Source organism: Adiantum capillus-veneris, chromosome 5 (assembly GCF_014529385.1).
Source record: "Adiantum capillus-veneris isolate H3 chromosome 5, ASM1452938v2, whole genome shotgun sequence".
In the NCBI taxonomy this organism is placed as follows: domain Eukaryota; kingdom Viridiplantae; phylum Streptophyta; class Polypodiopsida; order Polypodiales; family Pteridaceae; genus Adiantum; species Adiantum capillus-veneris.
The window spans coordinates 120828706-120900794 of record NC_140935.1 but is presented as its reverse complement, the minus strand read 5'-3'; the positions used below and the strand labels follow the sequence as shown (position 1 = coordinate 120900794).

At 43.6% G+C, this 72089-nt stretch overlaps 1 protein-coding gene across 3 annotated transcripts; it reads right to left on the bottom strand.

Annotated features, from left to right (window-relative positions):
• Nucleotides 1-15238: 15238 nt before the first annotated feature.
• LOC147458006 (5'-3' exonuclease family protein) lies at nucleotides 15239-61001 on the bottom strand. Of its 3 annotated transcripts, XM_086512757.1 has the most exons (7): nucleotides 60516-61001; nucleotides 18077-18256; nucleotides 17761-17931; nucleotides 17379-17563; nucleotides 16999-17293; nucleotides 16292-16909; nucleotides 15239-16126 (listed from the first exon to the last, which is right to left on the bottom strand). In XM_086512757.1, the coding sequence occupies exons 1-7, from the start codon at nucleotides 60711-60713 to the stop codon at nucleotides 15398-15400; spliced, it is 2376 nt and encodes a 791-aa protein (XP_086368883.1). In that variant the 5' UTR covers nucleotides 60714-61001; the 3' UTR covers nucleotides 15239-15397. The 3 variants fall into 3 exon arrangements, with proteins under 3 accessions (XP_086368883.1, XP_086368884.1, XP_086368885.1); XM_086512758.1 differs by lacking the exon at nucleotides 18077-18256; XM_086512759.1 differs by lacking the exon at nucleotides 60516-61001 and having other exon boundaries at nucleotides 17761-17950; nucleotides 18077-18250.
• Nucleotides 61002-72089: the final 11088 nt, after the last annotated feature.

Genomic DNA, 72089 nt, shown 5'->3' with positions numbered 1-72089 from the left:
GGGCACGGGGGGACATGATCTGGGTTGATTACTTGTAATAATTGGTCATTGATGTGTACTAGAATTCAGATGAATATAGGGGAAGTTTTTTATCAGGTCACACATCAAATTTTGCATCAATTGGTCATAGATAAGGGCTAATTTGGAGCAGGTCAAGGGTTGATTTACACCATCTTTGGATGGGTTAGAATTGGATGAGTAGCCAGAGTGCAAGCTTATCGAGCACATAGTTTGAAAGTCAAACTAAGACACATTGAGGGTACATCTAGTTATCAACAGAAGTGGTTCCTTAGTACGTATGCTACACACTCTTTGGCTAGTTTTACTCAATTAGATCATGTGCAACCTAAATTTTATATGTAAGATAAGGGTATGATAGTTTTCGTCATTGATTGTCGTATAAGCAGAGAAAGGGGGGTCATATTCCCTAATGTGAGTTGTATATAGGGGTTTTATCAAAGTTTTTTGCTTCCAGGTGGCGTCCTGTTTTTTATATAGAGTGAATCCCTCGAGATCTCAAGACGATAAGCTTCAGGTTGGGAGATTTTCCTGTTGACACTCTTGAGCAAGATCACTCTGGCTTCATCCACTTCTTAAGAGTGGGTCTCTGGTTGCCAATGATTTGGCTTAGGTAGTCTAGAATCATCTAGCCATAATGTCTTGGTCTTGTATAGCATTCTCATTCTAATCTGTGAGCGAGTGGATTGAGTCGCGGCTCTTCTTGATTTTTAGGGCTCTAAAAATGTGCTTGATTAGCAGTCTCTAGCTGTAGGAATGTATCCCTGAAAATTAACCTTGCCCTCATGACCTCCTCGAGCTGCATCTAGGTTAGGTTGGCTTTAGCTTCCAGCCACCTTTTGTGTTCCTCTTTGGAGGCGAGCCCAATAGCTTTTTTGGAAGTCAGACTCACAACCTCTTCTTCGAGTTTCTTCCAATGCTCTTCCCGAGCCTTTTTCATCCAAGGGCCTGAGATTTTGATCACTTTCTGTATACTTTGAGAAAAGAGGTCCCACAATTTAGGATTTTGAGTTTACTCAAAGATTCTTTGGTGAACCTTCTAAATAGAGGGTCTTTGAACAGGTGTGTCCCAGTAACAAGTAGCGTCTTACTTCCCTTGGGGGATGCCCTTCCCCATTGGCTTTCCTGAGTTTCAGGTGTAACGGTAGATGGTCTAACATGCTCTTTGTTGGCAGCCTTTCATCTCAAGTAGCGACGGGATCCAATCTGCCTGGTGAGAGCAATAGCACCTGTCAAGCCGAGAAGCCATGCGGGCATATTGAAGGCTTGTATACGTGAAGCCTGGTGTGCTGTTCTAGAGATCCACCTCCCACAAGTCCATCATAGCCCATTTCTCATAGAGACCCTATCATTTGGTTTTTTAGGACCTACCAACAGACTGGTTGAGCCTATTCAGTCCTTGCTCTTCTCCACCATATTAAAGTCACCAATCAGTAGCCACTCTCCTTCAAATGGGGAATCTCTAAGGTGCATCCACAATTTGGCTCTATCCTTTGCATTGCAGGGTCATAAATGTTGGCTATAGTGACAGGTTGATCTGCCCACATGACTTTCACTCATAGGGATCTCCTAGAGGGGTGATTAAGGACCACTTTGGGCTCCAGGTCCTTGTCCACAATAGAGAGGATGCCACTGAAACTGTCCACTCCCTCTCCATAAAACACCAAATTCTTTCCCAATTCCTGTTTTCTTTTGCTACAAGCATCCAGATGATGTTCTTGGTTGACCCAACAATTAACATACTGCTTCTTTCTAACTTCCTCTCAGAAAAGGGCGTGCTTCTTTCGGGTTTTCAATCCTTTCACGTTCCATGACTAAATAGTCATGACTTCCATCATTGAGAGAGGGGGACAAATTCTTCAACATCCAACCCCTACCCGATCTTTGCATCCATGGCCCTAGGAGAGTCTGGAGGAATCTCCAAATCAGGAGATTTCTTTTCTTGTAGCGCTTCAAAGGGGTTGTGAAGCAGGATGACATCATTCACCCCTTTTAATTGGGTGGGGGGGTGTAGAGGAGCCTATCCCTTTCACATATCCATTAGCCTCTAGTGAAATTGATTCTCTTGCCACCACTGCCTTCACACTTTTGACCCTCTTAAGTCCTAGAATTTTCACAGTCGATGCAGTTGTTATTGTCCAAAACTTAGGTGCGATGCAAGAGTAACAAACGGATTTTCTTTGCGGGGCCCATCCGAGGGTTTGTAGTTCAGAGCTGTGCACCTCACCAATTTTCTCTTGCAATTTGATGACTTTATTGTCACAAACCATAGCCTCTTTCCCCTCCCCCATTCTTGTCCCTTCGCAGCTCATTACCTGTTTCTCACTCTCTTCCACTGTTATTTCCTTGGGTGGAACCTAATTAACCTCGCTAAATTGGAGGCATGGGCTATGGGCTCAGAATTCGCTTTAGTCCTTAAGTGGAAATCCTTGGCAAAGTGCCCAACTTTGTTGCACTCAAAAGCACGCCCCAAAGAAGGTCCCAAAATTGAGCGGAATAGTAATAAGTCCATCTCCCACATTGATCACCATGCTTTTTGGTGGTATCTTTGACATATTTTAGCCTATACAAACCCGGATAGAAGACCTACCTAGATCCCTCTTGTTAGGAACAAACAAGGAGGTGCCCAATTGACTTGGAAGAATCTTGATAGTATCCCAAAGCCAACCAGGCAAGCCCGCAAGCTCGACCCAGACAGGATCAATCCCCTGGAGTGACTCCATCGAGTCAAACACTGGATCCCATGGTACAACACAGACTGAAGTCCTGTTAAATGTATGGGGACCTTTGTCAAGGATCTTTAAAACGTCGGATGCCTCCTTGAATGTAACCGAGAAAAAACCCTTGGCTAGGTAAGTAGTATTTTCAATTGTTCCCTCATGCTCGAGGATGTGCAGCCCATGAATCCATTATATCAGCTCATATCTATTAGGGATTCTCTCACTGAAGCCAAAAAACAGTGTAAGCTTAGTTTCATAGCTAACTAATTTTTTATGAGAGTTGGCAGAATTGTGACAGAAATAGCATGTGCCACTTCAAACTATTGTGGCGGAGACTTCTTTAGAGCACTAAAGGCTCAATCCACCAGCCCATCTTCGAATGACCCATTGTCTTCTCCCTGTGAGCAAGTTCTCTTGTTACCATTAGGGCCACTAACTGCTGCCTGTTCACTTCCATTAGCTCTTGTAAAGTCGAGTCTTCACACTCTTCAGATTTTCATGGCCTACAACACTTGAGTCCTCAGCAATTGAGGCTTTAGCACACTTCTTAGCGTCAGACCCCTTCAAGATGCTTGAAAAAGAGATTCCAAGTGTGAGAGCTACAAAAACAGCCATCACCTTGTTTTCATCCGTACAAATTGTGCCTTCCGGCTCACCTGCTTTGAGGGTTTTCACCTCAAAGTTACATTGTATAGCATTTTTGGTCACACCGGCCTATTGTCGGAGTAACACCCCCCCAGCAAGGCTCCGTTCAATCATCGCATAGATGGCCTATCGCCTTCATCCATTGGGGTGATTGCATCACTCCACGATAGTTTCTTGGCCACGAGAATCTGCAAAAATTCAACAATGTCCTCCTCCATGGGAATAGTATCAATTGCGAGAATAGCGGGGAGCGCGGCAAGGGTTTGGATGGTAGAAGCGACCAGTACCACCAAGCAGTGGCGATAGGGGGGAGAGGGCCAGTAGGCCCTAGGGGAACGGCCCCTAGGTGAGGGCATGCAAAAAGAAATAAACGCCGAAGATACGACACGCTAGAGAAATGGTTTCAAAGCGCAAGATAAACAAGTGATAAAAATCATGAGGCCTGTGAATGAAAAGGGCACATCAATCCTTTTTACTGGTTTCAAGAACTCCTTCCAATTGCATTTGGCTAATTTAAGAAGTGGGCTGGTAAAGGCTATGTACAATAAAAAATAAGTTGATCACTTTTACCCTACCCAAGAAGGAGCAACACATAATCCCATCTTCTCTTCTTATTTCTAATCTTTTCCATCACCCATTGGAATCTTTGCTTATGAGTCACATTCAGCTCTTGAAGATAGGCACCAAAGTCCCCCATGTTGAGATCCAAGTATTTGGGTATGGGCTTGCTCATGTCCCATAGTATACATACTTTAACATCCGAGCCCGGTCTTACCTGTTGCAGCAGCTTGAAAATAAAGAGCACTCGACCCATAAGCTTGGCAATAGTGTCCATATGGCCTTGGAGCCAGAGAGGAAGGTTCACACCAGATGAAAGTTCATAAACTCTTTATTTGGGCAAAATTCAAGCGTTTAGGGCATTGCGTACGCAATATAGAACCTACACACAAAATTGCACAATCATGCCTATAAAGCACTCATCCTATTCGTTTCAAGTGGATACATCACTCCCAATGTTTTTGTTAAACCTCCACGTAAGAATATTCGGGACATGTAAAAAAACTTTATCACCTTCCTTAAAAGTAGCATGTTGTCTTTTCTCATCCATGGTATTTTTTGTGATGATCTTGAGCTTGTCAAACATCTTGATGAGTTGTGTATAGCATCTCCACGTGGTCTTGGAGAAAATCCGTGACATCTTGGGGTTTTTATACGGCCGAACCCACCAAAACTAGTGATCTAAGTTCAAAACCATGGAGTAAACTCATGAGTCACATACGTTGCATTATTATATGCAAATTCAAGAATAGAAAGATCTCCAACACTCGATTGACTCATACTTCTGGTCATTTTTTTGCGTGGAATATGATCCGTGCTTAGATTGTATTGTGCACCCGAATTTTTTAAAAGAGTCCTCCAAAAGTGACTATCGAACTTTGGATTGTGATCGCTTACTAGGTTACTAGGCAAACCATCCCAAGAGATTCACTATGTAAATCCATATGGTATATGTGAGTGTAAGAAAGAGGGATGCATAAGTTTATATAATAGAGTTAAACCCCATTTATTTTCCACGTAGATCTTTATGGTATCATGTGAGTGCAAGAAAGAGGGATCAAAAACCAATAACATTTTATAGCTCTACGCCTAAGTATGAACAAAGGCTTTATATTCTAACCTACAAGAGTATCAAGGTGTCCTTTTGGGCATGCCCATAGCCTAGGGCTAAGGCCAGAGTGGTGGTTGTCTTTTTTTTCCTAGGGAAAAATGTGATATGTATTTTAAAAAATAAAATAAAGAATGAAATTGTTTGATTGGTTAGTGCTCTGGTTAACACTCATGAGAAAGTTAGGAGTGACAATGAGTGAGTGACAATCTCATGTTTTCTCTCAATATCTTTGAGAGAAGATTTTTTCAAAGATTATATTATTGAATGTGCTCGAAATTAGAGTCTTCCTCCTCTTTTCTCATGCAACGTAGATTTTTGTTTTGCGTCTGTCGATGCAAGACGGATTTTTTTTTGCTGCAGGCTTGTTCTCTATCTCTGTGTTTCTCCTAATCACCATGTTGGCTTGACGATGACTCTCTCTCTCTCTCTCTCTCTCTCTCTCTCTCTCGCTCAGTGCCATTGTCGAGCTCACATGGCAAATGCTCTGATTGTATGATAGCTTTGCACCCTCGTGTGCTGAAAGTACAGCTTATCGTGAGTTGCAGAGCACAATTGCGCTGCCTACACACCACATGGCTGCCTGCACACGATCGCGGCACAAGCTTGCACACACCTGTGCGTACACCATCTTCACGAAGATACCGCTCGTAAGGCATGCATACAGACAATTAGACCATGGCCAGGATTGGGAGAGCAAGTGCAGGAGGCGCTCTCGACATTCCCCCATCATCCATGTATCGTCCATTTCTATCAGCGCATATCTTTTTGCTGCTGCCGCCTAGCTGCATCACCTCGTCGCTTCACCCTCCAAAATGTCATCATCTCTCTCGCTGACCAGCAGCGTTAAGCCACCGACCTCACCTTTGCCTGCCCTGCCTTCACCCACTTTCATCTCAACCTCATCAAAGGCATGCAACATGGTGCTCCGCATTTCCAGATCACGGACTCCCACCTCGTCGCTCTCGTTTGTGGCTGCCCGCAGGCTGCAGCTCACCTCCCTCACTCTCTGTCCTCGCTTGGTCACAGTCACCAATCCCGGCCTTGAGACCCTCCTCTCCAATGCTCCCATCTCCCTGTTTGTGGCTAGTCTCCTAACTGCAACCTTCTTTCACCTTCAAGGATGGGGACTCGGGGCACTGGCACTACTCCTGCCCTCACCTCACTCTGCCTCAAACTTTTCCATGACCTCTCATTGGATGGCCTTGAAGAAGGCTTGCAAGCAGGGCTTGGTGCCACTCTTCGCATTCTCATCTTGCATTACAACACCCTACGACAGCATGTTGGAAACCGTGTAAGAGAAGCTGAGGAGACGAGTAGCTTTTCACAGTCATCGCCCAACATTTCTCCCTCCTACTCGGCATGGAGGATATTCTCACGCCATGCAGTCAATGATGGTGGCGCTCTCTCCGTACCGTAATCTTTGCTATGTGGGTGACGTTTTCCCTGTAGACTATGTTGAACTCATCCTCCACTTCGCTTGGATGTGAGCAGGAAGATCACTTCGCTTGAATCCTGTGTTTGTCTATTGCATGCAAAAACAAGCTGTAAATTGCTAGTAAAATTGACTCAACAACGATTGTTTTTGTATTCGACAGCTCATCCCAACGCATACCACCTATGGGCAACAACAGTACTACGCTCTTGCTCTTTTTCTTTTTTCAAGTATAGTTTCTATAGGTCTCAATCGCATGTTCCAGCTTCTGAAACATCCTCTCTCAATAGCGACGTCTCACACCGTGCTGCCTCTTGTTGACGTCACATACACGTTTTGCAGCACAACACTGATTTTGTTAGATCTGTTGTTGATACTATAGACATTTTTTAATTATAGTAATGCTGAGCAGTTGGACCAGCTTGATTTTTCAAATTGGTGGATTGTGTTATGTTGTGCTCGCATTTCTTCCAAATTATGCAGCTTGAGAATTATTGCATCCATAGTACCTTGATTGCAAGTGTGATGAGTATTTGAGGTGGTTATCTGTGTTGTCAAGACCCAACATGCTTGGAATTACTTTCTTAAACTTGAACATGGCTTGACAAGATCTTCGAAATCTTGACCTTTGTATTGCTTTACGGTTAGCATTTGACAAGATCTTGAAAACCTTGACCTTTTCTTAGCCTTGCATATTTATAGATTTGCAGGCCTCGAGATTTTTTTTCTCTAGAATGTAAAAAGTTTTTGGCGAGCCTTGGTAAGTTGCAATCTACGTAAAAAGTCGGACTAGTGTGCAATTTAAAGTTGCTAAAATTGCAAAATCTCTCTTGAATATCAAGCTTGCCTCGAAGAGACCTATAGAATTTTTATTTGTGTGATATCCATAAATGCTCCAAATTTTAGCCCATGAGAGAGTACTAAGTGTAACCTTTTCTTCTTTGATTAGTAGAAATGTTTCTGGCAAAACCTTGGCGGGGGTGCAATCTTTGCAAAAAAGGGGGCCTAATGTAGTTTTAACTCGCTCAAATTTCAAAATCTTGACTGAACTTCAAATAGAAATGCCATGTGCTAGATAGATACAATAGGGGATCTCTCTCTCTCTCTCTCTCTCTCTCTCTCCTCTGCGCCTCCTCAGTCTCCCCCTATAGGCGAGGCGTTAAGCCATAGCTCTGCCCCTAACCAGCCTGCGACCAGACCCCGCCATGACCTGCTATGGTTTGCACAGCTGCTCCCGCAACGACCTATTGTGGTATGCACATCTCCTCGCACGTACACATTAGTACACCTGAGCATCCGCCACCTACGCGCCCCACTCGCCACTCCAAGCTGCAACCCGTAACTATATCAATGCCGCCCTTCCACCCACAAGAAGTCCGCCCTTGCAAACCTACTTGCCCGTCGTGCTCGCCTCCAGCGACCCCCTCAACAAAGGTTGTTTGGAACCCGGCTCAACCAAAGACTATTTAAAACCCTTATTCAAAGAAACTCTGTCTAGGGTTTGATCCCACGGCATCCCGATTTACCTTCGAAAATGAATACTCCAAAGTTCACCGCAAGGGGCCGACCAAGCTTTGCAACAGTTGTAGCAGCTTCGAGCAAGCTCACTCAGGTTGGACAGCTCCAAGAAGCCCTTGGTCAAATAATGGAGGAGAATCACAACCTCAAAGCTCTCCTTAGCAAGCTTGAGGCGTGCTTTGACTCCAGGTCCAACTGACTATCGACAAAGTGAAAGTAGTCAAATCAAAGGTCACCCAAGCCCAATCGGCCACCTTTGCCAAAGTAAGACCTGCGTGACAACAAAATTTTGTGAACAAAGACTCCAAGAAGAAAACACCCTCAAGGTTTGCATTGGTGGGCTCCCCTCGCCATGGGGCATCATTGAGGACACTCTAGAAGAAGCAATCACCAAGCTCAACGACATCCTTCAACCCTTTAACATCAACTTGAAATGGTTTCTTGGATCAATGACACACATAGGCAAGTGCCACCCGAACATTGTCTTCTCACTTTCAAGAAGATGCAGTTACTACGACAAGCTCGACTCCTCAAAGGGACAAATATTTGGATCAATGAGGAGTTGATGGAAAATGAACTGAAGATGAACAAGAGCGAGCTCAAGAAGATGCACGAAACCTACAAGCAAGGTAAATGGGTAGTATATTGAGGTGGTAAATCCATCATCCAAGAGTTCCAAGCCCCTACAAAGGCCCTACCCAATCCTCCCTAGATTTGTTTCCTTTTTCTTTTTCTTTTTCACCCTGATGATTGGCCCTCAGTCCTTAATTGATATGTATCCAATGGCTTCACTGAAAAGCAACGAGCGGATGTAATGTTTTTGTGATGGTCTCATGGGTCATATCTGACCTCCGTGGATGATAAATCAATCTCTCTCTCTCTCTCTCTCTCTCTCTCTCTCTCTCTCTCTAGTGTTTAGGAAAAGCATATCTCGGCTTAGCCTTGTGTTGGTTAGAAATTCAAGACTAAGCCAAATGAGATGAGAGTGAAAAGTATAAAAATTTTCTTAGATTTTGCGAGAAAATAGTGTAAATATAGTCAAAATTATAGTTTAAATTATAAATTTTTCGCTTAAGAACTGGCTCAAAGAGATTTGTGTTTGTTTGGGATAAAGTTTTTTTCTCAAAAACTATAAAGGAGTGGTTTCACCTATGAAACATTTCCATTTAGCTACCTTAGTTGCACATTGGCCCTTGGGGCTTCTTCATAGATGTGCTAACTTAGGCATCTATATTGTGACTTAGGTGGAATCTGTAGGGGATACAAATGTCTATCTGCTTCGAGGCACTTTGCTTTATTAATTTAACACTTTTGATAATGCAAGTCACAATCTTGAAATGCCTTTGTAAGACTAGCCAATGAGAATGTTATTGTATGAGTGCATGTCTTTCTTATGCCTTAAAATCATGCACTTGGATTTTCATGAAATTCATAAAAAATTTGGTGCCAAATGTCTCTGTTAGTTGATACGCATACTCTCCCCTTGTGAAATAGGTATCCATCTTTGATGGAGAAGTTTTCCCATTGATTCAACTTTGAACTCAAAATTAAAGAACTATGTATTGTGAAACTAGACACACTATCAGCATTGGAGAGAAGGATCCCTCATTTGAACATGATTCCACGCCTTAGAGTTTGCCTTGTCATGCTCGCATTTTACTTTTGATGATGCTAAAATGTGAACAAAAGATAGTTTATTTCTAGCATTCTACTCAGAGCATTTTCTACAACATTATATTGACCTTTTCAATATTGTAGCTGAGCATCATACTTTTGAATAATCTTATCCCACAAGGACTTTTGACCCTTCATATTTGTTTGCTTAGTGAACCACTTGATGCTCTCATGGTCAAATATAGTCTCATATTCAGCTCCATACACACAATGCTCCACTTTTCCAAGTGCAAAAATTGCCTTGAATGGACCAAGATTATGACGTAATCTATGTATTTCTCCCCGTTTACTAAGGAAAGTATCCATAATATCTTTGTTATGGTCCTTGCCTTCATCGCAAAAGTTGGGTGGTTTCATGATTTTAGGTAGTTTGAGCACTTGTTTTGGATCCGAAGACAACAATAAACCAATCTCATTAGAGCTCCTATTCCTTGAACATGCTCGTCTTCTGGAATAGGTATTGGGGTAGGTGTATTGCCCTTGGCAATATCTGGTGATTTTGCTTTGGTTTATTGAGCCATAAAATTGACTATGAGATCAGTCAATCTAGTATCATTCTTATTTAATGTAGCTATATATATGCTCTAATGTAACCGTTCGTGCTTCAACAACTTCAAATTCTTGAGTTTTGACCAAATCAAAATTTGTTGGATTAATCGTATACTTGTCAACATTTGCCATGCAGACAGTGGGCTTAGGATTCAAACGGTCGAGAAAAAAGGAGAGCCTCACTCAAATTCTAGGTGACGTCTAGAATTTTTTATGCCATGGTGCAGTGTTTACTATGGGAAAAAAACAAATTGAGGCATAGTAAAAAAACTTGAACTCAAAACTTGAAAATTGATGTAGAGGCCCTCAATTGCAAGCAAATGATATCCTTAAGAAATTGCAGAAGGATACTTGGCACAAGCATTTTATGCACTGGCAAATTCCTTAGAATTTGTAGTTTGAATCGCCAATTTTGATTTTCAAAAGCTTGCTCAACAAACAATCACATTGATGAAAGAGTGTGCAAGATTTTGGATTGGTCTTTATGGCAATTAAATTTGACAAACTTTCTTGCCGCCGTAGTTGCCCTTTGTAACCCAAAATGCTTTGTAGAACCCATTGCACCGCTCGAAAATTGCCTTTGGGTGGCAATTGGTGGGATAAGTCCCTTGGAGTGACCCTAGGATACGTTTTGGGTGGCTACTCACCCTTTGATTGTGAAGAAGTTGAATTTGAGCTCACATCAGCTATGGTGGCTTCTTGAAGCCAAGAAGAAATGCTCTCATGCCATGGAAGGGGGAAGGTTGATAGTCGGCCCCCCCTCATGTGTAAGCGGTTAGGAACTAGAGAGAGAGAGAGAGAGAGAGAGAGAGAGAGAGAGAGAGAAGAGTATTCCCTTGCATGCATGCAAAAATAAGGGCACCCTTTCATCTCCCTCTTGCTTTGATACAAGTGAGAGAACAAGGGTAAACACACCTTAGCACTCTTACCATTCATTACAAGTTTTCCTTTCACTTCATCATGAGCCGATGGGATATAGACATTGGTTGATAGATTATCAAAACATATTTTTTTGCATTCAAGAAAAAACATATTTCTTTGCATTCAAGAAAAAATTGATTACACCACAAGTTGCAAAGCTTTTCATTAAATTTTCTCATTATGGTATGTTTCTTTAGTTAAGAGAGGTCGAGGCCTTGTCCACTCTCTCTTGGATGGGGATGGGTACAAAGTAAAGGACCAGGATGAAATGGCGAAGCTAATGCTCGATCACGTCGGTCAAATTATATGTCATCTGAGGTCCATTCTATGGAGGTGGATGAAGCCAGAAGTAGTCTCCTAAGAAGCGTCAAGGGAATGGTTTTGCACTCCGAAGCCAATCTCTCTCTTGGAGAAAGACTTTACTGAGGAGGAATGCAGCCTTGCACTGAAGGCTCTAGGTAAATCCCCTTGGTGGGATGGGCTGACTACATAATTTTTATTGAATTCTGGGACGATCTCATAGTCCCCATTACGAAAATGGCCAACCAAGCGTTGTGTAATGGAACCCTAGATTCAAGTATAAAAAGGGGACTTATTAAACTAATTCCTAAGAAAATATGCAGCTCTCAGTTGAAGCATTGGTGGCCTATAACCATGATGACAATGGCTTACAAGATCATCGCCAAGACAATTGCCCTTAGGTTGTCTCCCATTCTGGATAGAGCCATTACTCCGCATCAGCATGAGTTCACTAAAGGAAGATCAATTTATGATAGCATCTTGACGGCCATGGTTGGCATTGAATATGTATCACTAACCAATCAAGAGTGTGTCCTGCTACAACTTGATCTTGATAAGGCCTACGATAGGATAACTTGGTCATTCATTGATGAGGTCATGAAATCTCTGGGCTTTGGGCCTCGAGAGTGCCAGCTTGTTCGCACTCTCAATGTTGGAAGCCACTCTGAGATGCTCTTTAATGATAGGATTGTGGGTGCTTTTGAAGTCAAAAGATCAATCAAGTTGGGATGCTCACTCGCCCTGCTGTTGTTTGCTATAGGCTCGCATCTGTTGGTGACCATGTTGGAAGCTAGTGCCGCAAAAGGGGAGATCCAAGGGTTGGCCTTGCCGAACAAGGACCAGCTCTTGGCTAAGCTCTTCACGAAGGATTCCTTGCTCTTCCTCAAAGCCTACCAGCAAACTGTTCAAAGGGCTTGGAGATTGTTCAAATGTTCGCCCTAGCCTCTTGATCAAAATGCAATATTGAAAAATCTAGGTTGATCTTGCTACGTGAAAACGACTCTTTTGATTGTGCTATGTGGTCTGGAGAGATTGTATCTAAAGGGAAGATATTTTGGCACCTTGGGTGCGCCAAAATTAAGTGCCATCATCTATATGCTTAGAAACCACCAATGAGTATAAAATACAAGTAATACCAATAACCAAGCTGGCATGTTCAACATTTAGTTTTAGAACCTTATACCTGGGTTATGGTTAAGCAAAAAAAAGAAAAGATATATACTGTTCAATTTTTTGTAAGAATGTAATATAAACAACAATGCTTCGAACACAATCTTTCATCTACCTAAGTACACTATTTTTAGAATACCCATCATCATCATATCAGATTTATTACCCGTTATTGGATTGATTTTAAGCAACATTATTAAATACCATAGGTATTAACCAAGAAAAAATCTCAGGGTTTTAAGATTTGCAATTGGCCAATGAAGGCATGCAAGAAATTCAAATTTCGAATATTAGGTGTACAATACAGATGCATGTTCATGAGGAGGTCTTAAAAAGCCTCTTAGTTTTTTTTCTTACAAATTTAGCTAGTGTAACATTCAGCATCTATTCAACTTATCCCTTTTCCACAGATACCTAATAGAAAGCTCTTCAATAAAAGATGTTTAGTAGAATTTTAAATTTGCAATTTTCCACAGGTGTTGGTTCAATGCGTAAAACACGAAGGATAGATGTCCCATAGTACTTTACAAAAACATGTACTATTTAGATCAAGGAGATCATGCATGTACTTGTACAAATATTTAATTCTTCAAGAATTTTGAAACAGTCTTTGTTAGCAGCCATCCTTTAGTACCCTTTTGCCTTAAAAAAGGCGAGGTACAAGTTACACATCACTAGTGAGCATGCAAATTCCATTAGGATTCCTAGCAATGGTTTAAAGCACTCCTCTCATAGCTGTATAGAACTTTGGTCCATAAGCCAAGTGATATGACTAATCAAGTATGTTTCCTAATAATGAAGAGGTGCCATGTCTAGAGAAATTCACAGATTTAGGCTTACTTCTAAGTAATATCTTTATGTATTTTTCTTTTCCCTTTTCTACAAATGTAAGACTTGTGATTTTGCTAAGGACATTGAGCAAACCCACCTCCAATATTCTCATAACATTGTGTAATATCAGTTGTGGACAAGTGAGTTATTCTATCTGGTAAATTCATTCATAACACTTTAGTGGTATATTTCTTTTACCAACCAAAATGGGTTTCATTGTATTGGCTAGGAAATTCTTGTATGTCTTTTATCTTTTTCCACAAAGTCCTTACAATTGTAGGAGAACTAGGTTAAGGAAACTTGGAATATTTTTTATGTTCTCAAAAATTCAGTTAGAGGCATGTGAGATGCTTTCAATTTATGTTTTTGAAATATATACGTAGGAATCTCTAGTTGGAATTTCAACTAGAGGCATGTGAGCTCCTTTCGTATACGTCTGAGTTGGAATGTTCATCTCTTTCAACTCATGTGCCAATGGAAAGTTCATATTTGCAATTGTTCAACCTTTCAAGCACTGCATTCAAAGCTAGATACAAAGGATTCATTGTTGGGAGCCTCATCAACACCAATAATGAAGGAATTGATAGTCACATTCTCGAGGCTTCTAGCCACTATGAGCATTGCAGTATCTTTCTCCGTATCGCCCCAATAATTACCCAAATATGAACATATCAGCTTCAAAAATCTAGCAAACTTTTTATTGGAAGTGCTTTTCCTCTCCCTCTGTTTTAGTAAAAAATATGACTTTCCCTCTTGAAACATTGGAGCTAGAAGCCCCGTTGGAGTGGGATGTAAAGAGCATCAAAAGAGGATTTAAACCTCTTTAGAGACCGACTTACCTCTTCTTCCACACATGCGTTTGGTAAATGGAAGAAATCAAAGCAAGTACTAGATGTTTTGCCTACCCTCCAAGCCAACAAGAGCATATAAGAGATGTGTGAAATTCAATGGATTTTTGAAGTATAGAATATCCATATGATTTAGGATATACCATACCGCGTCATCAAACCAGAGAATGCTAGACTCACAAATGCTTGGCTCTCAAGCTGCTTTAGGATCTAGGAACTTGCAAGCACAGTTGAGAGTAGTATTCTGTTGTCGTCTTGGAAAAGGGCATGCGTCCTTTAGATTCTCCCATATATGCCAATGCAGGCACACTCGGTCATGTATGAAAAATCCCTAAATTTCAGAGTGTTACCAATTCAATAAGTATCAATATAAGCATGCCCCCCTCTTTCTAAAAAAGACCATAGCTTCTCAATATTGGGCTCTGCCAGCATCCAAATAGTACACACATTGCAGGTCTTATTATCTTCCACGATTCCTATCGTCAATTGCTTTGATTAACCAAATGAGACTTGCTATTTAGATAAGTAGCTATTATCAGTTCAGATTATATTAGGTCTTTCAATATCCAGCCCTCTTCTTAGTCCTACAAAGGGCATTCATTAACAGTACAGAAATAAATGTCTTTTACATGGGTTGAAAACATTGGAGAGGACATAGCAACAGGGGGGGCTTCCATGACAGCAATACTTCAACAAGACAAAAAGAAAGAAAGAAGAAAAGAAAATGGAGAGGAAGGACTAAATGAGACACATTAGAGGTGTCTCACCTCTTTTTACAGCAATTACTAGAAGTCAAACAAAGACAGCAATTACTAGAAGTCAAACAAAGAGTAGCCACCGAGTTCACTTCCTCTCTATCTGGTGAGATCTCCACCGTGACAGAGCTCAAAACATTCAGTACCCAGATAAATTGCGGTTACGACTCAAGGTGAAGAAAGCAAGGTTGGTCACAAAAAGGCCACTTCAATAAATATAGGCAAATGGTAAATCCATTTGGATTACAAAGGGTTGAAATTACAGATAAATAACATCGGCTTCCAAAGTTAGATGGAAGCATTGATGAATATATACATATATTTTTTATACACACACATGGAGCATACTAGCTGAACAAAACTCTTCGCGCTGAAACTTGTGATGATTTTGCCTTCAACAGGTCTGATGATTCCGTCGTATCACGTATGTAAAACTCCCTCCAGCTTGATATGGGAGGAGTGGCATCCGGATCAATAATCCCTGGTGAAGTTGGCTTTACACAAGATGAAAACCGCTGTCTACTTCGTTCAGATCCCGGTGAATCGTTACCGAGTCGGTTTGCTTTGCATGGATATGCCTGCATGTTATTGAAGTCTTCAACAAAGATTTTGTCAGGCGGCTCAAGATCTTCAATGATGGCTAGCTTTGCTAGTCCCGGCTTGTTTCGACTAGTTTGCATCAGATTGCTTTGGTCATTGGCTTTCAAGTCTGCTTTGCTAAATGCTGTCTGATTATAATATTGAACCCCTCCAAATCTTTCCTTCAAAATGTCATCTGCATGGATGATACCTATTTCTGTCATTCTCGTCATCTTGGAGGCGAAGGTCACATCAACTTCTGCTGCTGTCTCCTCAAGCTTAGGCTCTAATTCTCTGTGCAACTCTAAGCTTGCTACCTTCGTCCTTTGATTAAAAACGGATCCTAGCACCTCACTTTCAGAGTTTTCATTCGCATTATGGCTACAAGGTCCCTTCCTTGCCTGAAAGAAGGATGTGATTCTAAGTTGTTTATTAGAAAGATCATCTGCAACATTCTTCTTCTTTGACTTTCCTTTTTTCTTGCTTTTGCGAAGAGCCTGTAAAAGAATCATTCCCATGGTCAGTAAATTGTCTAATTCATGCATATGTGACTTGAAAGAAAGAAGTGTGATTTTGAAATGAGGTCTTTGCACAAGCTATAAACCTATGCATTGGCCATATCGAAGCAAAGTGTGAACCATTGATGCCCAATAATAGATCACCTGTTGTTGCTCAAATTGCACAACAAGTTCTGGATAAGCTTCCTTAACAAGCGTCATGTCTTCATCTGTTGTGAAAACAAGATTGTTGTCAAGATTTTCTGTCTGAAGGTCGGACCCCATGATGTCTAGTTCATCATCAGCCTTCTTCTCATAATTAGATAGTGGCATGGACAGGCCCAACCAGTCCTCATGATCCCTAGCAGCTGTGGATGTGGTCCATCTTAACCTGTATAAGGGCTTTGAAAAATGGATCTTTATCCTCTGGATTGAATGAGGCACATAAATGCCTTGTATACTCGGTGCTATAAAGCTGGGAGAAGCTAATCTACGCATGGCTGCAGTGTCTTTCAAGCAGTAATATGACAGGAGAGGCAGCAGTTTCTGCCGCACATATGCCTTATCCCAACGTAGATGCTCGTCAAGAAACTCCTCTAAAGCTTCTACACAAGGAGATTTCCATGCCAAAGATGGCCTCCTATCCCCACTTAATGTATCATGCTCTGGATGCATAAAGATCTCTATAATATCTTTATTGGGAAACCCCTGAGTCGATGCAATTTTCTGGCACACCCTCAGCTTCCAACCTTCCTCCTTTGAATTCTTTTTCATCGCTTCTCGCTGTGTGTGTACATTGCCAGCACAAAAAATTCAGAAAAGGAGAGTAAATTGACAAACTCAATGGAAACATGCGCACATCAATGACCTACCCGTATGCAGTAGTCACATGTGCATTTAAAACCTCGCACTTTTGGCATGCATCCTTGCGGACTAACAGAATTAGCCAAAGCCTCATCCAGCTGACACTTCTCACAACCAAGTTTCATATGTAGGGTTTTAGTCCCTGGATGGCCACAGCTGGAGCAGTGAGGCTCCTTGACGCCTGCATTCTCTCTGATTTTTGACAAATTGCTTTCTTCCTCCATATCCACAGCTATAAAGCCGCTGGTAAGACCTCCATGTTTTGGGTCAGATACAAACCTTCCAGCCCCCCAATCCTGCAACCTATGCAAAAACTGGTACATAATTATAGATGACATTGCATGCATCCTTATTGCTCAAGCTATCAAAACCTTATAGCTCATATTACCTGTTTAAAATTTGATCCTTTGGCACTACCTTAATCAAACGAACTGCATTTTGACAGCCAATTCCAGAAACACCAGATAAGTTATAGTCACAGCCTGCAAGTAAAGCCAGAGCAACCAAATGCTCCCTGTGTAACCCCAAGAGGGATTCAATGTCCCTCATCATATAGGACTCCACATAGGGATCCTACAGGCAGAATAAACTTAAAAGATCATTACCAACCATTAGGAAAGCAAGGGACATAGCAAACACACAGACTAACCAATGTCCTTCATCACAAAGAAATGGACTCTTTTTTATCTTTCACATGCAAGTGATTTTGATGCTCCCAAGCTGAAAGAATCAAACATAACTAGCTCTATGCCTATGCTTTTCTGTAGTACCTTCAAGTCTGCTTGAAATATCTTTATGACATGCTCTGCGCCATACAGAAACGCATCACTATCTGGCGTCAAACAAGCATTCACAAGGCCTTGTCTCTGCAATTCTGCACAAAGGCCCTCCGCCTCATGTTTTGCTCTAAAAACTGGTAATCCAAGAAGTTCAAGCAGTTTCTGCAAAGCATAAATCAAGCTGTCTACAAATTATTTACAAGGAATAGCCAATTTGAGAGAAAGACAGTCATGCCTCACAAATCTTTTTGAATATTATCTATACAAACAATAAAGAAGGTTATCGAGTTTATGAAGAAAAAGTTACCACACATTCATCAATGCTCTCTGTGAAGAGACCATTTCTACTTTGTGGCACGTTGGAATAGAGGTCTCCCACAAAGTTATTGGAGGGTACACCTGAAATCCTACTAAAACGTTTTAAGCGTACTTCCAATTTTAGAGGAGGGGGTTCTCCATCTGCAACAAATACTGGAAATGCTCCGATCTGCATAGGAGTTTAAGAACACATGCCGTAAACTGTGTGAGAAAGCATGCTAAACTGACAATGTGCTCTTAGCAAAATTGCTACAAATGTACAAGCAGAAGGGTGCAGCACACTCTAAAAGACTCTAAAAGCTCTACTTCGGAGTGGTTGCTCCTCCCAAACATTATTGTCACTGTCAAGAGACTAGATGTCACAAAGTGATGATGTGGCGTGCCCAACTCAAAAGAAATGGCCGAGAGGACAAGAGAAACTGAACCCGAAGAACAAAGGAAAGTCTTGAACCTGGAAAGAATGGCCAAGGGGCCTAAAACTAATGAGAATAATGGATTTTTAAATCCTTGTTCCCACCCAACTTATAGAGCATCAGCCAAGGGGCCTAAAACCCTAAAACTCAAAGGTATGAGGGCTTACTGCAGATTTCCATAAAATGTGCTGGATGATGACATGGCAAAACTGTACGGATGCTGGCGGGGCAGGGCTGTACGGAAGTTCCATGTTTCGTGCTGGCTGTGCCACGTGGCAGGCTATACGGATTTCGGCTGTTTTGGGCAGTTTTCACGCCAATCTTTGAGAGTAGAAGCTTTTAGGGTTTAGTGCTTTTGAGTGAAGTGCTTTTGGGGCTCTGCTTTTAGGCAACCCTTGTACTGTTTACAAGGACCTTGGACCTCTTACTCGGTAGAGCATCTTGACGCAGAGTCTGAGAGCAGAGAGAGGACCCTTGGGAGTTGTACTGTTGCAACTCAAGAATAAAGAAATACCGGAAGGGGCGCCAGTCTTTTGGGCCAGTGCATCTGGCACGGAACTCCGCTCTGCCGTGTCGACTCTCCTCCTCTCTCTCTTTCTTGTCAAGTCCAATGATTTTGTAGTTTTTGTTCGTGTGTCGATTGGGAAGGTGATGAAGAATGTAACCACTTTTAAGTTTGGACTAGTGGTCAAAAGATGTAGCATGAACTACCATCTACAAGACTTGACTCAAGTTTACTTCTTCAAAACAACCGAACTGGGAGGGAAGACGCTGGAGCAGGATGCACTTGCACAAGAGAGTCGATGACCTTGTTGGGTATCTATTGTTTGATTGAGGTTAAGTACAACAAAACGACTAGAATCTACAAGTCCTTTTGTGATAATGTGACCTCAGCTTTCATACACAAAGCTGAATTCTGTGTGTGTACGTGTGTCCCTCACCGCCTCGAGATAAAGTGGAACAAAGGTGATCATCACAGAGGTGTAATCCCAAAGATGTCCATAAATATACAATGAATGACCAAGACTATTTCTTGGTTTTCAAAAAAATCTTCTCATATCTCCTAACATACCATTCTTCTCTGATCCAAGAGGGGGGAAGCTCTCCCATAATGTGTCATACTCGTAGCAAGAAAAACGTCATCGCTATCAAAATTGCATGAAGGCACAGCAGGACCCCCAATAACCTTAACGGGTTCAAGAGATGCAGGTGGTGTCTTTGCCAAAGAAGATGGTGCAATAAAATTTCGAATAGCCCTAATGGGTGGGTTTCACGAGATGCAGATGGTATCGTTGCCAAAGAAGATGAAGCCTATAGAGGTGCAACCTGTGGTGGATCCCTATATCTACAAAGTCGTCTAATTGGAGACACCTCTCTTGCCTCTACCGCCATGCCTTGTAATGTGCAGCAGAAGTGATTGATGGTGAATGCTCAGGATGAGTACTCAGTGCGTACTCAAGGTTCCATTTATTGAACGAGAGAGTTCCTTTTACTTCATGAGAGATGTGCAAAGACTAGAGAGAGATGATACTGTGAGTGAAGGTTCTGTGAGTGTGAGTGTGTGTGTGTGTGTGTGTGTGTGTGTGTGTGTGTGAGAGAGAGAGAGAGAGAGAGAGAGAGAGAGAGAGAGAGAGAGAAGATTTAACACCAGAGTCCCAAACCCCCCTCCAAAGGGCCCCCTCTCTACCGCTAAAGAGGTATTTGCTTTAGATTACACAAATACTGATAGAATGGTCCTAGATGTTGATGGGATCTTGATGTAGATGCTTGATTCTACGAGGCCAAGGGCTAAAATGCAAAAACGCTCCTGGAACTGATGGGATCTGCAAGTGTTGACCAGGCTATGGGCTGAAATCTGAAAACGTTGGGCTGATCTAAGGGTTGAATCTGAAAATGCTGGTGTGACTGGCAGACCTAGCATGCGGTGCGAAGTGCCAAACTTTAAGGAGTGCTTGACCAAAATGTGATCGACTCTGGCAAACCACAAAGGGAATACCAATGCTTGATGGAAAATCATGATAATGCTTTTGCTGTTATTGTGTCTTGCCAAGGAACGAGCATGCAAAGTATATTGACATGATCTACAATGGTGAAACATTGGGTATTCCTTGAATGCAAACTTCCTACATTTCCTAGAGAGATCTTCATGGTTCTGTGCTCAAAATCCCGGACCTCACTAATGTCGGATTAACTAATCCTATATTGCGATCATGTCTATGGAGATTTTGGACTCAAGCATTGTCGTGTGCAAGTAATCATTCGCCTCAAGCACTGTCATGAGCGAGAGATCATTTCCAAGGATCCCATCTCGAAGTACTTCTTTCATAAAGACATCCAGTAGAATACTGTCAACCCATCAGTATCCCTAAAATCCAAAGGAAAATGAGTGACTTTATTCTTTCTAGGTAATCTGTGACAAAGGAGCGGAGTAACTCCTCTCTTGTGCGGTCCCGCCTGCACTAGATTCAACCTACTTATCTCCAAGAACTCTTGGAATAGCCAAAGCTAGACCAAAGGCGTCAAGGTAAAGTTCCAAATTTGAGGGGATGGTTCTTGACTAAGAACTGTCATTCACTTTACCTTTCTTTTCTTTCGTAGTGAGCCAATATCTGTTTCAAAACGAGTATCTCTTCCCCTTCAAGTTGCTCCTCAGGCTCCCTGTCGACTAGCACCTCACCCTTGAAATTTTTCAATAGACTCACATGAAAAGCATTGCGAATCTTTTTGGCAACTTAAGTCTGAAGGATATATCAATTATGTTCTCGTGAATCTGGAAAGGGCCATAGTCATTCTTAGCTTTGGAAAAAGCCGATCCTTTCGTTTTCATTTCCTTAGGCTTGCCTTCTCCAACCGTAACAGCACCCAATGTAACAAACTGCTAACGTGTCAAAGCCTAAAGAATGGAGCCAACTTATAGATGTGGCTGAGGAGCCTAAACCCTAAGAAGAACAAGTAATAGAAGAAGTCCTACCAACTTATGGGGACCTCGTTCGATGGGGCCCCAAGTGACATAAAGGAAGAAAATAACGCACAATCCGGACACACGCAAAAACTGATGACGTGGCAGATTTCGAAAAATTTGCTGGCATGATGACGTGGCAAGCTGTATGGATTTCCACGTTTCGCGCTTGCTGATGACGTGGCAGGTTGTGCGGATTTCCGTGATTTACGTTGGTAGCTTTTTGGCTTTGCTTTTGGACCATATGCTTTTCAATTTGAAGGCTTTTCACTGTAACTGCTTTTCAGGCCAAGGGCCTTTAAATATGAGGTTAGGGCTCATTCTCTGGCATGCTTCCTGGAGAAGGTGCAGAGTCTGCAGTACCGGCTTGTACTATGTTGATGAAATATAAAGAAATACCGAAAGGGGCGCCAAGGTTTGGGGCCAATACTCTCTGGGGTGGAATTCCGCCACTCCGTGTCGCGTGTCGTCTGTCTCTCCGTTCAATTACTACTACAGTGCTAAAAGTTTGTTCAGTCTGTTCTTTTCTATTGGCACGTGGTGCCCGTCTTGTGACACCCAATCATCTTCCTTCAACTACAAGTCGCATCAAATCTTGTCGTCTGCCCACTTATGCCGTGCTTGAAACTTCTCAAGAGCCTTGTGCACCTTGGCAAAAGCAATATCTAGATCATACTGATTTGCTTCAAAAATCTTGTCCTGGGTCTGGGGAATTCTCTGATCTGCCAGCTGATTCCCTTTTTCCTTTCTTCCCTTGTGCCCTGGGACATGTGGGTACCGTCTTTCGCTTCCCCTGTTCATTGGCACATCAATCTCAATCATCGGAACCCTAAGACGCATTATCATCTGATCCCCTTTCTCTGGGATCCTTTGATGAACTTGCATCTTGGTTCCCTTAGTTCGTCGGAACCCTTTGATTCTCTAGAATCCTGTGATGAGCTGTCATCCGGATCCCCTGATTCATTCTTCTCAATTTGGCGGACTCTTGCCTTGTTGAGGTGGATACTATCTTGCTCATAAGATAAGTCAATGAGCCAGAATGCATTCCAAATCGTTCTTTAGCATGTTGCGTAAGTCTTTGAATAGAGTCGAACTTGTGGTTCAGACAATAGTCTCGAATCTCTTTTGGCAAACCACAACAAAGCCTCGAATCTCTTTTGGCAAAACCACAACAAAGCCGCTCAATGTGGTCTTTTAAAGTAATCTTCCAAAACGAAGACATTGGCATATAAGTATCCCTAAACCTCTGGCAGTAGTCATCCAATGGATCATTCTCAGTCATTTTCAAGTGATGCCAAGCCGAGATGACATTTGTTGCATATTCATCTGATATCCAAGTTGAGGTGAAAATTGTCTTGAATTTTAATCACGTCGCAAGTGCTTCTCTCCGAAACAACAGAGTAGACCACCATGTCTGTACATTTCCTTTCAAGTAAGATGCCACCTTTCGTACCCTAGAATGTTCTAAGAACCGTCCTCCAGAGAAGGAGACGTCATACCGTTGTACGGACACAAGGACTCGATGACAGTCTAAAAACGTCTCAAATCTGACAGCTTGACTCCCCTCCTTGAACTCCTTGGTTTTCTTGTTGATTTATTTGGTCACTGCCAAAAGAGGACGAACTCTACTCCTCTAAACGGCTAGATGGCCTTCCATGCCTTCTAGGCTTTTTTTTTCCAAAAATTACTTCAAAAAAATCTTGTCTTTGGTGCTTAGAAATCAAGGAACCTTCTTAGCACCCTCGAATACTTCAAATGGCACCTTCCCCGTGAGTTGTTGTAGGCAAACTCCACCAAGGGCAATACTTTTTTCATCAAGTCTTCTGATTCGAAATATAAGACTTCAACAAACCCAATTCCATTGAATTGGCTATCTCAAATTGCCCATCGGTTTGCAAGTGGAACGAGGACGAGAACTGCAACTGCGTGCCACTATTCTCCCAGATTTCCCTCCAAAACAAACTCGTGAATCGGGGATCTCTATCAGACACTATAGTCTCAAGCATGCCATGTAATGGAAAAAAAGAATCTGGAAGAAGAACAGTCTTGCCAAATGGTCAGGGCTTGACCGTTTTCTTCACTGGAATAAAGTGAGCTTGCTCGCTAAATCTGTCGATGACAATCCACATGCCATCGTGTAACAAACTACTGATGTGTCAAAGCCTAAAGAATGGAGCCAACTTACAGATGCCGGCCGAGGAGCCTAAACCCTAAGGAGAACAAGTAACAAAAGAAGAAGTCCTATCAACTTATGGGGACCCCGTCTGATGGGGCCCCAAGTGACATAAAGGATTAAAATAAAGCAGGACCCACACACTGGCCAAAAAAAAAAAGCTAGCAGATTTCCGAAAATTGCGCTAGCATGATGATGTGGCAGGCTGTACGGATTTCCGCCTTTTGCGCTGGCTGATACCATGGCAGGTTGTACGGATTTCTGTAAATTACGCTAGCAGCTTTTGGCTTTGCTTTTTGGACCAGCGGCTTTTGAGTTTTGAAGGCTTTTCATTGTAAGTGCTTTTCACGCCAAGGGCCTTTAAATATGAGGTTAGCGCTCATTCTCTGGCATGCTTCCTGAAGAAGGTGCAGAGTCTAGAGTACCTACCGGCTTGTACTGTGTTGATGCAATATAAAGAAATACCGAAAGGGGCGCCAAGGTTTGGGGCCAATACTCTCTGGGGTGGAATTCCGCCACTCCATGTCGCGTGTCGTCTCTCTCTTTCAGTTCAGTTGTTATTAAAGTGCTAAAAGTCTGTTCAGTCTGTTCTTTTCTATTGGCACGTGGTGCCCGTCTTGTGACACATCGTGCCCATTTTGAGTCTTGGGGAGATCAAAGATGAAATCAATGGCAATGCTTTCCCAGGGACTGGTGGGAATGGGTAAAAGGCTGTAAGAGTCCGTGTACCTTATGCCTGTCAAACTTGACCTTTTGGCATATTAATCATCTGCGAACGAAGTCATCCATATCTTTCTTTTAAGCCTTGGCCCATAGAAGTCATGCTCCACACCCTTCAAGCTGGTATCTATGCGACAGTGGCTGATCAACCATATCCTCAAAGCTTTTGTGATGAATCGCGGAAATAGCCAGAACCAAGGGCTTCCGAGACAAAGCATCTGCCATTAAATTCTTGTCCCTGAACAAGGACAATCTGGAAATGAAACTGTGACAGGATGCATCTGCTTTAACTACTTCTACTCTTTGAAGATTGTAAAATCGGCTCCGAGTAGCTAGTGTCGCCACTGTGTAAGAGCATGGATCACTGTCAAAAGCTCTTTTTCATATATTTGTGCTACCAATTCTGGCCGTGAAAACATCCGGCTTTCATAAGCAATGACATGGCCTTCTTGCATCAAAACTGCTCCCAAACTGCGATGATAAACATCACAGTAAACTTCAAATGGCTTTTGCAAGTCTCGTAAGGCCAACACGTCTAGTAGTTAACTTTTCTTTGAGAGTCTCAAAGGCTGCAATCTTTGTCGGTCCCAAGTAAAGGGAACTCCTTTCTAAGTCGGCATATGCAGAGGAGAAACTATCTCTACAAATGAACCAGCGATAATATAAGCACAAGCCGAGATAAGCTTCGAACCTCATGAACATTCTTCAAATCAGGCCAATAACGAATAGTCTCAATTCTAGCCCGGTCCATCTTTACCCCTACAGCTAAGATGATGTGTCCCAGGAAGTATATCTCAAAAAAAAAATCACTCTTTTTCGCATTTATAACCACTTTATGCTAAGCGGTCTTGTAGTCGTCCCCAAGAGCAAGCAGATCTAATAATAACCACTCTTCATATCAATTTGGCAAGTAGAACCCTGAAGTCTATAGAATATATCATCGATCCTCGTAACATGGAAATTTATTTTGGTTCATTGGTTCTTTATTTTGGCCTCGGCTAACTCTGTAAGGTGGCGGTTCGGTAGTATACTACCAAGAATCAATCATGTGATCTTCAGGACGTGAAGGAGGCAACTCGCCTGGTACGCCCTCAGAGAAACAGTCAACCTCAGCTTGCAAAAAATATCGTCGTTCCTATTCAAGGTCGAACATAATCGACCTTTCAGTTTTTTTTTTTCCCTTTTTCCCTCAAACACAATCTCTTTGCCCTTCTCAGTCATGAAAGTCGCTTTCTTAGCCCGATAGTCAACCACGGCATTGTTCTTGTGGTACCAAGGGATTCCTAGGAGAAAATCGCACCCTTCCAAAGGCATGATATAAAAGTCGTCGTGCCCTAAATACCCCTGACAATGCAAACAAGTTTGCTAATGACAGGTGTAATGGCAATATCCTGTCCCGGTGCCGCTAGAACTACCTCTGCCTGTGGCCTTAGCCTATCGAGCGTAATTCCAAGTCAAGCCAGCAATGAAGTTGGCCTTGGCTCCTCCATCTAACAAAATGAGAACGTCCTGATCTTTCACTTTGCCCCATGTGTGGCAAAGTTTTGTGCTTTGTTCATCTGATTCGGGTCGGTCCCCATGCAATGCGGTACCAATCCTCCTTTCATCTTTCCTTTTTTGCGCTCGGTTGCTGCTCTGTAACTTTTCGCCTTATCTTCTGGTGGTCCTCTCGTTCGTCTGTTCAAAAGGATCGGATACCACTGTCATAGGTTGGACACTCCAAGCAAGAAATCAATAGCAACACACGAACAAAAACTTCATAATCATTGAACTTTAATAGAGAGAGAGTGTAACAAATTGTTGACATGTCGACCTACTGAAGAACGGAGCTACCGGCCGAGGGGCCTAAACCCTAGAAGAAGCAAAAGCAACAACAGATTTTCAAAAATTGCATAGCTGCTGATGACGTGGCAGATTTCCGAAAATTGCGTTGGCATGCTGACGTGGTAGGCTGTACGGATTTCCACGTTTCGCGCTGGTTGGTGACGTGGCAGGCTGTACAGATTTCTGTAAATTACGCTGGCAGCTTTTGGCATTGCTTGTCACGTGACACATCCAACCCTATGTGTATCGTGGACAAGCTACAGCATGACCAGGGTTCAGTTCAGTCAAGTCAATCTAGAATAGGAAGTGATCTGGCACTTTCGTGAGTCTGTTCGCATATCGTGCATGACCAGACACGTAGAGTAGATGCATATCGTCCAGTTGCACACAGCATGATCATCAGCATTCCCATCAGAATCCATCAGGGAAATTTTCCAGTGCATTAAAACTTATTTTCCCTATTTTTGACATTTTTCATTTATTTATTAAGTGACTTTTGTTGGGAACTAGGTAGGGCAATTTTGCTAAGACAATATATAAGCAAACCAAACCTAGCACTTTCTGGCAGAAGAGGCAGCAGGAGCATTGCTCAACAGGCCAATTCTCAAGCAAGACCAACACAAGGACTTGGCGTTTTCTCTCAGGAGCGGAGCCAGCATTTTCAAGCCTCTGCCAACACCCATCAGCCCTGCACTTAGCGTTTTTCCAGCCCCTGCAATTGGCGATTCCACAACAGTTTGGCAGCGTTTTCAGCAGCGATTCCACAGCAATTTGACAGCGTTTACAGCAGCAGCATATCAGCGTTTTGCATCAGCAAATTCAGAGGTTGAAACCTACCAGATTCAGCGTTTCTCATAGACAGCAGCCAGCGTTTTTAGACAGCACGACTTCAGCGATTCCAGTAGCAAGAACAGTAACAGATCAACACCGTCATCCTCGGCATAGCAGTACTTAGATTCATTGCAGATTTCAGCCCCTTAGCATTCTTAGATTCAGTGTCTCGTCGTCGTCCTTGTCGTTGTCGACATCGTTGGCAAGTCCAAAGCATTGTAGAGATTTGTGCAATCAATAGCATAGACCACTCTCGCCATCGAGAGTGGGGCCCTTGGAGGAGGGTTTTGCAACGTCTCTGGAGTCGTATTCTCTTCTTTCTCTATCTCTCAGTCTCAACACCTTCACTCATAGTGTCCATTCACTTTGTTTGTGATCACTTACACTCTCTCATAAAGAACGGAAGGCTTTCCCTTCCCTAAGTAAAAAAGGAACCTTGAGCACAGTTCGGAGCACTCATCTTGAGCAAAGTTCAACATTCACTTCCGCTGCACCTTACATTGGTATCAGAGCTTTGGCAGTGTTTTGTATCACTCAAGGAAAGAACCACAATAATTTTTTTCGCTTGTTGCGGTCGCATGTGACCCAAGTCCACTTGGGCATGTCGATTCCTAATCGTGTTTTTCAAGAGTGACAAGAAACCCAAGAAAGAAGGGCTTGTCCAGCCTCCCCTTTTGCCTCTTTTCACTCATTGAGAGCGGACCGTGCACTTAGCGGCCGGCCAATTGACCTGAGGTGGGAAAAAGCAACCTTGGTGTGAGCGCAAGGCCGCTAAGGGGTGCGCAGGCGGAAAAGAGTAGAACTCGGGTGAAGAGAAGATCCTTCTCTAACACAGATTGCAAGCGAAAGAAGAACCTCAAGACCCTCCAGAACCCCAAGAACCCACAAGAACCCAAGTTCCTCGTTCACTTAAGAACCAAAGATCACAATGTATGGTCATCATCCGAAGCGGAATGGATACTTCGCATGGAGGTGATGGGCATGAAAGTAGTGAAGAAGAATTTCCTCACCATGGAGGTTTTCCTGACCCTCCCCTGCGCCATCTACGCCAAGGATTGCATCAAATCCTATGGAGGCTTTGGTGAAATCAATGATGGACATGATGGCACGATAAGAAGCGACTCGTGTTGCCTCGGAACGCGAGCGCGATGAACGCAAAGAAAGAAAAGCATAAAGAAAGGCGACTATTGAGCAAGCGCGCTTGGAAGCCGAAGACAGACGTGAAGTGCAAAGGGACCTCTGCATGAAAGAGCTGGTCCGAGAGGCTCTCACCTCGAAGTCCGAGCCAGCCAAAGATGTTGGTAGTTCATCAAGTGGCGCAAGCCAAGATTCGGACTCCAACAACCCAGTCACAGAGAAGATCCAATTCAGTAAGTATGATGGTAAGATTGATGCTACGGTTATTCATTCTTGGTTGCATCAATTTAATGCTTATTTTGCGACAACTAAGAAGACAGGAAATAGCAAGGTTTTGATGGCAGCTATGTACTTGCCGATGATGCCATAAATTGGTACCACGCATGGCAAGAGGCACAGTTAGCCGTGCACCTAGAGGAAGCCGACGAATTCACGCCCCTTTCCTTCAATTGGGCCGATTTCCAAGACAAGCTCAAGGCGCGGTTTATGCCACCTCAGTATCTTGCACGATTGAAGGACGATTGGCGCGGTCTCAAGCAAAATGGCATGCCAGTTATGTCTTTCTCTAATCGTGTTTTGCAGCTCTCAATTACGCAAATTGGATGCGGAGCACAAAGGAGACATTCCTTCATGGATTGGACGAGTATATCAAGTATGATGTCGAGGTACTCGATCCAATCGATCTCAACAAGGCGATAGCGATTGCTCTCGCACAAGAGATGAAGCACAACAAGGGAAAGCATAAGGAACACAAGACTTCCACAAGTACTTCTCAGAACCCTCAGAACGGTAAGAACGGTAAGAATGGTAAGAACGGTAACTCTTCTAACCAATCTTCCAATAGTCTCTCAAAAAAGACCTCTTCCAATGAACCTAAGGGTAAAGCTAACACAATTGCTAAACCTAAGCTCACTCCAGATGAAAAGGTAGCACAAGGAATTCTAAGAGGATACATCACGTCGGAAGAGCAAAGCACTTATTCTAAGGAAGGTCGTTGTTTCCATTGTGACATTAAGGGTCACATAAAAAGAACATGTCCTAAGCTTGACTCTAATGAATCTAAAGAATCCACAAAACCCACTTCCTCTGTCAATGCAATAAATGACAACACGAGTGTGCCCCAAGTTTGTCATGACCCTCCCATTGATGAGTCTCTCATTAAATGTTATGGTCATATCACAAGGCAGCACTTTGTCATATTGTTTGACCCAAGCAGTATGCACGATGTGATTAGTCCCTCTCTTGTTGAGAGAGCCCGCCTAGAGGTTAGTCAAAAATCTCCTCTCGAGGTCTCTGGCTTCGCTCCCGGTATGGACTCTCTCATCACGAAAGAGTGCCTTGATGTGTTGTTTACAATCCAACAAGCTGCTTTTCGTCAAAAAAAAATTAGTCTCTCCTCTCTCAGGATGTGATATGATTTTAGGCATTCGATGGTTTCGTGAGCATAACCCTCTCATTGATTGGGCGGAAAATACGTTCACTTTTAATGCCAAAAGTGTCTCTCCCCTTGTCATTCGTGGAGAGCAAGTTGTTCATTTTCCATCTCTCATTTCTAATGTGCAGGCGAAGATTGAAAGGATTTTGGAAAAGGAGACCTCTCAGTCTCTTCTTCTCCAAAGCATGACACATAGGATTTGCATGATGATAAGCATGATGAATTGAATGATGATGATACGCATGATGATTTGAATGACAATGACAAGTATAATGGTTTGCATGATGATCACGACGTGATTTCTCACAAGCATGATGATTTGTATGATCAAGACATGATTGTTCACAAGGATGATGGTTTAGTTCATGCTTTTTCTAGCGAAGCTAACCTTGTTGCAGATTCGATCAATCACAAAGAATCGATCTTGGCTTTGAAGTCGAGGTCCACAACACACACCCCACCCCCCTCCCCACCCCAAGGTAGATTTGATCAAACACGACGAACCAATCTTGGCTCTCGAGCCTAGGTCCAAAGAACCCTTTATGTGTTCGAATGATTAGTCAGCACGCACTGTTCGAATGTCTCATTCGTGATCGTTTCTTGTATTTTAGTCAGCGTCTTTATGTGATCCCTTTTCCTAGGCATGGCATATTGTACGTTGAGCACGTTTCACTCATAAATGAGCACGGATGTATGCGGATTATTCATGAAAAGCTAAAAAGTATGCATTCAAGGAAGTCACATTCCATGTCTCTTCCTTGGCACGACACAGTTGTAGCAAGAGCAGAAGAAAGTATGAGCACCAAGCATGGGCATTTCCGTTGTGAATTGCCACAGTTGATTGATTTAGATCAGAAAGACAAGATTCGATCTCATTGTTTGCGTGTGTGTGGTGAACGCTTTGGCACTCCGTCTATTTGTTCATCTACATTGCATGCACAGTCTTTATGGAAGACGAGATTTTTTCCAATCACTTTACATAAAATAGGTATGTTCATGTTTTTGTGTTGGAAGTGATTTCAAGAATTTTCAGCCTTGGAGATTCTTCAAGAAGATGGACCTACGTCCATAGACAAAGTTAAAGCATTGAAGGAGCCACAAAAGACTGTGTCACTTTCGGCGCGGCCCAAAGAAGCAAGCGGTGCAAACCTTTATGAAGTTCAGTATCGCATGACCCACGCATCAGAGTGGACTGGCGAAGAGTCCTTTCCAGGATTCCAGACCATGTTGGCGATCTCTCTCGACGCCATACAATTCGGTACCAGTACCTCACTTTGAAAGGAGGGGATGTCACGTGACGCTTCCAACCCTATGTGTCCGTGGACAAGCTACAACATGACCAAGGTTCAGTTCAGTCAAGTCAGTCTAGAATAGGAAGTGATCTGACAGTTTTGTGAGTCTGTTCGCAGACCGTGCATGACCAAACACGTAGAGTAGATGCATATCCTCCGGTTGCACACAACATGATCATCAACATTCCCATCAGAATCCATAAGGGAAATTTTCCAGTGCATTAAAACCTATTTTCCCTATTTTTGACATTTTTCAATTATATTAAGTGACTTTTGTTGGGAACTAAGTAGGGCAATTTTGCTAAGATAATATATAAGCAAACCAAACCTAGCACTTTCTGGCAGAAGAGGCAGCAGGAGCATTGCTCAACGGGCCAATTCTCAAGCAAGACCAACACAAGGACCTGGCATTTTCTCTCAGGAGCGGAGCCGGCATTTTCAAGCCTCTGCAATTTGCGTTTTTCAGCAACAACAGCAACGCCCATCAGCCCTGCACTTAGCGTTTTTCCAGCCCCTACAATTGGCGATTCCACAGCAGTTTGGCAGCGTTTCCAGCAGCGATTCCACAGCAGTTCGACAGCGTTTTCAGCAGCAGCATATCAGCGTTTTGCATCAGCAAATTCAGCGGTTGAAACCTACCAGATTCAGCGTTTCTCATAGACAGCAGCCAGCGTTTTAGACAGTACGACTTCAGCGATTCCAGTAGCAAGAACAGTAGCAGATCAGCACCGTCATCCTCGGCATAGAAGTACTTAGATTCATTGCAAATTTCAGCCCCTTAGCATTCTTAGATTCAGCCGTCTCGTCGTCGTCGTCGACATCGTCGGCAAGTCCAAAGCATTGTAGAGATTTGTGCAATCAATAGCATAGACCACTCTCGCCATCAAGAGTGGGGCCCTTGGAGGAGGGTTTTGCAACGTCCCTGGAGTCGTATTCTCTTCTCTCTCTATCTCTCAGTCTCAGCACCTTCACTCACAGTGTCCATTCGTTTTGTTTGTGATCACTTGCACTCTCTCATAAAGAACGGAAGGCTATCCCTTCCCTACGTAAGAAAGGAACCTTGAGCACAGTTCGGAGCACTCATCTTCAGCAAAGTTCAACATTCACTTCCGCTGCACCTTACATTGCTTTTTTGGACCAGAAGCTTTTGAGTTTTGAAGGCTTTTCACTGTAACTGCTTTTCACGCAAAGGGCCTTTAAATATGAGGTTAGGGCTCATTCTCTGGCATGCTTCTTGGAGAAGGTGCAGAGTCTGGAGTACCGGCTTGTACTGTGTTGATGCAATATAAAGAAATACCGAAAGGGGCGCCAAGGTTTGGGCCAATTCTCTCTAGGGTGGAATTCAGCCACTCCGTGTCGCGTGTCGTCTCTCTCTCTCAGTTCAATTGTTAATGAAGTGCTAAAAGTCTGTTCAATCTGTTCTTTTCTATTGGCACGTGGTGCCTGTCTTGTGACACAAAGAGAGAGAGAGAGAGAGAGAGAGAGAGAGAGAGTCAACATGGCCAGGCATAGTTCCATGCCCAGAGGTATTGGCCCCAAAGTCTCGCCCCTTTTGGTATTTATTTGTCATTAATCATTGCAAAGTACAACTCTCGAGGGACCTCTGCTCTCCGACTCTACGTCCAGATGCCCTGAAGAATGAGGCCCTTGGGGCTTATTTATTGATACAAGGGATGCCAAAAGCAAAGCCCCAAAAGCAACGCAATTTTCGGAATTCCGTACAATTCTGCCATGTCAGCAACCAATGCAAAAAGCGGGATTCTGTACAGGCTACCACGTCAGCAGTCAACACGTTTCACGGGCGTCCGTACAAATGCCACGTCAGCGCATCGTACAGTCCGCCACGTCATCTGTCTATATTGCTATCTGTACTATCTAGCCAAGCAGTACTGCCACATCATCATTTTGTGAGACTGGTTGTACATGGCATAGGCCAATGAGCCGGCATGTATACCAAGACCTCCCTTGGTATGTCCCATAAGCCTCTGAATGGATTCTAACTTTTGCTTTAGGCAATACCATCGAATCTCTTCTGGAAGTCCGCATCAAAACCGCTCAACCTGCTCCTTACAAGTGATCATCCAAAAAGAGGGACTCGCAAAAAAAATTCCCAAAACCTCTAGTAGTAGGCAACCAAAGTGTCTTCCTTTTTCATACTTGGATGATGTCAAGGCGTGATGAAATCCTCTTCATTCTCTTCCAATAGCCATGTTGAAGTGAAGGTTCTTTTGAACTTAATCCACTTGTTAGATGCTCCTCTATGCAACAACAGAGTAGACCACCATTTCTCGGTGTTACCTTTTAGATAAGACGTCACCCTTCGTACCTTGGAGGCTTCCGAGAAACGACCTCCTGAAAAGACGATGTCAAACTGCTATATATATGCAAGGGCTCGATGGGTATCCTTGAAGCCTGAAAACGTGTCAAACTTAATTGCTTGACCCCATCCTTGAACTCCTTGGTCTTCTTAATCTTTTTCTCACTATCTATATTGTTAAAAGAGGACAAGGACTACTCCTCTGAACTGTTGGAGTGCTTTCTAGCTTGAATATGCTTTTCTTGCCTTTTTTGGTCTTTCTCCGCTTTTTCTCATCCTCACTAGAACTAGAGGAAAAGGAACTACGGAACTGTTTGAAGACGAAGAAAAATCGGGTCATCCTCATGCTTCTTGGATCTACTAGCCACCTTGAAAGTTGATTTCCGGTCCAAATCACCGGGAAATCCACTAATTTGCTTTTCTTCCGAGAGTGCTTTGAGCTTTTTATCAACTAACTCACCTTCTTATCAAGAGCTCCGTTAAACTCTTCTTGCGAGTACAGTTTCTACTTTTCTACACTCGGCTTTGCTTTTTGCTTCATTGCCAACTTGAGAGAAGAATGAACGGCTTCTCGCCATCTTGAGTGAACATTGTCAAGTGGATGAATCTTCAGATAATTCACACATTTCAGGTCCTTGGAGTACTTGATCAATCTTTTTACAAATGTGTCGGCTTGCAGTTGATGTTGATACTCCATCTTGTAGAGATCCCCGCTGGAAATTTGACATGATCCCCTGAACCCTCGGAAGGAGACTTTCTCCCCTTGGAATCGCCGTTGGTATTTTTTGTTCCCCCACTGGGATTGGTGTATTTCTTCATCTCCCCGCAGACGGGTGGTCGGAGGGATGTAGCCTTCTTCGAATTCACTGCTAGATTCCATGTGTGCAACAAAAAAGGATCGGATCCTCCATAGGAGAAGAATCGTTTAATCTTTGATACCATTGTTACAGGCTTGGACACTCCAAGAAAGTAACCCATAGAACCACACTAACAGAAACTCCAAATAACTTGACTCAACTTGAATAGAGAGATAGATAAAGAGAGAAGAAGATGAAGAGAGTTTTAACGTCGTAGGAAACTATCCCAAGAGACCTTAAAGATCCAGCCAACGAGGAGAGAGAGAGAGAGAAGAGGAGAGTCGATATGGAACGGCAAAGTTCCGTTCCCAGATGCACTGGCCCCATCGACTAGCACCCCTTTCGGTGTGAGCGGGATCAAAACACACACGTCTCTATAATGACTCGGCACACACTCTTGGGATGATACACACACACACTATGGGGCAACACTCGGCTTACACAACCCACCTGGCCGAGACAGGGAACACACCGATGGAGTGAGAGGAGAGAGACTATCCGTTTGCCCACTCAACACAGAGATACACACACACCCCCAAAAAACTCGGCTCAAAAGAGGAAGATTTCTGATGATTAGATACAATTGAGCTTGAGCCAATACCAATGGGGCAAATAGCTCACACAATATGGATGAAATATGCCAGATACAATCACAAAATGGAGCAGAGGCTTCGCTCACAGGAGAAACTTACATAGCCAAAACAACAGAAAAACAGTGAGGAATTTGGCAAAATGGACAGCGCCATTGCGTCCGGAACGGCCCAAAACCCCAGTCTACAATATCAAAGGGCTCAAATCCAACCTCGGACGAGCAGTTTATGGCCAAAAGAGGCTCCAAAAACAGTAAAACCTCAGTTGCGGCTGTTCCTCCTCTTCTCTTCACGTTTTTTCTCGTCTTCTCTCCAGTTTTTCAGTGTCCACACTTCACTTTATCCCTTGGGCACCTTTGGCCTTTTGATTGACCTCAAACGGACCCCAAACAAGCCAAAAACTGGCCACGCAGTGCATTTTTGTCACTCTTGTACATCCATCCGCACACCTGACACTCAACTTTTTCCAATAATGCATCCTGCAATCACGTGAAGTGGCCCCCAAATATAGACCTCAAGATGACCTTTTTGCATAATTATCACAAGAAAACACACACGTTGTTTCCGTACTTATCCACGTGTAAGTATTGACCCCATTCGACCTCCTGACGCCACTGGATGCCATCTGACGCACCTGCTTACCTCATGTCGTCGGCCCGCAGATAGCTTCCTCGAGAAGTTTTACGTGCTACCAACTCCTCATTATTATAGAAAAACCACACTGGTACTGGTGATAATGAAAATCGATGTACTATGTACACGTTGTCCTACCTATACACATGTGGGCCCCATGCAACCACCTGGCTCTGGAAAATGGGCAATCTTTTATTCGATGCACCATGCAAGTGTATATACATATGCGCAATCACTTCCTCCAAAAAACTCATAATATAATTTGCCCATCCCCTAGCCTTCTAGATCATTCATGATCAACAGCAGCAAAAAGAGATATGAGACTCGCCACGTCACACATCTTGCTCCACCATCATCAATCTAGCATGATACAATTTAAGACGCAATCCATTTACCCTTGACTTATGTAGAATCCCATCCAGGTTAGCCAACTGATATGTACCATTCGGAAAACACTTCACTACCTTGAAAGGGCCTTCCCACTTAATTTGAAACTTCTTTTGGAATGTCTTGTCCAGCTTACTATTGTAGCGCAAAACCAAGTCATGTTTCTTAATACGCTTACTTTTGACCTTTTCATTATCTTTTCTAAAGCCTTATCTTACATCTGCCCATAATGTTCCAATGCGCTCATCCTATCGAGCTGAACCTCTTGTAATTGTAAGAGCCTCTCTTTGAATACATCACTAAGCGGTCCAAGCAACTTCTCTAGCATCTTGACCGCAAGCAACTCTACTTCCACAGGCAATAGTGCTTCCTTTCCATATACCAAATGAAATGGAGTAAAGCATGTACCTATCTTCACCTAAGTACGGTAAGCCCATAATGCACTAGGCAATTCCAAATCCCAATTCTTTCCCTGGTGCTCTGTCACTTTCGAAAGAATTTGTACCAACTCACCATTGAATCTTTCATTTAAGCCATTACATTGTGGGTAATAAGGAGTGGTATACTGCTGCCTAATCTTCATCTTCGCGCATAAAAAGTCTAGCAATTTAGCTCTAAATCCTGGCCCCTTATCCAAAAGTAGCTCCAGTGGCACCCCAAACATCAAACGCCATAATGGTTTTTCGTAGCCCTGGCTTCAACACTCTCTTCCCAAATGCTTGCAAGACCTACACCAATGGTGAACATCCTTGTGCAAACTAGGCCATACATACCCCTCTTGCAAGATCTTATGCAAGGTGATCTTTAAAGCAAAATGTCTGCCACATGCGACTTCATGATTCTCTTCCAACACTCTATAAAGCTCCTCCCGCCAAGGTACACGTCTCAACACGAGATCAGTCCCTTTCATGTACAAGACATCACCAATCAATTTGTACCTGGATGCTCTACGCACAAAACCATACTTCTTAGACTTGTGAATGTCCTTCAGAATGATTCCTGTTAGCAAAAACTCCTCTTCTTGAGCCAAACTTTCCCGGCCATGATAAAGAGGTAAATTGGTCCTCAACACAAATAGCTCCCCAATCATGCTTTGAGCTGCTTCATGTGCCTCTCCATTTAGAGCACGTTCAATGTGCCTGATGCTCCATGCTTCGAACTTTTTTAACAGGCCTTAAATTCTGAAACACATTTCCTTCATTTCATGTTATGCTCTTCCACACTGTTGCTAAATTGGCTTTATCTTACAGGAAAATAATTCTAAATGAATTATTGGATTTATATAAGTGAGTGTTTTCTCGCTTGGAACACCAAGGAAAAATAATTCTAAATGAATTATTGGAATTTTAAGTGAGAGGGTTTTTCTCACTGGAGACATCCGAGTACAGAGTATTCCTTGTGCGTCATTCAAAATAATGACGGGAGCACTGAGAACGGAATATTTGTAAGGCCGCCACGAACGGGTACTTCTGATGCGTCACATCCGATGGGTGACAAGGAGCATCGGAAAGAAGTATCCGACCATCCGTGAACGGACATCTCTGATGCGTCATAGGATGGGTGACATAGAGCATCGTAAAGGAGATTGTATCGTAAGTTCGGTAGGAAAGGACTAGGTGATGGGTATTCCTGATGCGTCACAAGGTGGGTGACGGGTGCATCGGAAAGGCGATATCCATAGTTAAGAGGAAATTCCGAACTGTGTTGGAATTGTGCACAAGGAAAAGCAAGCACTTGAATGAAGATGGGTTCAGAGGAAACTTTGAGAAAAAACAGATGCTTTCTGAGAAAGCGGGATTGCTTTTTGGGAAAGCAGATGCTTTCTCGCGAGTAAGTCTATGTCTGCATTGCAACTGCGTGTGTGATTGCATCCAGGGACACCTGGGAACTGCTGTGAAAGCATTGTTTTTAACTTATAAGGTTTTATTAAGTTTTTGGGCAGATTCTGACTATTTTTAAAATACGCCGGCCGCCCACTTAATAAGTGGACAGCCATCTGATAACTAAGGCAAGAGATCAGCCAGTGTTTTCTCTCTCTCTTTTTCTGGCAAAACAACGAATTTATTAAAATTATTATTTTTATTTCTATTTTAGAAAAAAACGGCAGTGATCTCTACACGAGCAGCTATTTGTACCCATGGCCAAGAGCTATAAAAGCATCACATGCCCTCACTCAGAGAGGGAGGATCAGTTTTTGCAAGAAGGAGATGCTGCTGCAGAATTCACCCACAAAGAAGCCGGTGATGCCCATGACTGTCCCAAGTGTACCAGATGTCGCCAAGACCCAGTGCGCGAGTTCTCTCGCGAAGAAGTGCCTACAGAGCATGTTTCCATCACGACAAGCTGCTGTTTTTCTCTGTTTTCAGCCCATAAACGTCATAGACAGAGCTGATTTACGAGAAGGAACCCGAGAACACACCTCTTTTGTGTGTAGGATTGGAAGAGAGGATTTTCTATGCAGAGATCTCTTCCGGGGAATTGCTTTTCGAGAACCGAATTGCATTTCGAGCATCGAGACTTTGAAGGTAACGATTTTCATGTTATGATCTCTGAGTATTTGATTGCAGGTGTACTTTCTCTTCGTGAAGGAGTAGGAGCAGAGGAAGGCATGAGCCTCTCTCTACAGGAGAAAAGCGCTCTGAGGAACTAGAGCCAAATCAGCCCAAGGGTTTCGTACTCGAGTTTGGTAAGTAGATCCACAGATTGGAGAGAGGTAGTCTCTCAAGTTGTGATCCGGAAGTTGGGATTTCCAAGTAAGGACTTCTTGTCCGGGAAAGCAGAGTTGTTCTGCGGGAAGAGGACTCTGGAAACAGAGTTGGAAAAGAGAGTTGCAAGGATGTCATGCCATGAGTTTGGAAGGTGAGATCTAGAGGCGAGAACCTTGGTTCTCAAGGATTCGGAAAGGAACGGAAGCTCCTTGGAATAGGGCTTTGCCCTAGGAATAGGAAGCCGAGGCTTCCGGGAACCGTCAAGTCTTATTCTAGAACGAACGTGGTAATACGTTCGGTTCAAGTGCTTGTATAGACTTCTCCTCAGTAATAAAGATACTATTACGAGGGGGACCAGCCCATCTTCTGGTCCCCAGTACTGTGTCGATCTTCTCACTCTCTCTCTCTCTCTCTATCTATTTCTCTCTATATCCTCTGGCTTCAATAATAAGTGATAAATCCTATTTATCCGAATGTATTTTATATTGTTATGCGCTCCCGTTTGTGTCACACACCCAGCACTTGCTTCACAACTAACAAGGGATCATCTCTTATGCTCAACCTTCTAATCCCATGCTTCAACCAAATGTGTAATCCCGCTTCCAACGTAGCATATTCAACCTCAATGTTACTATGTGCATCCAATTTGAACCCTCTCTTGCATACTAGCTTCCCCACTGGGTCGTAAAGTGCTATACCCCCTAAAGCCGCATCATGGCTCTTTTTGTACGAGCCATCAAAGAACAACACATGTGCATTGCTGATCTGTGGCACTTCTTCAACTACCCTTCTCACCACCTCTTCCTTAACAAGGAGGGGATTCTCCTTGTAAGTCAACAAATCAGCTAGGGTAGCTCTTGTACTATCTTCCACTAAATAAGAGAACTCAAACTCTTACAGCTCAATTACCCATTTCTTGACCACATTTGTGTAAGGTGCAGCGGAAGAATGTTGTATTTTCTAAAGATTAGTGATCTTTATTGCTCAAGGTTCCTTTTAGTTCTTAGGAAAAGAGAGAGCTTTCCGTCATATGAAGAGTGCTATGATCACAAACAAGTGAGTGGATATTGTGCGTGCAAGTGAATGAGATTGAGAGAAGGAGAGAGAAGAGATACGACACCCGAGAGGTTGTAAAAACCTCCTCCGAAGATCCCACTCTCGTCGGCGAGAGTGGTCTACTTTGATTGCACAAAGGTGTAGAATGCGAATGCAATGGACTGATGCAATGGGACTATGCCGATGACGACGACGGTGGTGACGACGGCGACTTGATGGCTGAAATCTGAGATCTTCTAATCGCTGATTTTCGGGACTGTTTCGGTGGCTGAAAATGACTGTTTTGGCTGCGTTTTTATGGCTGAAAATGGGGGAACATCTGCAACCGACTGGGGGCTGATCTGCTACTGTGTCATAGGCTGAAATCTGCGTGGATCTGATGTGGTTGAAGGCTGAAAACAAAAACGCTGGCTGGTTCTGCCTCTTGCCAAAAACGTTGGCCTGTTGGGGACAAAAACGCTAATGCTGATGAATTTTGGCGATGGATCCACAATCTGCTAACGCTAGGGTGTTGAGGGTGAGGGCGAGGACTGCCAGTGAGGAAAAACGCCAGGGGTGGAGTTTTACTGCTAGGAACAGAAAACGCTAGAGGTCTTTGGGGGGTATTGCTGAGAAGTTGCCTGTTGAGCGGGAAGCTCCTGCTGCCTCTTCTGCCAGAAAGAGCTAACTTGGGTTTGCTTATATATTAACTTAGCAAAATTGCCCTACCTACTTTTGTTAGAAAGTCACTTAAAAATAATAAGTGAAAATAACCAAAAATAGGAAAATAGGCTAAATGCATTGGAAAATTTCCCTAACTGATGCTAATGGATTCTGATGGGAATTCCGATGATCCTGCTGTGTGCAACCGGAGGATATGCATCTATGCTAAGTGACTAGGCATGCACGGTCTACGAATAGACTCACAAAAGTGCCAGATCACTGCTAATCTAGACTGACTGAACTGACGAGAACCCTCCTATGGTGTAGCTTGTTCACGGACACATAGGATTGAGATGTGTCACGTGACATCCCCTCCTTTTCAAAGTGAGGTACTGGTACCGAACTGTATGGCGTTGAGGGAGATTGCCAATAGCATCCGGAATCCTGAATGGGACTCTTCGCCGGCCCACTCTGATGTGTGGGTCATGCGGTACTTGAACTTCATAAAGGTCTGCAACGCTTGCTTCTTTGGGCCGCGCCGAAAGCGACACAAAGTCACTTGAATCTCCTTTCTTGCTTCAACTTCGTTTAGAGTCCTGCTTCTTTCGTCTTCAAGAATCTCCATGGCTGAAAATTCCTAAAACCATCTCCAACACAAAACCATGAATATACCCATTCCATGTAAAACTCTAAAGACTGTGTATGCAGTGTAGATGAACATAGAGACGGAGTGACAACCCATTCATCAAACACATGCAAACAATGCGGTCGAATCTTTTCTGTATGATCGAAATCACTCAACTGTGGCAAATCACAATGGAAATGCCCATGCTGGGTGCTCATACTATCATGTGCTCTTTCGGAAACTGTGTCATGCCAAGGAAGAAACATGGAATGTGACTTCCTGACATACAAACTTTTCAACTTTTCATGAACAATCCGCATACATTCGTGCTCATCCATGAGAGAAACGTGCTCAACATACAATGTATCATGCCTAGGAAAAGGGATCACATAACGATGCTGACTAAAATACAGGAAACCTTCACGAATGAAACACTCGAACAATGCGTGCGTATCAATCATGCGAACACATAATACTTCCTGTGATGGTTCTTTGGACCAAGGCTCGAGAGCCAAGATCACTTCTTCGAGATCTATCGAATCTTCTTGTGGGGGATCTGTGGACCTCGACTCGAAAGCCAAGATCGATTCTTGGTGATTAATCGAATCTACAACGAGGTTAGCTGTGCTAGGAAAAGCATCCACTAACACATCATCCTTGTGAACAATCACACCTTCATGCAATTCATCATGCTTGTCTTTTTCATCCAAATCATCATGCAAATCATTATCATTCAAATCATCATGCTTCTCATAATCATGCAAATCCTGTGTGTCATGCTGTGGAGAAAAAGAGACAGAGAGTCTCCTTCTCTTGAATCTTGTCAATCTTGTCCTGCATATTAGCAATGAGAGATGGAGAATGAGCAATGTCCTCTCCATGAATGACAATAGGAGAATCACTTTTGGCATTGAGAGGTATAGTGTTAGTCAGAAAATCCATGAGAGCGTCATTATCACGAAACCATCGAATGTCCAAAATCATACCACATCCTGAGAGAGGAGAAACAACAAATCTTCTAGTGAAAGCAGTCTGTTGAATTGCAAACAACACATCAAGGCATTCCTCTGTGATGAGAGCGTCCATACCGGGACGAAAGCCATAGACCTCGATAGGAGATCTCGGACTAACCTCGAAGCGGGCCTCTCAACAAGAGAGGAACTGATCACATCATGCATACTACCTGGATCAAACAATATGACAAAACGGTGCCCCAACGTACGACCATAACATTTAATGAGAGAATCATCAATGGGAGGGTCCCAAGAAACTTTGGGCACAATCGTGTTATCATTCAATGCATTGACAGATGTAGTGGGTGTTGTGAGTTCTTTAGATTCATTCGACTCAAGCTTAGGACATGTTCGTTTTATGTGACCCTTAATGTGACAATGAAAACAACGACCATCCTTCGAATAAGTGCTTTGTTCTTCCGAAGTGATGTAACCTCCTACAATTCCTTGTGCTACCTTTTCATCAGGAGTAAGCTTAGGTTTAGCAGTTGTGTTAGCCTTACCCTTAGATTCATTGGAAGAATTCTTTGTTGAGATACTGTTGGAAGATTGGTTAGAAAAGTTATCATTCTTACCATTCTTACCGTTCTTACCGTTCTGAGGAGTCTGCGAGGTACTTGTGGAAGTCTTGTTCTCCTTAGGCTTTCCCTTGTTGTGTTTCATCTCCTGCGCGAGAGCAATCGCTACCACCTTGTTGAGATCGATTGGATCAAATACCTCGACATCGTACTTGATATACTCGTCCAATCCAAAGAGAAAAGCCTCTTTCCGCTCATCATCTGACATGCGTAATTGGGTACCTAGCTGTAAAACACGATTAGAAAAAGACATAAGCGGCATACCATTTTGCTTGAGAGTGCGCCAATTGTCCTTCAATCGTGCGAGGTACTGAGGTAGCATAAACCGCGCCTTGAGCTTGTCTTGGAAATCAGCCCAACTAAAAGAGGGGCATGAAAACGTCGGCTGCCTCTAGGTGCACGGCTAGCTGTGCCTCTTGCCATGCGTGGTACCAATTGATGGCATCACCGGCAAGGTACATAGCTGCTGTCAAAACTTTGCTATTTCCTGTCTTCTTAGTTGTCGCAAAATAAGAATTTAATTAATGCAACCAAGAATGAATAACTGTAGCATCCATCTTACCGTCATACTTACTGAAAATCAACTTTTTTGTAACTGGATGGTTGGAATCCGCATCGTGGCTTGCGCCACTTGACGAACTTCCACGATCTTTGGGTGATTCGGTCTTCGAAGCTAGAATGTGGGAAATAAATTCTTAATGACGAATCTCCCTTTGAGCTTCTCGTTCATCGCGCTCGCGTTCGAAAGCAAGTCGATTTTCTTCTTGTTTTGCGGCAAGAGCAAGGCGATTTGCTTCTTGTCTATCCATCATGGCCATCATCTGCTTGACCACTGCCTCCATAGGGTTTGGCGTAGATGGCGAAGGGGGAGGGTTGAAGAGATCATCTCCGGGTGGGGACGAGTCTTCGTCGCCTCTCTCATGCTCATCACCTTATGCGAAGTATCCATTCCGCTTCGGGTGACGACCATGCACTATAGTCTTGGGGTCTTAAGCTCGCGAGGAACTTGGGTCTTGAGGGTCTTGAGGTTCTTGAGGTCCTTGATTCGTGAGAATCTTGGGTTCTTGAGGTTCTTGAGTCTTGAGGGTCTTGGGTTCTTGGGGTTCTTAAGGTTTTCTTTCGCTTGCAAATCGCATTGAGAAGGATCTTCTCTTCACCCGAGTTCTACCCTTTTCTGCGGGCGCATCCCTAGGCGGCCTTGCACTCACACCAAGGTTGCTTTTTCCCACCTCACGTCGATTGGCCGGCCGCTAAGTGCACGGTCCGCTCTCAATGAGTGAAAAGAGACACAAGGGGAGGCTGGACAAGCCCTTCTTTCTTGGGATTCCTGTCACTCTTCAACAAAACACGATTAGGAATCGCCACGCCCAAGTAAACTTGGGTTCGTGCGATCGCAACAAGCAAAAAAAATTCTTGTGGTTTTTGTGGTTCTTTCCTTGAGTAATGCAAAACACTTCCAAAGCTCTGATACCAATGTAAGGTGCAGCGGAATGAATGTTGTATTTTCTGAAGATTAGTGATCTTTATTGCTCAAGGTTCCTTTTAGTTCTTAGGGAAAGAGAGCTTTCCGTCATATGAAGAGTGCTATGATCACGAACAAGTGAGTGGATATTGTGCGTGCAAGTGAATGAGACTGAGAGAAGGAGAGAGAAGAGATACGACACCCAAGAGGTTGTAAAACCCTCCTCCGAAGGTCCCACTCTCGTCGGCGAGAGTGGTCTACTTTGATTGCACAAAGGTGTACAATGCGAATGCAATGGACTGATGCAATGGGACTATGCCGATGACGACGACGGTGGTGACGACGGCGACTTGATGGCTGAAATCTGAGATCTTCTAATCGTTGATTTTCGGGACTGTTTCGGTGGCTGAAAATGACTGTTTTGGCTGCGTTTGTATGGCTGAAAATGGGGGAACATCTGCAACTGACTAGGGGCTGATCTGCTACTGTGTCATAGGCTGAAATCTGCGTGGATCTGATGTGGTTGAAGGCTGAAAACAAAAACGCTGGCTGGTTCTGCCTCTTGCCAAAAACGCTGCCTGTTGGGGACAAAAACGCTAATGGGCTGAATTAGCAAAAACGCTAATGCTCATGAATTCTGGCGATGGATCCACAATCTGCTTTAACGCTAGGGTGTTGAGGGTGAGGGCGAGGACTGCCAGTGAGGAAAAACGCCAGGGGTGGAGTTTTACTACTGGGAACAGAAAACGCTAGAGGTCTTTGGGGGGTACTGCTGAGAAGTTGCCTGTTGAGCGGGAAGCTCCTGCTGCCTCTTCTGCCAAAAAGTGCTAACTTGGGTTTGCTTATATATTGCCCTACCTACTTTTGTTAGAAAGTCACTTAAAAATAATAAGTGAAAATACCCAAAAATAGGAAAATAGGCTAAATGCACCGAAAAATTCCCCTAACTGATGCTAATGGATTCTGATGGGAATTCCGATGATCCTGCTGTGTGCAACCGGAGGATATGCATCTATGCTAAGTGATTGGGCATGCACGGTCTACGAATAGACTCACAAAAGTGCCAGATCACTGCTAATCTAGACTGACTGAACTGACGGGAACCCCGCTATGGTGTAGCTTGTTCATGGACACATAGGGTTGGGATGTGTCACGTGACAATTTGACATGTTAGTGCCATTAATTAACTGTGCAAAAAGACGTAACTCGTTAAGAAAACAAAAGGTCATGGTAGCAAGTAATGACGAAATCGTCGACAAGCAAATATTACATTGGCCATCACTAGCTCTACTTCCAATAATTTTCTTTCTGCTACCAAGTTCACTCGGCTTGCACAATACACTGGCCTCATATAATGGCTGTCGTTCCCCTTTTGCAATAGCATGGCTCCAATGGCATCATCCCCTACTGATGGATTTACATAAAACGCTTGCTTCCAATTAGGAGCCTGCATGGCTGACAACCCCCCTACACCTCTTTCACCTCTTGAAACACTTCTTCACACTTGTCATCCCATTGCAATGGATCATGCTTTGCTACTTGTAATGGATAAAGTAGATGTGAAGACGATGGAATAAACCGCGCCATGTACTTCACTTTGTGTATAAAGGTTGCCAATTGTTTCGTACTCATAGGTGATGGAAGAAGAATAATAGACTTAACCTTGTCGGATCAGCCTCAATGCCATTTTCTGACACCATATGGCCCAATAACTTCACCCTTGGCTGTGCTAGATGACATTTCTTTGGATTTAGTTGTCCTCCACATTCATCATATCGAGCCAATACCATCTGCAGCTTCTCATGGTGTTCAGCCCTACTGCTGTAGACACAGAAGTCGTCCATAGAAGCTTTAACACAACTACCAATAAATGGTGCCAATACCCAATTTGCTCTCTCTTGATAGAAAGATGGTCCATTTGTTAACCCAAATGGCAATACCGTGTAACAATAACAACCACATGGCGTAATGAAAGTTGTCTTTGTTCGGTCTTTAAGAGCAATCTTCAATTGAATAGCTTGAAAAACCATCACACACACTATACCTCTCATAACCTGCCACTAAATCCAAGATCATATCAATGAATGGAAGAGGGTATGGGTTCTTCTTGGTGGCTGCGTTTAAGGGTTTAAAATCTACAGAAAGCCTCCACTTTCCATCCTTCTTTGGGCTGACTACTACTGGACTCACCCATTTTGTGGTCTCCACTCGGACTATGAACCCTGCCTGCAATAACTTGTCCACCTCTTCTCGCAAGGATTCCATTTGCTCTTGACCCATCCTTCTTAGCCTTTGTCGCACTGGCTTAGCACCTTCTTTCAGCTCTATACGCATCTCTTCTCCTTTGAACCCTCTAATCTCTTCATATGAAGTAATGAACAAATCAGAAAAACTAGCCAGCATGTGCAAATATATCTCCTTCTCCATAGCTGAGAGGTTTCCACTGATCATTTGTGTCATCAATTCCTTCTTCTTTGACAATTCGACCTTGGTTTGCATCAGCCCTTCAATCACTTCATAAGGCCCTTCACTTTCATCTTCAATCTCATTTGCAAATGCAACTAAATCAGACTCATGGATTTCTTTCTCCATCAGAAGAAATGCAACATCAACATCCTCATCACTGTTGGTAGTACTATCACTGTCCTTGTCAATCATTGTGGAATAGTCCTCATTACTAGACTCTTCCTCATCTTCATAAAGCTCCTCCAATACTTTCCTTGTGTCCATATTATATAGCTTCTTGGCACTTGTCTTTCCATAGAGGCTAATCGTACCACGTCTCCAATCTTGAACAGCTCCCACTGCACGTAACTATGGTCTCCCTAGTATAATAGAATATGCTCCCAACCCCGCTGGCATCACATGAAAATCAACCACCGCCTTTGCATCATACACCTCCACTTCTAAGCTCTCTACAACACCCAAACATTTTACTTTTTGATGGTTTGCCAACCTGATCCGAAAGCCTGACACCCCAGTCATTGTAAAACCCATCTTCTCAAAGCATGAATGTGCTATGACACATATTTGAACTCCACCGTCAGCATAACCTTGTCCCAGATTTTTTCTTTTGTGCCACACATCTACACAAATGTCTGGTAACTCATCCATCGCCAAGACCTTCACTGAACCTCTCTCTGGTTCTTTCTCCATTGGGTTAACCATCCTCTTCCACTGTCGCTTTAGCTTAGGCACCATCTCTATAAGCTGCCCAAAAGTAACATATGATTTTCTGCTTGTCAGATCCTCCTTCAAGTCATAGCTTAATTGCCCATCCCCTAGTGGAAAATCTGAAACATGAAACTTGCGACGAGCCCTTCTTTTCCTCTTGGCCTTGACATCCTCGCCTTCATGGCTCTTTCTCTTCTTCTTGCTAGGACCTGGGGCACTTCTTCCTTCCTTATCCTGTGAGGTCCTCTTCCCAATAGGCATCACTAATGTATCCTCCAGCTTTGCTGCCTTCTCCAAGGTGATTACACTTATCACTTTTATCTTTCCCTTTTCCTCCTGGGTTAATCCACTGGTTCCTTCTCCTCCCTTCATTTCGATGCCATAATCATTTGACCTAGTTAGCACCTGTCTTGGCAATGGATACATGTCTTCCCCCATCCTTGGTGGCTTATCACATTGTGGAGTGATGTGGCCAAACTCTCCGCAATTATAACACGTGGACGTCTGCCTCCAGACTCTACCATTGCTTTGTCCAACACCATTCCTAGGTCTTTCTTCACCTCCTGGCTGATTTGCAAACCTCCCCCGACCTCGATTATTTCCCACGTTACCTAGCATGTTTAGGCTGAGATTCTTCATTAAATCTACCACTTGCCTCATGTCTTGCCTTAGCCCATCATCTTGCACTGCTGTAGTGACCATTGTTGGCATAACTTGCGGAGTAACAGAAACCACTGGTTCATGATGAACCCTTGGCATGCGACCTTGCAAAGAATCCATAGGTTGAAATTCAAACCTCATGGGCAAAGACTCTACTCCTAGCTGACTCATTCTTCTCAGCCTCCACTCTTTGTTCCTCGCTACCTATAGTGCATCTTCATTGTCCTAAGCTTCTTTAGCTCCACTCTCCAACGTATATTCTCCCAAAGACCAGCCAAGAACTTGTCCTTCTTCTTCATGTCAAGTGGGGGTACCTGTGGTGCTAAGGCCTTGCACATCCGCTCCCATGCCATTGAAAGCTTACGTATGTATGCATCTACTGGCTCACCTTCCCTTTGCACCAAACCCTGTACTTCTTGCCACACTTTGTCAAGATCTTCTGTCTTCACAAATTCCACTTCCAATCCATGCCTTAGATTGTCCCAACTTAGTCTCACAGGTGGATCCGCCGCACGCAACTCCTCTTTAAATGCTTTGGACCAAACTCGTGCATCACTCTTCAAACAGATTTGGAGAAGACGTAACATCTGTGCAGGATCGTGAATCTAATTGCTAATGAAGGCAACCTCCATCTTTTCCAAAAAGTCTTCCATATCTTCATCACTTCTTCCATGAAACTCCGGATAAGAGAAAGCCATGGCTACCTAAGTTTTGATGCTTTGAGAACCCCTTCTAACAGACGTGCAAGAACCCAAACTTTTTACTCACTCAATTCCCAGAAACTTCAATGAAGCTCGTCTTTAGATAAGGACAAACATGCACATCAAATGAGTTTTCATAGTTAATCATCGGAATTATAACAGGCAAAGGGGATTCCAGTATCTCTCTTAATCTTCTTGGCTCGAACATAAAGACTATGCGCCGCTCGAAAAAAATCTTCCTGGACATGTTAACATTTATTTGATTCTTTGTGCAAAATGAAAAGAAGTGAACTGAGGTCCGTTTTGATCATCCATTAAAGCCAACCATGCAGCTCCCAAGAAGGCACACCTTACTTATCCTCTGATTTTGCCAGAATCTCAACAGCATAACAACATAAATGGCTCAAAAGACCCAAAAACCAGCCATCACAACTTGAAAAAATTTTGATAGAGTTTCCCCATAAGTAGAGCAGTAAGAACCCAAAATATAGACTGTATATGAAACCGGCCTGTTCAATCCAAAAAGGGCGGTAGACTTTACTTTAAACCTTGATTTAGCTTTCACCCATTATTAGTCGTCTATTTTACCTGTACTTTCAAGACACAACAAAGGGGAGAGGGATACAGGCTGCTAGATTGCACCTGTATGAGTAGACAGACACCAGATTGGCCCCTAACTTAGGCGCCCCTTTCGGTATTTCTTTATTGTTCAAAAGAGGGAATAAACGTTGTGGTTCCTACAAGCTGCCCCGCACAAACTCGGCTGAATTTCCACTGTTCCAGCCCGATTTCGGCAGCATAACTATACTAGAACCCTTCACAGTCAGTATTCCCACGCATTGAATGACTTTCCCGACGCATACGGGCACTTTGCAAAACCTGGCGAGAATCTGCAGCACGCTGAATTCTCTGTTTTCAGCCCTGAAAATGCGCCAGATCACCTGTACAGCGGTCCCCTTGCGTCCCCGAACCTCCTGGGGGTATTAGGGTCCGTTTAGGGCCAAAACCCTAAACCTGCAAAAATACACAGCAGGCTGTAATTCACTGTTTCGGGCTCCGTTTCGCGTGCCGGTCGCATCCGTAGCAAGTCCTCGAGCTCCCGCACCTGTAGGGCTACTTGCCCTTTGAATCGGACGAGATTTCTGGCGTGAAACCTCTCCGAATTCACCTGTACCTGCGGGGGGATTAGCCGCTAGCTAATCCAGTACCTGTGCAAGAGGCTCTTGCCTCGGCAATCGCGCATGAACCCACACAACTGTACATTGGTCAAATGAAGAGCCCACTAGAGGGGCATAACATACTGCCAAAGGGGAGAGAGAGGGCAGTGCGTAGCGTGTAGGGCATCACTCCTGGCACCGCACTGTGCATAAGAGGGAAAGCAAGCACTCCATAGCTCTTAACCTGTGACAGAGACTTGCAAAATGAGCCTCCCAGCTATAAATCACGTTTTTGCCTTCTCTATAAGTAGTAAACTGGCCTCAGAGTGCCAAGTGTCACTCATTTGTGCATTTTCCCGCTTTAGACCCTCGGGTCTAAAAATATCTCACCTGCAACCTCTGTTGACTTGGCCACAGAGTAACAAAATGATCCCCATGTCAAACTGCACGTAATGACGCGAAGACATTTTCAGGTCCCAAAATAGCAGTTCCCTACATTTTAGGAGATGCTGCCATTGTATCTTTCTAGGTCATCCGACCCTCTTTGTACACTGCGGCCACATCCAGAACTGAAATGTAGCCTCTGTAGCAAAGGATTCCACTTTGGCTAGTCAATGACCCCACTTGGCTAACCATAGTCCTTGTCCAACCTTAGTGCTCTCTTGCCCTCAGGCCTGGACTCCCTCTGGACAGTTCCACACTAGCTATGCAAATGCAGGGCAGTTAGATTTCCGGAGGGGTGTTTCCAAAAAGTGAAAGTAAATAGATAATAAGAAAGAAATCAACAAAAAGGATAGATAGTAGTCACACGCTGGTGACATACCCCCCTCTTGAAATCTCAAACGTCCTCGTTTGCATCTATGTCATACATGCTTACTGTCAACACTGATGTATTCAACACCTGTCGACACATATACGACACATACATGCTCATTGTCAACCCTGGTGTATTCAACACCTCGTCGACTCATGTATTGCTTGCATGTGAACCCTGTCTCAATGACATAGTGGTAGCTTCGCACTCTGCCATTGCTTTGAGTCACTAACTTTCCAATGACAAAATGGTAGCTGCACATTTTGCCACTGTCTTATAGTACACGTTGGATCCCGTAACACTTTCGAGCATACCCAAACCGACAGTTTAAGAATGCAGTTACACATGTACTCTTCAATAGAAGCAATCACTGTATCCTTGACAAACTGACAAGAAATACTCACTTCTATAGCACTAATCAAACTTTTGGACATTCCATAAGAGCAATTGCCAAACTGACAACCTGTACAGCTCTAACATTCATGTAACAGGTATTTGATTTGAGCTCACTTTAAATACCATGTACATCATTTGTTTCAGAAGCCATTGTCACACTGACAATCCATGTAGCTTTGAAACTCAAGGGGTCAAGGTAGGTTGCAAATCGAAGGCTTCAAGGTAAAGTGATAACACAGTTGGTGACTCTGCAAGTTCACCTTCTTCCATCCACTTAGCATCCATTGGTGGATAGTTTCTGAACTTTACCAAGTAACGCCTAGCAACCTTGCCTTTCACTTTCCTTTCTTTGTGTCCCAAAATCTGTTCCGGGACCAAGATCTCGTCAAGTTCCTCGACTTCCGGCTGATCTTCAGTTGGCATATCTTCTGGCACATCACCCACATAGGGTCTGAGAAGACTCACATGAAACGCATTGTGAATCTTCCAACTGTCAGGCAATTTCAGCCTATATGCAACATCACTGATTATGTCGCATACTTGAAAAGGCCCATAGTAACGCATGCTGAGCTTTGGAAACAGTCTTTCCTTGCCCTTCATCTTCTTTAACCTTGCTTTTTCAAAGCGTAAAAGCACCCAATCACCAAGTGAATATACCACTTCACGACGGTGACGATCAGCTGCTTTCTTTTGTTTTGCCTGAGTCCTTTCTAAGGCCACTTTGACCTTCTTGTACATTTCATCCATGTCCTGAACATACTTATCTGCTTCAAATATCTTGTGCTTTGTATGCAGTATTGGAGGAACTTTCTTGCCACCTTCAACTATCTCAAAAGGTGCCTTGCCAGTTGATGAATGCACTGTATTATTGTATGCATACTCCACCAATGGCAAATACTACTCCCACTTTCCTTTATGCTCTGACACATAGCACTTCAGCAGATCTAGGACAGTAGAATTTGCCTCTTCTGACTGCCCATCTGTTCGAGGATGAAATGACGAAGAGAATTTGAGCGTGGTGCCCATATTCTCAAACAAGCCTCTCCAGAACAAACTTGTCATGCGTGGATCACGGTCGCTAACAATCGACTGTGGCATGCCATGATACTTGAAAATATTGCTCATAAACAAGCGTGCCATCTGATCTGGCTTTATCTTCTTCCTGACAGGAATAAAATGAGCCTGTTTGCTGAATCTGCAAATAATGGTCCAAATACCATCGTTTCCTGTCTGCGTTCTCGGAAGATCAAAGATAAAATCCATAGCAATACTTTCCCATGGTTTATCTGGAATAGGTAGTGGTTGCAATAACCCTGGTGCCTTTTGCCTGTCAAACTTGACCTTTTGGCATATTAGGCATTCTCGCACAAAGGCATCCACATCCCTTCTCAATATAGGCCAATAGAAGAATGTCTCAACCGCTTTAACTGTAGCATCGATACCACGATGCCCTGCATACGGTGGGACATGACTCTCTTCCATAACTTTGCGTCGCAATGGCTTTGTGACACACAATCTGCCATGCATCATCATGAACCCGTCTTTAAGAAGATAGTGTTCATGACGTTGTCCATCCATTAGTTGCTCGAAGACCCTTGCAAAATCTTCATCATTTTCATACTGTTCTCTCATATCATCAAGTTCATGATGATAAGGAATTGACACAGCTGAAATTTGTGGCTTCCTTGACAAGGCATCAGCCACAACGTTCTTCTTTCCTTCCACATGCACAATCTGAAAATGGAACATGGACAAGATATTTGCCCATCGCATATGCTTCTCAGATAACTTTGTCTGTGTCAAGAAGTACCGCAAGGTCTGATGGTCCGTTTGGACAACGAAATCTGCACCTAGCAGGTAGTGTTTCCAACTTAAGAGCGCATGAATCACAGCCAGTAACTCTTTCTCATAGACCTGCATGGTAATCTCTGGCCCTTGCAAAATTCTGCTCTCATAGGCTACTACCCTGCCATCTTGCATTAGCACTGCACCAATGCTACTACCGCAGGCATCACACTGGACCACAAATGACTTCCTAAGATCTGGCAACACAATGACTGGATCTGAAGTCATCTTTTCCTTTAAGAGATTAAAAGCTGAAATCTCTTTCTGTGTCCATCTAAAAGTGACTGCCTTCTTTTGAAGAGCATGTAAAGGTGAAGCAATCTCAGCGAAATTTCGGATAAACCTTCTGTAATAGGAGCATAGTCCCAAAAAGCTTCTGACATCATGCACCGTCTTCAAATTTGGCCATGACTTGATCGCTTCAACTTTTGCAGGATCCATTCTGACACCATCCTTTGAGACAATGTGTCCCAGAAAGTGAATCTCTTACAGAAAAAACTCACTTTTCTTTGCATTGATGAGCAACCTATGACTGCGTAGCTCTTTGAACACAATGGCCAAGTGATGCCTATGCTCCTCTTCATTCTTTGAGTAGACTATCATGTCATCAAAGAATGTACCAACAAACTGCTGGTGTGGACGGAAAATTCTGTCCATCATCCTATTGAACGTAGCAGGAGCATTTGTGAGACCAAAGGGCATCACTAAAAATTCGTAAAGGCCAAACGTCGTTCTAAAAGCAGTCTTGTGCACATCCTCTGATCTAATGTGGATCTGATGGTACCCACTCTTTAGATCTATCCTGCTAAACATAGCTGCTCCTAATTTGTCCATAATATCATCAATTCTAGGTATAGGGAACCTATTCTTGATGGTATTCTTGTTCAGTGCACGGTAGTCGATGCACATACGCCATGAGCCATCCTTTTTCTGCACCAACAACACTGGAGAACAGAATGGAGATGAACTGGTCTGAATCAGCCCCTTTTCTAACAACTCCTGTACTTGGCCCATTATCTCTTTCTGCTGAGCCGCACTAACCCTGTACGGAGGCTTATTTGGTGGGCTACTGCCTGGCACCAAATCTATCGCATGGTCCTCGGGTCTCTCTGGCGGTAATTGAGACGGTAATGAATCGGAAAAGCAATCACTATATTGTTGTAAAAACATTGACCTTTCTTTATCAAGCACAGATAAATTTGATTCATCACAATCTTCTCCCTTGAGCAAACCATTGCCAGTGTTTGCTACCTCGATGAGCTGCGTCAAAGTAGTGACTTTGGTCTTCGTGCAGTATTTTCTCAATCCTTTGGGTAGGCCACAACAGTATTTTTCAATCTGTTCTGTCAATGGCACACACCTATAGGAAGTTACTGGAGGTAGAGCTTTCCAAAACTTCCGATTGTAATCATCCAGATTTCTGCAAGTGGCAGCATTTAGCTGGTGCCATTCTGTCATGACATCTGCTTCAAAGTCATCAGATAACCATGCTGCTGCAAAAATCTGCTTGAAGTAAATCCATGTGGACGGAGCTTGCCCTTGAAGCAATAAAGTTGTCCACCATTGTCTCGCATTCCCTGTCAAGAAAGTGGCTGCCTTGCGGACCTTTGAAGCCTCTGTAAAGTTTTCCCCTGCATAGGCTTTGTCAAACTGCTGGAGGAATGAGAGAGCCTTCTTCTTGTCATCAAACCCTGTAAAGGTCGTGAATGACACACCTTTGCCACCTTCTTTGTACGGAGTTGGCCTCTCCAACGGCGTTAAATTGTCATATGGAAGTGACTGAAACATGGGAACACTATTAGGGTTCATCTGTGTTCCTTGGCCGCTATTAACTTGACCTGGAAATGCCATATTTGGCTGCTGATTTGTAATTCCAGCCATACCAAAATTTGCCTGTGGCATCCCAAATTGGCCCTGAGTGCTCTACAACCCCGGTTGCATACCCATGACACTGTACATGGGGTTAGGCATCATCGTTTGAGCACCGCCAAACACTGTTCCTGGCGTGTAAAACTGATTTCCAGGTGCATGACCAACCATGCTCTGGAATACGGATCCACCTCCAAAATAGCCAGGGTGTACTGAAGGTGGTGGGAAGACCTGTTGCATAGCCTGTAAGTTGCTTCCCTGCCCATTAGAACCAGCTATAGGCTGCTGAAAGGTGGCGGGCTGAACTGGTACAGCTTGAAAGACTGGCATCTCAGCCACCTGTTCTTGCACCTTAGGCACAGGTTGTGGAGACTGCATGTTCTCCGTCAAGTGTACAGGTGTTTCCATTGACTGTGCGGTATGAATCACCTGTGCTCGAGCCTTAACAGGCTTTTGAATATGATCCAGAGACCCAACTTGCTGAGACGGAACAGGAGGTTGCAGAAAGGCTAAAAACCTCGGATTCTGCATTACTTGTGTAAACATAGCCACAGCAGTAGCCAACTGGGTCCTGAATATATCATCATCAGTCTGTGGTGGTCTTGAGGACTCACCCACTTCATGTGTCTGTTGACCCTGTGAAGAGAAAACCTCTTCAGTCACATCATCTGGTCTGTCAACCATAATTGCAATTCCCTGTGTCTAGTCTATGATCCCCTGTGTCTTCAAGCCCAAAACTGACCAAGGCTCACTTCTATGGGAAAAAGTGATTTAATCCCGTCGATGGAACCATGAAACCGGCCTGTTCAATCCAAAAAGGGCGGTAGACTTTACTTTGAACCTTGATTTAGCTTTCACCCATTATTAGTCGTCTATTTTACTTGTACTTTCAAGACACAACAAAGGGGAGAGGGATACAGGCTGCTAGATTGCACCTGTATGAGTAGACAGACACCAGATTGGCCCCTAACTTAGGCGCCCCTTTCGGTATTTCTTTATTGTTCAAAAGAGGGAATAAACGTTGTGGTTCCTACAAGCTGCCCCGCACAAACTCGGCTGAATTTCCACTGTTCCAGCCCGATTTCGACAACATAACTGTACTAGAACCCTTCACAGTCAGTATTCCCACGCATTGAATGACTTTCCCGACGCATACGGGCACTTTGCAAAACCTGGAGAGAATCTGCAGCACGCTGAATTCTCTGTTTTCAGCCCTGAAAATGCGCCAGATCACCTGTACAGCGGTCCCCTTGCGTCCCCGAACCTCCTGGGGGTATTAGGGTCCGTTTAGGGCCAAAACCCTAAACCTACAAAAATACACAGCAGGCTGTAATTCACTGTTTCGGGCTCCGTTTCGCGTGCCGGTCGCATCCGTAGCAAGTCCTCGAGCTCCCGCACCTGTAGGGCTACTTGCCCTTTGAATCGGACGAGATTTCTGGCGTGAAACCTCTCCGAATTCACCTGTACCTGCGGGGGGATTAGCCGCTAGCTAATCCAGTACCTGTGCAAGAGGCTCTTGCCTCGGCAATCGCGCATGAACCCACACAACTGTACATTGGTCAAATGAAGAGCCCACTAGAGGGGCATAACATACTGCCAAAGGGGAGAGAGAGGGCAGTGCGTAGCGTGCAGGGCATCACTCCTGGCACCGCACTATGCATAAGAGGGAAAGCAAGCACTCCATAGCTCTTAACCTGTGACAGAGACTTGCAAAATGAGCCTCCCAGCTATAAATCACGTTTTTGCCTTCTCTATAAGTAGTAAACTGGCCTCAGAGTGCCAAGTGTCACTCATTTGTGCATTTTCCCGCTTTAGACCCTCGGGTCTAAAAATATCTCACCTGCAACCTCTGTTGACTTGGCCACAGAGTAACAAAATGATCCCCATGTCAAACTGCACGTAATGACGCGAAGACATTTTCAGGTCCCAAAATAGCAGTTCCCTACATTTTAGGAGATGCTGCCATTGTATCTTTCTAGGTCATCCGACCCTCTTTGTACACTGCGGCCACATCCAGAACTGAAATGTAGCCTCTGTAGCAAAGGATTCCACTTTGGCTAGTCAATGACCCCACTTGGCTAACCATAGTCCTTGTCCAACCTTAGTGCTCTCTTGCCCTCAGGCCTGGACTCCCTCTGGACAGTTCCACACTAGCTATGCAAATGCAGGGCAGTTAGATTTCCGGAGGGGTGTTTCCAAAAAGTGAAAGTAAATAGATAATAAGAAAGAAATCAACAAAAAGGATAGATAGTAGTCACACGCTGGTGACAGTATATGTATGCATAACCTGCCAACAATAAAACCCGAGCATCAAGTAGGAATCACTAGTATATAGCATATGGCGAGGTCACGAAAAGGGTGCTCCAGCTACCTATATCACCGAAAGGATCTCACATTTGAGAATCCCCTAGCTCAATAAAACCTCACGCTATCGACCCTCTCACGAAAGCTTATACAAATCTCGTATAGTCAAGTCTCAGAAATGGCTGGGACTGCCAAATAAAACCAAGTATGGCTCCACAAAGGCGTACAATGACAGTATCCACAAGTAACGTACAATACAAGACAATGCGCTCAAACAAGTACCAAATGATACATACCCACGGCAACTGCAAGTGACTTCCACTTGCCAATATATCACTCTACTCCAACTACTTGTACCTGTGTGAATCACATGTACCTGTAACCTGTAATCTGTAATCTGCAACCTGTAATCCCGAAGCTGAAGGTACTCGAAAAAGATCCTTTGTGGAGACACCAAAAGAATGCGAGCGGGATAGAAACACGCAACGCCTCTATAATGACCCGACACACACTCTTGCGATGATACACACACACTATGGGGCACCACTCGGCTTACACAACCCACCTGGCCGAGACAGGGAACACACTGATGGAGTGAGAGGAGAGACTGTCCGTTTGCCCACTCAACACAGAGCTACACACACACACCCAAAAAACTCAACTCAAAAGAGGAAGATTTCTGATGATTAGATACAATTGAGCTTTGGCCAACACCAATGGGACAAATAGCTCACACGATATGGATGAAATATGCCAGATACAATCACAAAATGGAGCAGAGGCTTCGCTCACAGGAGAAACTTACACAACCAAAACAACAGAAAAACAGTGAGGAATTTGGCAAAATGGACAGCGCCATTGCGTCCGGAACGGCACAAAACCCCAGTCTACAATATCAAAGCGCTCAAATCCAACCTCGGATGAGCAGTTTATGGCCAAAACAAGCTCCAAAAACAGCAAAAACTCAATTGCGGCTGTTCCTCCTCCTCTCTTTACGTTTTTTCTGGTCTTCTCTCCGGTTTTTCAGTGTCAACACTTCACTTTATCCCTTGGGCACCTTTGGCCTTTTGATTGACCTCAAACGGACCCCGAACAAGCCAAAAACTGGCCACGCAGTGCATTTTTGTCACTCTTGTACATCCATCCGCACACCTGGCACTCAACTTTTTCCAAAATAATGCATTCCGCAAACACGTGAAGTGGCCCCCAAATATAGACCTCATGACGACCTTTTTGCATAATTATCACAAAAAAACACCCAGGTTGTGTCCGTACTTATCCACATGCAAGTATTGACCCCATTCAACCTCTTGACGCCACTGGATGCCATCTGACGCACCTGCTTACCTCATGTCGTCGACCCGCGGATAGCTTCCTCAAGAAGTTTTACGCGCTATCAACTCCTCATTATTATAGAAAAAACACACTGGTACTGGTGATAATGAAAATCGATGTACTATGTACACGTTGTCCTACCTGTACACATGTGGGCCCCACGCAACCACCTGGCTCTAGAAAATGGGCAATCCTTTATTCGATGCACCATGCATGTGTATATACATATATGCAATCACTTCTTCCAAAAAACTCCTAACACCGGTATTTCTTTATTGCTTGCCGATCGAAAAGATACAACTCCCAAGGGTCCAACTCTCCAAGAGTCTGTGTCCCGATGCTCTCGTAGAGTGGCCCCAAGGGTGCTTATTAACAATACAAGGGATGCCCAAAAGCTTTAAAGCTTCACATCTAAAAGCATTGATCCCCCAAAAGCATTAACCCAAGAACCAACGCAAATCTGCATGTCCATACAGTTGCTACCACGTTAGCACTTATCCGCGTTTTTCGGGTATGTCGTACAGTTGCCATGGTCAACACTAGGTTCCACATTTTTGAGGTTAGCCTACCAAATCATCAGTCTTGCGCCGAAATCAAATAGGGTCTAAAGTTTAAACCCTTCGATTGGTGCTCCATAAGTTGGTCAACGGTTAGGTTTTGAATGAAATCCCTGATCCTCTTTTATCTTCATGCCGCATCACTTATTTGTGACAATTAATATCTTGTTTCTTTTTTTTCTGCCATACTCGATTGTGAGTGGATGTATTATATTAACCCAAAAAGAAACGTACAATTATCCTCAAGCACATTAGGTACCTTAAGGGGTCACACACACGTTTCAGAAACTACACAACCTCTTACCACCGAGAGCTATAGCCATGATCACTTCCCTGCTTTCTTGAATAATCTCTTTGAAACCGGCCTCTCGTAGCTGGGCAGTGTTGGAACTAGTAAAGGGATCCTCACTAGACGCTTTGCACCCTGAGAGAGCCTATTCCTCTAGTTAATATCTTGACCCCAGTAAGAATAGCTCCCCATACGACCTTGTGTAGGAAGATCTTTATAGATGGGGGCCACTGAGGGTCCCATATGTTGCTTGCTACGGACGCCCATCTCTGGATTCTCGCCAATGCTTTCGCCACTGCTTATTGAGTGGGGAGAACCAATTTGATTTGAGCATAAGTTTGCAGTAGACTTCCTTTGTTTGCGGTTTGGTGAGGTTCTTGTCCTCAAGCAGTGCCAAGCTCTCCAATCAAGATCAGCCTCACAAATTGGCATAAGCACATTGCCAAGACCTTGGACGACTCAATTGACCAATAGTCATTCAGTTCCGTTGAGATTATACTCGGTAGCCAGCTAATCTTCTTCTTTCCATCTTGTATTGTCTCCATCCTAAAAGTGGGTCAAGTGCATGAGTCCTTTGTTATTGACTTTTCTAGCACCTTCTCTCTAGAATGGATTTGACGAATCACTTCCCACTTGTGAGAGCAAGGGGACCGGTGTGTTATGGAGGTTTTTGAAATATCTGGTTGCCTCTCCCCGTTCTAGTGTCTCGGATACTTTGATGCATTTACATACTAGCTCACCCATGATGCCACCCAGTTTCATGTTTGCCCATTGAGTTGCCAGCAGTTTGTCGTGGACCCTGACCTTCTGTGCATAAGATATTAGCCCGCATGGAGAAGGCCATTGATCATGCGGGCTAATATCTTATACAAGAAGATACGAGAGTGATCAGCCTCCACTGTCAGAGGGACAATGGATCTCCACCTTTCTGTATAAGTGAAGTGAGCCCCATTTGGAGGCCGAAGCTTCAACTTTTATTGATAAGGAGCATATAATGTCCATATAGACTTTGGCATCCAAGTTCCAAATTCCAATGTCCCAACTATGTAATCTTGAAGCTCATGGAGTTTGAAGTTAGGAGTCCGGAATTTGGAAGGGAAAGAAAAAATTGTGTAGGGCAAGTTCAACAAGGCGTCTCGAGACAGACGTTGGCACCGCCTTTCACTCCGAATGAAGAAAGAGAGAGAAAGAGAAGGCGTGGAGAGAGAATGAAACGAAGCAAAAGAGTGACTGTAGATTAAAGAGGGAAAAATAAAACATACCTTCCAAACATTGGAAGGGTGCTCCGATGTACACGGGCTGAAATTCCCTCACATTTAACCTCCCTTTCTGCCGAAAGGGAGTGCCAAGAAAATTCCCTTGGCAAGTTAAGTACAAGGAAACCTTGTAAAAATAAGGGCCGACCACGTTAAAAAAAATAAATTATGCAATAATATTGAATATTTGAAGCTTGCATTGAACTAGTGAAGTATGTGTGAACCAGTGAAGTATACTAGCATTGTTGAGAAATTATAACTTATGGAGACAGTCTGCATAAAGAAATTAGACGCATTTGTAAGGGTACAAAAACAATACAGTGCAGTCAATTTGAATTTTTTTTTCAACTAGCATTACCGAAATAATTTGAGAGAAAAGAAGGGGGACATGGACCCATGATATGGAATTATGAACTGACCTTAGCAACGAGGTGAATGGTACGGAAGAACAGGAGACGGATGTGGGGCTTTCGAAGAGGCACTCGTTTTACACGTGAGAGGAGTTGAATCATCCAGAAGGAGAGATCAATGGCCAGTAGTTTTCCGCGAAGGGAGTCCAAGCTCTCATGCCGAGCCACAGGCTTCAGCACATCCCAGAATCCTCTGCTCACCCCCATCTCCTCTCTCTCTCTCTCTCTCTCTCTCTCTCTCTCTGTCTGTGTGCGTTTGCCCGTGTTGATGATTTGGGCACTCGCCAAAGCGGCCAAACCACTAGGTCGTTGGCTTCTTCGTGGGCGCACTCAGCGAGTCAGCACACTTCCCGGCACTCTGGTCCGACTAGCTGCTTGTGCATTATTACTATCTTTAGAAAGTCCCCTGCATGAAAACAGCCAACGTTCACTTTAAGAACTCGGGAGTGGGGACGAGGATGTCTGGTCTCCTTATTAAAGCACAACAGGTCTCAACTCACTCCCCTTCCTCTTTTTGGCCCGCCCTAAGGGCTAAGGGCCTAAGGCCTAGCCCATTGATGTGTGGAACTAATGAAAAAGGAGAGGTTGTTTCTAAAAAATGTGTAATTTTATGATTGGTTGGTTGCAAGAGCAAACACTCATTACAGAGATAGGCTTTGAAAGACACTCATTACAAGGATCAAAGACTGTCTAGGTTGTTGTAGGTTGAATAATGAATCATGATGGTTTATTGCTCACTTCTATTACCTTTGTGCACTAGAAGGCTAATGTATAAGAGTTGTCCAGTGTCTCCATCTTCTGTCCAAGCTCCACTCGGCCCATAGCTCTCCATCGCCTCTTTCAAAGCTCGCATGGCTCTTCTCTCTCTCTCTCTCTCTCTCTCTCTCTCTCTCTCTCTCTCTCTCTCTCTCTCTCTCTCTCTCTCCAAGCCGCAACTTAGCCAGTCCCACGATTTTCCACACACACACAGAGTCTTTCAGAGCGCGAGCTTCATCAGCCATGGAACCAGTTGTGGATTCTTCGATTCTAGCCAGCCACCTTTTAATAACACAAAGGAACCGACTCTTTTCATCGGATGATCACGAGGTTTCTATTGAATCACGATTACATTAAAACCCAGGTTTTTCATGATGAAGTTGTCCCCTTTCTTACAAAAGTTAATGCACCCTTCCCCCACCCCCTTCTCTTTTACTCAATCCTCTGCTTTCCCACCCCTGGTTTTGCTTCACATGTCGCAGATCTCCCCTTTTATATACGAGAAGAAGCTTAATAGCATCAACAAGCACCCCACAACTAGCTACAAACTTTACTCTCCATGCTACAATATTGATGTTGGCATTCGCTTCACTGCTAACTGCCCATACCTTGTAGCCTGCTCCATGCACCCCCTGCCATTTCCCTGGACCCTGCACAGTCCTCCATTGTCCGGTCTTCTCTGTGCGTGGTATGTAGCACCATGCAAGTATGACCCTTGCTCTCCGGAACCATACCTCATCTCAAGGCGCAGCAAGAGAGAGGGGCAAGAAATAAGCTCCTCTGGGCTTTGCAGACAATGTGAGGGCCTGCACACGACTAAGAGAGAGAAGGGCTACAACCCTCCCAATGCACAACCCTTGATCACTAGCTGTGGGCATGCTGCAGATGAAGACAACATGCTTAGAGAGATAGCAAGAGTAGGAGTGCGGGAGGAGTAGGCCCATCATCACTGCGCTCTGCAATCTCATGCGAACCTTCTCAGAAATTTGGGGCACATGCCAAGCACATCAACAACGTCCCCTCAAACTACAATCCTTCTCTTGCCCCTCAAACTACAAGAGTAGGAGTGCGGGAGGAGTAGGCCCATCATCACCGCGCTCTGCAATCTCATGCGAACCTTCTCAGAAATTTGGGGCACACTCCAAGCGCATCAACAACGGCCCCTCAAACTACAATCCTTCTCTTGCCCTCCACTTTACACATGTCAAAAAAGATCTTTCCTGGCTCCAAGTGCCATGTGCAAGTTTTTTCTCTTGAGGCCCATGGGAGCATGTGTCAGGACAAGGGTAGGACCAGTCGGGGCCAAGGGCCAGGACGGACATGCAGTCAAGGGGGTCCCTATATTTAGAAGGCCAAGGGCCTATATAGGGCATGGCTGGGTGGTGATGAGCATGTTCAGTCCCCATGCCCTTTCACTGGTATCAGAGCGAGGTGGAGGAGGGAGCCATGGAGGAGGGGGAAAGGAGATTGGTTGCAAGTCATGATGCATGAAGTTTCTCTCTCTCTCTCTCTCTCTCTCTCTCTCTCTCTCTCTCTCTCTCTCTCTCTCTCTCTCTCTCTCTCTCTCTCTCTCTCTCTCTCTCTCTCTCTCTCTCTCTCTCTCTTCGTGGACAAGCCCTCGGGCAAGGGGGAAACTGTGGAGACCGTGGGCAGGCGCCTTAAGGAGGAGGAGGGAAGCACGTCGAGTCCATGGATCACGAGTCATGGGACACCGCCCCTGCAAGGTTGAAGCTGGAGAAGAAGATCGTGGGACGGCAGGCTTAGACGGAGGTGGATCGATGTCGACCTGCCCGAAATCAACTGCTTTTGGGCTTGCTGGGTTCGCAGCGCTGAAAGCGGGTAAACCCGACACTACAGCGCCATCGTTGGGCGCTTGTGGTGAGAGCTAAGAGCTCGTCTTCATCTGCAGTCGCCGCCATCGCTGAGCAGCCATTCGACACAGTAGGGGTGCATGCACACCCCTTGCATGCCCCGTATACCCGATGTAGCCGTGCATTTACTACAATTTTGAAGACTTTCAGCACACCTGCTCGGCTCATGTCAATCATCTCAATTGGCATGGATCTCAATTGACATGCGGGATTTGCCAAGGCTACAACAAGCTCTTATGCACTTGAGCAACGCTTGCTATTCAGCAGGGCATATCGATAAGGCTACGAAAGCTTGGCATGCATAGTCATGCAACCTGCCAAAGGTCGACAGCATGGGAGTCGGGATTACGCTGACTAAGTTCCATCGGGCTGTCAGAATCGGCAGCGGAGGAAAATTCAAGGAAACTCGCACGCGCAATTATGTGGGCGATTCAAGGAAACTAGCACGCACAATTATGTGGTCGACAAGGTCGTGGAGATACGAGCAGAGAATCGAATTCTCTTTGAAATAGGCAAACATCCTTAACGCTTCCGAAATTTTCAGTTATGGTTATCCAAGGGATAGCGCAGTCAAGAATTCACGCGGAATTGATACTTGCTAAAGGTCTTTCGGCATACTGCAAAGCATATAGGAAATTTGACAAACTTTCAGGTACTCATTTGTCCGCTTACACTTTATTGTTGATTTGGTTATGACATCATCTGCACTTTGTTGGGTTTGTGGATGCCAATTTGTGTCGTGATTGTCGCCCAAGGGGTGTACTGGATTTTCAAGCATGGCTTGACGGTTTTTACAGCAAGGCTATTATTGGAGCTAGCCAATTCCGGTTCTCGGCATGGTTTGTCAAGTATGATTGATCATTCCTTTACATCTTTGCACATGCATACGGTTTATGCGTCTGCGATATTCTTATCATTTGCACAGTTTGTTTGATGCATGACATGCCAAATTAAACTTTTGAAGATTGCAGACAAGCACGGCTTGTATTGACTTTGAAAATGATAAGTATTTATTGAATGTATGCATCTACTAAGGTGTTACTGGCATACATTGTTGGCATAGGAACAATGTCAATTAGCCTCACGCATGGCTTGAGTCTACCGCCTTGTATTGAAGCACGATTCGATAAAACTTCATTTTGATTCAAATGCATAGCCAATTTGCAATGTTTTTGAACTCTTAAGGCGATTGGCACATTCTGTTGCTTGACTTGATGCAGGGGTCAAGTTGATCGGCATGGCCAACTCCTTGTCACTATTTCTAGAAGCTTCCAAAGGATGCTTGCCACAAAGTATTAGTTCATTCCAGTTGAAATTGTTCGACAAGGTCGATTCTTTTTCTCATACACTCTGCATATCTCTGCACAGAAGATATGACTATGAGCCATCTGTCTGAGAGCCAAATATGGCTATGAGACATCTGTGATCAAGGCTTCAATTCCGGAATCTTGCATTCAGCTTTTTTCATGTTCAGGGTATGCTATGAGCACACGCCTTGGGGAATTTCTTCATATGTCTGCAGGATATTTTAGGGCGTGTATACGCCGATGTTATCCCATGCAACAAAGCTAGTTATGATCTACATGGAACGAGCTTTTCTTCCACATCTCAAGACAACTGGTTACAGCAGGATGACCAGGTTAGACCATATCCAGTTTTGTTTATTTTTCCATGTTTACACATTTCAGTTGGAAAATATTGTCAGTTTTGTAAAACAAAGTGCTTTGACAAAAAGCAAGGTTTCTCCCTTGTGCCAAGGTACTGCCCAATGACTTGGAATCACGAGTAGTGGCACACAAGATTGACAAACTGGCAAAATAGGAAATACCACCTCCCAAAATCCCAACCAGTTTAAACTGTGCAAGGCACTAACAGTTTTGGCTCTCACGTTTGAGGCCATCACTTTCGCCAAGGGCTTCACAATCTATATGCATGGCATGCTAACCAGGTGGCACAAATTCCACCCCTTCAGAGATTACGCTTCCGCTATCACACCAGGAACTCTGTCACAGACATACTAATTTTTGGATAGTTTAAATTTATGGTTACTGTCAATGCACACTACCAGTAAATGCAACCGAAATCTACGACATATTTCACAAGCAAAGTGCCATTTTAAGTCATTTTTCTACAATCACAACTCCATACATGGTAACAGGATCAAGCTGTGGCTTGTGTTTTCTGTTCACTCTCTTGATGAGAGCGTTGTACATGCAAATGGTTGCATGTTCATAGGATAAGCTGCACATCAGGCATAAGATGTCTAAGAGCACACATTCTGGGCACACACTCTAGAAATTGAAGGAAAGTTTCTTAGCCCAGCATGCTACTCTTCTCTCTCTTTTTCTTATTTCTCTCAAGAATAATAAAAAAACTTCCTAAGAAGCTTTTCATACAGGTTTTGTTTGAAGTCAGCATGAGCCAAGGTGCTCTAACTCTCAGCTAGAAATGGGCTAAGATGCCATTCACATTAGTTTTCATCGGTTTATCAATTGAACACTAGCTATCGTAAGAGCTAGGAGCTACACATAGGCTGGCTAAGAGCCATTGGCAGATCTTGGGTAAGATCCAACTACTGCCATTCCTTGGGTTATTGTTCTTAGGATCGAACATATTTGCCTAGTAGAGTACACATCGAACATCTTGGCATTAATGGACGAGCAAGAGTCTCGTCATTTCGGAGGATTTCTTGCTCTATAGCACTACTAGTGTCTATGGCATCACAGTTTTGGGGTATGACCATGCGGGTGCTTACTAAATCACCCCATAGGCATTAAGGATCACAGTTTGATCTGCATTGAGGATCACAGTTGATCTCTCCCAGTTATACTTTCAAGAAAAGAATTCCGCAATCTACCAAACGCGGTACGGACGGACACACTTTTCAAGTTGATTCCAATCATTCTGGACACGGTGGATTATGTTGGTTACCGTTATCTGCTAGTTGAGCAGTTTCTACAAAGAGTCTTACCAAGGGGTTTGACTAAGTAGATTCTAATCCAAGGGCTTGAATTGCAAAGGCAACACCCAGGGTTCCCATTGCAGGGCTGCTTGTTCCTTCAGGTAGGGGACGTGCTCCTCTCCATTGGAATATGGGTAAGTGAACATTACGTTCAAATCTCCAGGTACGCATCTATTGATTTGGTGTTATTCCATTTTTAGTATGCTTTTCCTGGTTTAAAACGTATAAGTACGCTTGAATGTTGCAGGGCCATGCCAAGGACATGTCGAAACAAGTATTTTGGACTGTAGTGTCCAAAGTACATTACGTTGTTACGAATCCACTTGTAGGATTCGATTTGGCACATGTTGTCACATGGGATACAACATGGTCTAGGAACTCAAGGAGTTCGGTTTAGCCAGTGTGGAGCGACGAATGAGGGTCCCTCTCACTCTTGTCGTAGAGTGTTCAGAGTTATCTCCGCACACAAGTACATCTTGTACTTGACGGATGTTCTTTTTTATACATCCTCACATGAGACATATTCCACATGTGGAGAATATGAGTCTTTGGACACTGGCGCCATTATTTCAATTCCGTGTCACGACAAAGTCCCTAGGTGCTGGTCACATCTGTTTTCTAGACCGTTTTTAGCACGACGTATCAGGAGAAATTTCGTGGCCAGAAATTGCCGGATACTTAGAATGACTTGTCCAGGTACAAGTACTCCTAAACAACATGACAGATGGTTGTTTATACATATAACAAGGCTCTAAATTGTTAATGAAAAAGTTTCATTGTTTGTACCTAGAAGTGATCACTGTTTCACCTTCTATTATGGTTCAGACGTTTCCGCAAGGCTTGCAAAAAGATTGCAACTAAAAGTATTTAGTTTCTTTTCAAAACTATTTACATTCCTCTTTAATGTGTGCTAGGCGCATCACATTTGCCATAAGTATTGGCAAGGATCATTATGGATATACAGATTTGGGTTAGTTTTTTGCTAAATGCATGCACACTAGGTGTTATGGGCCCTAGTTTTTGCTAAATGCATGCACACTAGGTGTTATGGGCCCTAGTGTTTAGCAAAGGCTGATTTGGAACGGCATGCATATTCCTCAGGTTGTTGCTTATGAAGCATTTTGCACTCTATGTGCACTATCTCTATGAGATTACTTTTGAGTCTACTAATCGCCAATAGAGGTCATGGCTCGGTTTGGGTGTTTGTGGATTTCTTAAGTTAACCATGATGGTTATTTCGCACATTGTTGATTCCTCAACAATGTTATACGCTATTGTGATTTCCCGTTTACCAGTCGTCTGGGAATACTATCTGTAAACCGTGGGGGAAACACACCTCAGTATTGTCAGTATCCAAGGGGATTGACAGATTACAAAGTGTAATCTTGGGCTAAAGGATATGCAAAGTGCGTACATTAGCACCAAGCAATCAAATTCATAAGCATGTATTGCTCTTTTTGGAGTTTACTTACTATCAGTTAACGCATGCTGCGACTAGGTAGTCTCTTCATGTATAACTCAGGTTCTCAACCTTGAACACTCGTTAGGGTGGGGTTGTTTACTGATGATGAAAATTGGGACCAATTCAAGTCAAAGTGACAAGAGGTACTCTTTTTGGTACACCTGTGTTATGATAAACTCGTTTACCATGCTCATGAGCGTTCTAAATGGAGTCTACACACTACGTTTGGATAGGAACCGGTACCATCAGATGGTTACAAATGGACAACAATGTAGAAAATCAAGATGTTACTCTTGGTTTCATTGAACCTCCTACTGAACCGGGTTCCGCTCAAATGAACGGATGGATCCATGTGGGATGTTACGGTAGAAAACATTAGTGTTCTTATGAAGATACCATCACTTGTGTTTTTGCGGACGAAAACGCTTCTCCAAGGGGGGAGTAATGTCAGGACAAGGGTAGGACCAGTCCGGGCCAAGGGCCAGGGCCAAGGGCCAGGACGGACATGCAGTCAAGGGGGTCCCTATATTTAGAAGGCCAAGGGCCTATATAGGGCACGGCTGGGTGGTGATGAGCATGTTCAGTCCCCATGCCCTTTCAACATGTCAATAGATTCTCTTTAATTCAAATGTGCATTAATTAGTTTGTGAGGTTAAGACTGAATCTCCTAATTAGAAAAGAAAATACATGGGGCTGTCACTATCACCCATTTCGCATAGCCCATCTGCCTCACCATTGATTCCTCTGCACAATGCTCAACCTCCCTCACTGTGTAGCCCTACGTACACCCCCTTCCCTTTGCACCTGATTGGGCCATGCCTTGCGGGTGTCACATAGCAAAGATGACCACATGCCAAGGGCCCTTGCAGTGCTACATTCACTACATCCATCACCTCCCACCTCACGATGCAAGAAAAACTCTCTCTCTCTCTCTCTCTCTCTCTCTCTCTCTCTCTCTCTCTCTCTCTCTCTCTCTCTCTCTCTCTCTCTCTCTCTCTCTCTCTCTCTCTCTCTCTCTCTCTCGCGCGCGCTCGCATAATGCAAGAGGCTCATGTTGATCGTAGCCCTGCTTTATGACCTACTATGATGCACTACCGATAGCCTGCAAGCCAAAAAAAAATATTGTGATGCAGTAGGCTCGTGTTGACCGCAGTCATAGCCCTCCCCTATTTTGTCGCACTACCGATAGCATGCCTATAGACCAAAAAAATTATCACACTCTTTGGGCTCGTCATGACGCTCAATGTATGTCTCTCTCTCTACTTCGCTCTCTCCCCTCCATGAGATATAAAAGATTTTTTTAAATATAAAAGCTATGACATCATCTCATATTTTTTTGTTAATTAAGCAACTCACAACGATCGTGCCCACATATTTGCTTCACTTTACAAAAGAAATCCATTAATTAATGTGAGATTAGGATTTGAAGCTCTTGGAAAAGATTAATGTGACTCAAAAGCCACGCTTAGATTGATGTGCCCTTTTCATTGGCAGGTCTTGTGATTTTATCACTTGTTTTTTAGAGAAACAGGTAAATTTGATAAGAGAAAAAGGAGAGTCACAAAGACCCCTAAGGAAGGGCAGGGGTCACCTTGGCCAAAATGAGAAGGCCTACTTAAATAAGCAAAGGAATATATTACAAGGAGAGATAGTTAAAAGAAGCTTTGAGTCTTCTGAGTTTTGAGCAAGACAAGAGGGCTGATCTCCATCGTTGCCATCTCAGATCCTTTTGAAGACACCTTCGGTCAAAGTCAACTAAATGAGAAATCAACTCCCTCAAAGTGGCTCTGAAACTAGTAGCCGGGGGGAGAGGGGAGTGTGAAAACTTGGCACCAAAAACAACATTATTGCTCTCAATTTATATCTACCATAGAAAGGCTCCTCTCATACATGTCCACATAGGAATGTCTGTAAAGTTGTACTCGCCAATGAGGATAGATTTCCATGTTAATTTTGATCTTGCAATAGAGCATGCAATTTTCAATTCTCTTTTGTAAAAAGTGTTGAATTTATAGTTGATTAAAGCTCGCCAATGTTTCCTCATGTATTCCACATCTCCTGCACATGCCATCAGCCACTTCAATTGCTTTAGCCTTTGAACCATTCCATAGACCTTGATGAATGATGAGCCCGGATGCACTGGAATTTGTAACTCCATTGCTTGCCATTCCAAGAGACACCCCACCTTTTGTTAAGCTTTGCAACTAATTGGCATTCCTTTTTCCCACCATTGCCTTTGTTTTCATAGATGTTGTTGCAAACTTTGAGTAGAGAAAAGGGGTTGCCCTTGAAGAGACCTTGTGAGAACTCCTGCATGCTCTCCATTCTACTGAGGATCATGCCTGCACACCCTTGAGAAAGTTGAAACTATTGAATAATTTGAATTTTGGAGAGCTATACTCCATCCTTCTAGCACCTCAATCCTGCTTTGAAACATTTATGAACCTTTCTAGTTAGACTGAAGCCTTCTGAAGCCTTTTTCTTTGGAGTGCCAACCAAACCAAATAGAGTCTTGTACCCAAAATGGGCCCCGTGAAGACCGGACATTAGGGGGAGACCATTCACCTTTTTTGATGTTCCAAGCTTTCCAAAATATGCAGAGAAGTACAAAGCCCCTTGGAACAACATTAGCATTAGAAGAAACCAATTCCTCAAAAGTTAAACCAGTCCATGCTTTGTACTCCTTCAAGTGAAATTTTGGAGTGTTTCTTTTAATCAAGAGAGCCCAATAGTCTGAATAGATAGAGGATCTCAAAATTCATTTGCTTGCTAGCTTGTTGGCTAACTATTGGATGTTCAGAATGCCCAATCCTCCAAGATCCTTAGCCTGACAACATGTTTGACATGATACCTTAGGGATCTTACTGTAAAATTATGTGCAGCCCCACAAAAATCCTCTAGTCAAGGTAAAGACTTTATTGAGTTGGTAATGAGAGGACTGCCAACAAGCTAAAAAATGTACAAGAGAAGAGAGTAACTAATGATTTAAACAAAAAACTCTACGTGAAAGGTTGGGCTGATGGTTCTACCATGTGAAAAGCCTTTTCCTAAACCTTTCTAGAACCTAACACCACCTCTTATTGAGAGAAACATTGAATCCCATTTGGGATACCAAGAAGTCTAAAGATTTGTCCCTTTTGAATGGGCTTGCATCCTGATTGAGAAACAATGAGTGGAGTGGAGACTTTAAAAACTCTGAACCCTATTTTGGAATGGTTGATAGCTAAGACATTCCCAAAAAAAATTCACATACTATCTGTCATTCCTCACTAACGCATTGGTATCATCTACAAATTGTTGAAGGCATAGATGTCAACTGCTCCTTCAATGGAGATACCTTTTAATTTACCTTGATGTAGCATGTCTTTAACTAACCAACCCAAGGTGGTGGAAGTAATTGCATAAAGCAAAGGGGACAAGGGACAACCTTGTCTAATACATTTGTGCAAAGGAATAGAATCAAATAGAGTACCATTGATAGAGACTCTAGCAATGGCATTACCAAAAAATGGAAAAAAAAATTGAATCTTTTGCCCAGAACCATGTCATGCAAGCTCTAAAGAATAAACTCCCACTCTTTTCTATCATGAGCCTTGTCAAAATCAATCTTGAAGTAGATTGTTGGGCGGACGAAGCGACAAGCGACCGTTTCCAGAGAAGGATCATATTTTTATGAGAAACCTTTGTAAAATTCTTTTGTAAGGAAGCATCTCTAAGCCGAGAACTTGTCAAAGGATTTATGATTATTCCTCTGGGAGCAATTGTATATTAGAGATCCAGTTAGAAGTTTAGGAGCTTTTGGCCGGACAAGCCATTTGTAAAGACCTAAACTATAAAGGTCATTTTTTTGTAAGTTTGGACATGATCTTTTTGATGGAAAAATGAGAAGACAGCGTACGTTTGAGAGCTCCTTCCTGCTCCAACTTGTAATCTTCGCCATTGTGGCTACGGTAATCCAAATTCAGATTTGTTCATTGCATTGTGTTCCTCTTACCTTGCTCTTCCATTCAAGTGTAATCATTCAAGATTCGCTGTAGGCTTTCAACTACGAGTTTGAGGCCTTAAATCGCTGTTTTGCGTGTCTATATGCGTGTTTTATGTTGTTTTGACCCTAGGAGGGGCTTTAGGGACCCTAAAACGACCCATTAGGATCACCTGTTCGCTGTTTTTACTGACTTTGGGACGAACGATCGCGATCTTTGTACCTCTCCAGAATGCTGTGACAGTGATAGGATATGTTCCTGATAGTCCCTTGTAGCTTCCCTTTAAGTTTCGTGCGATTCCGACATGAATTGCACGATAAACGGGTGTGATGACTGTAGAACTGTGTAGAAGGACATAGGCAGATTACTTGGTTTTAGTGTGATTGATTTGCTTTTAGAGTTAGTAGTTGCATCTCTTCGAGTTCACTTCATGAGGGTTGACATCCTAGTGAGTTTCCATGCCTCATCCTGGTCGCTTCCCCTGTATCGATAATTTTATGTTGATGATTGAGAGCTATGCTATGGATGTCCGTCGCGGCGACCCGCAAA

Excerpts from the sequence above, each read along its gene's own strand:
- LOC147458006 (XM_086512757.1), bottom strand. The coding sequence starts at position 60,713 with ATGGGGGTGAGCAGAGGATTCTGGGATGTGCTGAAGCCTGTGGCTCGG. Across the intron at positions 17,932-18,076 it reads AGAGCATTGATGAATGTGTG|AAACTGCTTGAACTTCTTGG; the intron begins GTAACTTTTTCT and ends TATGCTTTGCAG. Across the intron at positions 16,910-16,998 it reads CATGTGACTACTGCATACGG|CGAGAAGCGATGAAAAAGAA; the intron begins GTAGGTCATTGA and ends GTACACACACAG.